Here is a 72,089-nt window from a genome sequence, read left to right as displayed (position 1 = left end):
TTTTGGCTAGATCAGGTGTCCTTCCTGGGTCACATCATCTCAAAGGATGGTATCATGGTAGACCCCAGTAAGATAGAAGCTGTGAGCAATTGGAAAAGACCCAAGAACGCCAGTGAGATCAGAAGCTTTCTGGGATTAGCAGGTTACTATAGGAAATTCGTAGAGGACTTCTCCAGGATAGCCTCCCACCGATGCCTTACCGGAAGAATGAAAATTTCAAAGGGACGGAGGATCATGAGAACAATGAAATGAAAAGGAGATTGACCAAGGCACCTATTCGACCGCCAGAGACGCAGATAGCTTTGACATATATAGTGATGCCTCGAGTTGGGACTAGGAGCAGTGCTGATGCAAGATGGCAAGGTGATCGCCTATGCCTCCAGACAACTCAAGGATTATGAGAGGAATTATCCTACCCATGACCTTGAGCTTACAGCAGAGTGTTCGCCCTCAAGATTTGGAGACATTACTTGTATGAAGCTCAAGGTGTATACATCATCGTAGTCCAAGTATTTCTTCACCGTAGGATCCGAATATGCGACAATGGCTAGAACCGGTCAAAGACTATGACATAGATATCCTCTACCATCCAGAAAAGCAAATAGGGTAGCGAACGCCTCAGGAAGTCCTACCTTATTATCTCTAGCACCATGTCACCGCCCCTACAGAGAGAGATCTCAGATTTCGAACTCATAGTCGGACAGCTCTCTACTATGACATTAGAGTCTACCTTGCTCGTGACATCCAGACAGCTCAGGATCCTGAAATTCAGAGAATCAAGCAAGGTTTAGCGGAATCAGAAGGTGGAGTTCAGAATGTCGGATAGCGGGTGTTGTATTTTGGCGACAGATTGTGCGTTCCAAATCGGGAGGAACTCGAAGGAAGATTTTAGATGAGGCTCACAAGACTCTATGCGATGCATCCTGCTCCACCAAAATGTACCGGACATGAAGAAACATTTTGGTGGCCTGGATGAAAAGGAACATCGCCGATATATCAAGACCGCCTAACTCCGCCGAGGGTTAAGGCGTAACATCGAGACCGGAGGAGTTTTGCAGCCCATTCAGATTCCAGAATGGAAGTGGGAAGACATTTATATGGATTTTATAGTGGGACTACCCAGAACCACGAATGGTTTCGACACCATCTGGGTAATAGTCGACAGGTTGAGTAAATCAGCCCACTTCCTAGCTATTAGAATATCCTATTCCATGGAGCAGTTAGCTCAGTTGTATCTCAAGGAGATTGTCAGGCTGCATGGAGTCCCACGAACCATTATTTCAGACAGAGACAGTAGGTTCACATCACACTTCTGGGAGTGTGTACAGTCAGCTTTGGGCACGAAGTTAAAGTTTAGCACAGCCTTCCATCCTTAGACAGATGGTCAGATGGAGCGAGTAAATCAGGTACTCGAAGATATGCTCCGAGCATGTGCCCTAGACTTCAAGGGAAGTTGGTGCAAATATCTGAGCTTAGCAGAGTTTGCATACAACAACAGCTATCAGGCCACTATCGGTATGGCACCTTACGAGGCTCTCTACGGGCGGAGGTGTAGATCTCCAATCTGTTGGTATGAGAGTGGTGAACAGAAGGAACTAGAGCTTCAGACAGATCTAGTAGCAGATACCACAGCAGCTATACAGCAGATCCGCCAGAGGATAGAGACAGCTTAGAGCCGCTAGAAGAGCTATGCTGATACACGACGCAGACCCCTAGAGTTTTCAGTCGGGGATTCAGTGTTCCTCAGAGTAGCTCCCATGAAGGGAGTAATGCGTTTTGGGAAGAAGGGCAAGCTAAGTCCCAGATATATGGGACCATACCTTATCAGCAGAAGAGTGGGCAAGGTAGCATATGAGCTAGAACTACCTCAGGAAATGTCAGCTGTCCACAATGTATTTCATGTCTCTATGCTGAAGAAGCATACCCCAGATGCCACCTAGGTGATTGAGCCCCAGTTGGTACAGATCCGCGAAGACCTCAGCTATGACAGTTGGCCTATTCAGATAATAGACCGAGCAGTTAAGAAATTACGGAACAAGGAAGTACCATTAGTGAAAGTTATTTGGCAAAGTCACACAGCAGAAGAGGCAACTTGGGAGACAGAAGCCAACATGAGACAGAAGTACCCAGAATTATTCTAAGTTCGAGGATGAACTTTTTATAAGGTATGGGGGATTGTAATGCCCGAAAAATTCTCAAAAATGCATTATAAATATTCTATGATTTTTCTGGGATTTTTAGATATTTTCCGGAATTTTCCGAGTAGCGGAAGCAGCAAAAATAATTAGAACCGCAAAATAGCTTAGGCGGGAATCGAACCCGGAACCCTTCGGATCCGATAACTTTTAGTTAGCCTTAGTAACCGGTGAACCCAGCAGGGCCGTGCTGAAAGAAAGAGGATCCAATTATATTTATATTAGAGTTGGGTTCAATTATTCACTTAATATAAATAGAAGAGTTAGGTTGGGTTGGGTTTATTTTAGAATTTGGTTCAGCAACCTCCTCCCCTCCAAACCCTCACGCCGAACACTCTTCTCCTCCTCCTTCTCTCGGTGCCAACCACAAGGAAGACCTAGGGTTCTCTCCCTAGGGCCCCAAGGACATCTTCCTGCGATAACTCCGGCACGAGGACGCTCTCCTTCGCAAGGGGAACGCTTAGACGCAAGAAGATCGTCGAGAAGTCGCCTCCACCGGAATTCTAGCGAATAGAATTGTAAGGAAATTAGCGTACGAGGTAAGAAACCCCTCACCTGCAGTATAAGTAGCTTCCGTTTGGTTCTCTATGCATTAGTTTAGTTATATGCAGATTTTTCGGACACATAGGGTGTATTTAACCCCCCCCTCGCAGTTTTAGGGATTTAGTGAGTACCTTTGGATGGGCCGGACATGTCTTTCCCCCTTCAGTTGGAGGTTTTAGATGTTGTCGAGTGCCTAGAGGTAGTCTCCCTAATAGAGGGGAGAGTTTAAGCACACTAGATGTTCGATTAAATGATTAGCTCAGTAAAATGCAACTTAGGTATTTTTAATAACTCAGTAAATGCAATAGAAGCATTTAAAATAGCTTAGTTAGCCTTACTACAGCTTACATGGGACTACGGTCCAATGGGTGGGCTCCCACAGTCGCCTCTGGGTTTAGACAACCTAGCTCTAGGTTCAGATCACCTAGAAACAGCAAATTAGAACAGTTTAGCTATATTCAGTATTTTACTTTTCAGTTGGCACTGTACCGGATTAGATATCCATTGGGTTGGACTCCCACAGTCATCCCTAGGTTCAGATAACCTAGTAAACCCTACTAAATTCGGGACTTGCAAACCCGAGTTTAGTTAGGGATGCGCGCACAGTAAGTACAGTTGCCGGGCCCAACAGCATATGATTATTATTTTGATCTACTATGCTATTAGTTTTCAAAACTCATAAAATCAGTTATGTTAGTTGAGTTTGATTTCAGTTGCAGGTTAGTTTCAGTTAGCTTAGTTCTCTATTATTGTTCTATGTGATTAGCCTGCTATGCCATGTTTCAGCTTACATGTCCAGTTATTTCAGTTTATGCTTGCAACCATAGTATGCCATGCCAGTACATGTTTTCAAATAGCATTCTTTAAAATCATGTTTGCATCGTTGCATGTTTTAGTGAGGTAGTTGGTTTCTTACTAAGCTTTAAGCTTACAGATTCTACTTTCCTTATACTACAGATAAAGGTAAAGGGAAAATGGACTAGCAGAGGAAGCTGGAGTTCAATGCAAAGATGGTGTGTGTGGCAGGAACATGGAATAAAAGATCCTTAGGGGATCTAGCAAGCTTAAACAATTGAACTTTTAGTATTTCTATTTTCACGCCCTTTTAATTGTTAAATGCTACGAACTAGTAAACCATGCTTTATATCCAGTTTAGAATGCTAGCTTTATGTCATTAGAATATATTCTATGGATTGTATAAGTGAAATGTGAGATTTTGGCACGAACAAGTGCTGAAATCAGAGCTTAACTGCAAAATTAGAAACCCCAATCGATCGGTGGATCGATTGGGGGGTCCCAATCGATCAGCTGATCGATCAGGCAAATTGCTCCACGAACAGTAGGTTTCTGGATCGATCAGCTGATCGATTCGGCAATTTCTGTCACGAACAGTAGGTTCGGGGATCGATCACTGGATCGATTGGTCAGTCTGGATCGATCAGCCGATCCATCCAGAATATCGTCCCGAGCACAGTAGCGTGCTGGATCGATCACTGGATCGATCCAACCTATGTCCCGCATACAGTAGCCGGCTGAATCGATCCCTAGATCGATCCGACGTTCCAATCGATCAATGGATCGATTGAGAGGTCTGATAACAGCTGGAAAACATTTATTTCAGTTCCTTGACCATAGGGGATGTAGTATATGCTAGGTATACTTTAGATTACACCCTTTAGCATGTATAGAATCAAGAAATGTTAGCAGCTTAGAAAATTTTAAATTAGTATAGTTTCCGCATCTAGATTTTATGATAATCAGGGAGTAGTTAGCACAGCTTAATGTGATGATCGGCCTTACAGCCTAGTTTGTAGAAGGCGGGTCATTACAACACTTGTCATATATTGTAAGGAGTCACAATTAGTAGTCACAAGGTGATGTTGGATCTCAACATTTTTGTAACTTGGGTAGTAATGATGTATTGCTAGATACCGCTCATTACTTATGCTTCTAAATGAGTTTAGGGGCATTGCCAACGTTACAAGAACCTAATGGGTCACACACAAAGAACAAGTGGATGGAGATTAGGTTCATATGATGAACCAAGAGGATTAGATTCATTTGATGAATCAAATTGGATTAAGAGTAATCCTAATTGGGCTAATCGAGTTGGACTCAAGTTGATTCATGTGTTCAATGAGTCTAATTTAGATTATGACTCATTGAATCAATTTAATTAAATAAATTAAATTCATTATATTAAATTGGCTTGAATTAAATGGTTGGATTAGATCAACCATGAGAGAGATTAAGTCAAGTTTGACTTGACTTGAGAGGAAGAGGAAGAGTCAAGTTTGACTTGACTTTATGCCACATCATATGTGTGACTTGGCATTAAGTGGCCAATGATGATGTGCCACATCATCATAGTTAATACATGATTGTGCCACCTAATGGAAGTTACATCTTCTCCTTTGCTTTAATGTGGCCGGCCACATTAATGAGAGGAGTTACTCTTGATGTGGCCGGCCACTCAAAATGAATGGGATTCATTATTTTTCATTGAAGGCTAATTGCATCTTCTTCTTCCTCAAGCTCTCCCTCTCCTCTTCTCTTGGCCGAAAGTTTTCAAGCAAGAAAGAAGGTGAATGAGTTTGAGTTTCATGAAGAAAAAGGTAGAGTGATTGTCACATAAAAGAAGAAGAAGAGTGTTCATAAGATCCATTCTATTTATCTTCTCTATCCTTTTTCTTTTCATTCCCATCCGAGAGCCCTAGAAAGTGCTAGCACACTTGTGGTGCTCTCTTCTCCATCCTTGTGTGTTAGAGAACACATCTTGTTCGTGTGGATACTTCTAGAGGATTGTCTACGTTGACAATCTTGAGATCCGGCGTACCTTGGACTTGCGGGATTGCGAAGGGCTTCGCTTCAAAGGTATAACCTTTTTCCCTTGTAGATCTAAGTGTAGATCTAGGTAAACTCGTACTCGTAGTTTTTGAAAATTTTTCTTTGCACGGATCCGCGGCCCGAAAAACCCAACAGTGGTATCAGAGCCACGTGCGAAGGCGTGTACGAGTTTATTTTGGTTTTTATGAAAAATAAACATTCTGTGAATTTCTGTAATTTCATGATTTTTATAGTTTTAAAGGGTATTTTTCTCGTAGAAGCGAAGCACAAGTGTTTAGACACTTGTAGGCTTCGACTACAGAGAAGATTTTTCCGTAACGGCAATGTTTCGACCCAAAACCTTTTGGGACAGCGGGCTAAGGCGCTGTAGGATCGCTTAGGAGCAACTCGCGATGGTTAGATCGCGGGTAGGGGTACTGCCCCTAACCCCGCAAGGGGATTTGCTCCGCGATTGCGCCTAAAATCGCTAATCGGGACCGCCGGGAAAAATTTACTCATAAAATTGTAAAAATTATGAAAAATTACAGAAAATTATGAAAATATATAATTTTGAATTATATATTATTTTTGTGATAGTCATGGCCCAAAAAGACTCAATATGATTAGATTTGTGTTGTAATTTATAATACGGCCTGCGTGCCGTCATGTGTTTGTGTGTGCTGTATTTGATACGCGACCTGCGTGTCGTGCCTCCCTATTTATATTCTGGTTGTAAATTAGATTTAGACTCAAATGTAACTCGAGTTTCAAAATTGTAATGTAAATTTTGAAGCGGTGGAAGGTCCACTCGAGACGGAGTTACGAGGAGGGCGCGAGCAACACGAGGTGGTCAAAGGAAGGAGCTTGAGAAGTTGTTAACCTTAGGTTGACCATCCGATCTTCTCATTGGCTTGAGAAGATCATAGTAGGGCCATGACATAATCACAAAATTTAGTTAATTACTTGTGTATGTGATGCATGTTTAATTAAGTAATTAATTAGTGCCTAACGATTAAGATTAGATCTAAATTGTGCACAAGATGCACCCTTACGATTATATTAGATCTACATCGTGTACAAGATGCACCCTATCGATTAGATTAGATCTATATCGAGTATATGATACAACATCGACGTTTAGATTAGATCTAAATCACGTCAACTCTAATGCCTACCGTGCCGTGATACCTATCATTACCTCGATCACATGTGTTGTTGAATCTGCCAAAGCAGAACAACACATATTATCTTGGTAGGGTACGGAGGGACAATCTTGGTCCCGCTTATCAACGCATGGGCGAGTACAAACTCAATTAGATTGAGTATTCCTAGTTTACTCGGTTGGATCGAGTACAACTATAGGCATTCTTCCAATGGTTGGAAAGGTAGGAAAAAATCACGTTTATATTAATTCTCGGGAGTATTAGTCAAACCTAACTTGAGTTTTAATATCAATGCGGATCTTGATCCTATAAACAAGAGTTGCATAGAGATGTAATTGGTAATCGTTACCTACCGATCATACTAAGTCTTGGGCGTATTAGCCAAAGCTAACTCAAGGGTTAGTATGATGTAGATCTTGTCCCACATGAATTATAAAATTCAGTGGGAGCATCATTTAGTTGAAGGCCTAATTAAATGATTTAAAAAGAATATGATATTTATTTCTGCATTTATTTTTGTTGTAGAATTTCCATGACGTCAAACACGAACAACTTCTCTCTGCGTTCTGTCCTTAAGAAGGACAAGCTCAACGGAGCAAATTTCCTGGACTGGTACAGGAACCTGAGAATAGTTCTCACCCAAGAACGTAAACTGTACGTTCTGGAGCAGCCCATTCCGGAGGCTCCTCCTGCCACTGCCACGCGAGCAGACCGAGATGCTTACAAGAAGCATCAAGATGACGCATTAGATGTGTCCTGTCTTATGCTCGCGACCATGAACTCTGAGCTTCAGAAGCAACATGAGTTGATGGGCGCTTACGATATGGTTGAACATCTTTGTCACCTATATCAAGGACAAGCAAGGCACTGGAAGAGGAACTCCAAAGAATACCTGGAAGATCTTAAGAAGAAGAGAAATAAGATTTCTACTTCAGGTATATATGTTATAGAAGTCAACCTCTCTATTTCTTCATCGTGGGTATTAGATACCGGATGTGCTTTGCACATTTGTACTAATGTACAAGCGCTGAGAAATAGTAGGGCATTGATGAAAGGTGAGGTAGACCTACGAGTAGGCAATGGAGCACAGGTTGCTGCTATTGCTGTAGGAACTTACTATCTATCTCTACCCTCTGGGCTTGTACTAGAATTAGATGATTGTTGTTATGTGCCTGCCTTGACTAAGAACATAATTTCAGTTTCTTGTTTGGACAAGAAAGGATTTTCGTTTACAATAAAGAACAAATGTTGTTCCGTCTATTTAAACGATATGTTCTATTGTAGTGCACCTCTGATGAACGGACTCTATATTCTAGACCTTGAGAGCCCTATCTATAACATAAATACTAAGATGTTCAAGTCAAATGACATAAACCAAACCTATCTCTGGCACTGTCGCTTAGGTCATATAAATGACAAGCGCTTATCCCAGCTCCATAAGGATGGTTTGCTGGACTCATTTGATTTTGAATCTTATGAGACGTGCGAGTCATGCCTACTAGGCAAGATGAACAAGACACCTTTTAAAGGGCACAGCGAAAGAGCGACTAATTTGTTAGGACTTATACATAGTGATGTATGTGGCTCTTTCAATGTCGCTGCTAGAGGCGGTTATAGGTACTTCATCACATTTACTGATGACTTCAGTAGATATGGTTATGTGTACTTGATGACACATAAGTCTGAATCCTTTGAAAAGTTCAAAGAATTCAAGAATGAAGTACAGAACCAGCTTGGTAAGAGTATTAAGATACTTCGATCAGATCGAGGTGGAGAATACCTTAGCCATGAGTTTCGTGACTATCTAGCTGAGTGTGGGATCCTATCCCAACTCACTCCTCTTGGAACACCACAGTGGAATGGTGTATCCGAAAGGAGGAATCGTACCTTATTAGATATGGTACGGTCTATGATGAGTCACACAGATCTTCCGACATTTCTTTGGGGCTATGCTCTAGACACGGCAGCTTTTATACTCAACCGAGTTCCATCTAAGGCCGTGATAAAGACACCATATAGGATATGGACTGGGAGAGATGCCCATGTGTCTTTTATGAGGATTTGGGGTTGTGAGGCTTACGTTAAACGTCAAGTCTCAGATAAATTAGGACCCAAATCCGACAAGTACTACTTTATAGGATATCCCAAGGAAACTAAGGGATATTACTTCTACATTCCTAGTCAGCACAAGATAGTTGTGGCAAAGACTGGAGTCTTTCTAGAAAGGGACTTTGTTTCTAGAAAGACTAGTGGGAGGTCATTCGATCTTGAAGAAGTTCAAGATGCGGATCCTAGCACTGAAGCCTCGATGGAAGTTGAACTGGAACCACAAAGTGTTGTGGATGATGTTGTTCCACAAAGAGTTGAGGAATAACAACCAGTTCAAGTAGACCTACCTCTTCGCAGGTCTGATAGGGTACGTCATCAGCCTGAGAGATACTCATTTCTCTTGTCTGACCATGATGACGTTGTGCTCATAGAGGATGAGCCTATCACCTATCAGGAAGCTGTGATGAGACTAGATTCCAAGAAATGGCTAGAGGCCATGAGATCCGAAATGGAATCCATGTACACCAACCAAGTATGGACTTTGGTTGATCCACCTGAAGGGGTAAAACCCATAGGTTGTAAGTGGGTCTTTAAGAGAAAGACTGACATGGATGGACTTATCTATAAGGGTCGCTTGGTAGCTAAAGGTTTCAAGCAGATTCATGGTATTGACTATGATGAAACCTTTTCTCCAGTAGCGATGTTTAAGTCCATTCAGATCATGCTTGCTATTGCAGCTTACCACGATTACGAGATCTGGCAAATGGATGTCAAAACCACGTTTGTGAATGGAAACCTACTCGAGGATGTGTACATGATACAACCTGAGGATTTTGTAGATCCAAAGCATACTAGCAGAGTATGCAAGCTGCATAGGTTTATTTATGGACTAAAGCAAGCTTCTCGGAGCTGGAATCTTCGATTCGATGATGCAATCAAACAGTTTGGTTTCATCAAGAGCGAAGATGAACCTTGTGTCTACAAGAAGGTTGTAGGGGACATAGTTGTCTTCCTCATATTATATGTGGATGACATACTACTCATTGGGAAAGACATCCCTTTGTTACAGTCTGTCAAGACTTGGCTAGGGACATGTTTCTCAATGAAGGACTTGTTAGAGTGTATACTAAAAGCCTAAGCTTTTGTAAACATTTATTTTGAATAAAGAATCACATTTGGTCAAATTATCTACATTTGTTTGTAGTTGTTCAATTAATTTATATTGTAGATAACATAGTATGTGGTGTCACATACAGAAGATGATGTTATCAGTACCTTATAGATTATAAACAGTAGCTCACGACCAAAATGGAAAGGAACAAGCCATTGGAAGGTCGTAGTGTAATTAGGTATTAGTTTATCTTAACTATATAATTACACTAGTACACTTAGAGTGTATTAAGTAGGACCATTTGAGGTCGTTTCTTTTATACTGACTTTATAAAGAAACAAAGACCTCAGTTATTATGGAACTGTGTACTCTTAATCCTAATATAATAACAAGCACATATATTTGATATTTATTTCTTTAATTTATCAATGGGTGAGATTTAGTTCGATAAATCAATAAGCCCGATAAGTTGGGAAATGATATCACTTATAGTGTGTGTTGTTGATTATAGAAGGAAACTGTGTCCTAGTAATCTAGGTTGATAATGTCCCCAAGATGAGATCATAAGGATTGTCATGTTAAACCCTGTAGGTGGACTTAGTTCGACATGACGATAAGGTTGAGTGGTACTATTCTTGGATTAAGATATTAATTAAATGAGTTGTCAGTAACTCACTTAATTAGTGGACATTCGACATCTTAAACACAGGGAGACTAACACACTCATAATAAGAAGGAGCCCAAAAATGTAATTTGGGATTGGTGCGGTAGTTCAATAATAGTTCTCTAGTGGAATGAATTATTATTGATAAAATTAAGTTGTGTGTTCGGGGCGAACAAGGGATGTTTAATTTTATCGGGAGACCAAACCAATTCCTTCTCTCGGTCCCTATCGTAGCCTCTTATTTATAGAGTACTATACCCACCTATACCCACCTTTGTACCCATGATATAGGGGCCGACCAAGCTAGCTTGTGGTTCAAGCTAGGGCCGACCAAGCCTTAATTCATGGGTGGCTGGCCCTAGCTTGAACCCAAGCTTAGGTGGCCGGCCCCCATTAAATTAAAAAGAATTTTAATTTTTAATTTTTATTATGTGGAAGATATAATTTATTAAAGAGAATTAAAATTAAAATATCTCTCTTAAAAGGATCTACAAAAGATTAAAGAAAGAGATTAGATCTCTTTTCTTATTTGTAGATTGGAAAGATATTTTATTTTTCTCTTTAAAAATTATTCACATATTAAAAAATTAAAATTAAAATTATAAAAATTTCTTTTTATCAACCATGAAGGGATTATAAAGGGAAATTTTATTTTTTAAAATTTCCAAAGACAAATAAGGAAGTTTTAATTGTTGATTAAAATTTATCTTATTTACTCTACATGAGGTGGCCGGCCACATACAATTAATTAGAAAATTTTATTTAATTTTTATTAATTAATTGTTGTCAAGGAAAGTTATGAAATTTTATTATAAATAAATTTCCTTATTTGCCAAAGCCAAGGAATATAAAAGAAGAGGTAGGGGTGCCTTCATGGGTTACAACTTCTATGGAGCTCTTGTGGTGGCCGAATTCTTCATCTCCCTTGGAGCTCTTGTGGTGGCCGGATACTACTTGGAGAAGAAGGAGAGAAAGCTTGCATCCCTTGGAGCTTGGTTGGTGTTATTCTTCATCCTTGGTGAAGCTTTTGTTTTGGCCGAACCTAGCAAGGAGGAGAAGAAGGTGTGTTGGTGATTTCTCATCTCGGAAGATCATTGCCCTCACAACGTCTGAGGTTAGAAGAGGAATACGGTAGAAGATCAAGAGGTCTTTCTAAAAGGTATAACTAGTAATTTTTCCTTTCCGCATCATACTAGTTATTTTTGGAAATAAATACCAAATACAAGAGGCTTACGATTCTAGTATTTCGAATATATTTTTCGATATTGTGTTCTTTTGTTTTTTCTTTTCCTTGTGATTTGATTGTTCTTTTCGGTTAACCTAAAGTTATTTTAGGAAATTAAATATTAGCTTTCTTTAAAAGGTTTTGTCTAGTCGGTGGTGGTTGCTCCCATATCCAAGAAGGTCATGTGCCTCGCCACGTCAGTACTGGGAACCAATTTTGGAAATTAATATTTAATGGAATTAATAACTTAGGTGATTTGGATCAAACGTGTAAAGTTCCGCAGGAGATCCAAGTCAAAACCTAAAAGAATAAATAGATTAAGTTTTGGATCAAACGTGTTAAATTCCGCAGGCGATCCAAAATTTAATTTAAAAGAACACATGGTAGCTAGGAAAAGGTTCAGACCTTTGTACAAAATTTTTGTACAGTGGAACCACTAGGTTTTCCGAGTAGCAACCAACAGGACTTAGGTGAGGCATCCCGCATTCTAGGGATACAGATCTATAGAGATAGATCTAAGAGATTGCTTGTCCTAAGTCAGAGTACATACATTGACAAGGTACTCCTTCGGTTTGCCATGCAGAACTCCAAGAAGGGGTTTCTGCCGATGTCACATGGCGTGAGTCTTTCGAAGACTCAAGATCCCTCTTCTAGAGAGGAGAGAGACCGCATGGATCATATCCCTTATGCTTCAGCCATAGGATCTATCATGTACGCCATGCTATGTACTCGACCTGATGTCTCATATGCTTTGAGCATGACGAGCAGATACCAGTCAGATCCAGGTGAAAGTCACTGGATAGCGGTCAAGAATATTCTTAAGTACTTAAGAAGGACTAAAGAATATTTCTTGATATATGGAGGTGATGATGAGCTAGCTGTAAAGGGTTACAGTGATGTTAGCTTCTAGACCGACCAGGATGATTATCGATCGCAGTCAGGGTTCGTGTTTAGCATAAATGGTGGTGCTGTGAGCTGGAAGAGTTCGAAGCAGGATACAGTAGCTGATTCTACGACAGAGGCCGAGTATATTGCTGCATCAGAGGCAACAAAGGAGGCAGTTTGGATTCGCAAGTTCATCACTGAACTTGGGGTGGTTCCTAGTATTGCTGACCCTATTGAGCTCTATTGTGACAACAATGGAGCTATAGCACAGGCGAAGGAACCTCGCTCACACTAGCGGACCAAACACATACTACGGTGCTTCCATCTCATTCGAGAGATCATCGAGAGAGGAGAAGTGAAGATTTGCAGAGTACCTACAGATGCTAACATCGCAGATCCCTTGACCAAGACTTTGGCACAGAGGAAGCATGATGGTCACACTAGGTCATTAGGGTTTAGAGCCTACACTGATTGGCACTAGTGCTAGTGGGAGATTGTTAGCTAGAGCCCTAGAGTCAATCATTTGATGATTATATTTTGGACTTGTTGTATCATATTCTATATAAATAAAGGCATTTGGTTTTTGGTTATTATACTTACTTGTATTGGTGTCAAATAAACTAAGTATAATAACGACCTTGAGTAGAATGTTCTTACCTATATCAATCGATTGGTTGAATCGATAGTGAGATGATATAGGGAACACTACTCTTAATCATTCCTAGTCGAGTATTAACATTCAGGGACAATGTTAATGCAATAAGACTAGCATGTAGGTCAACTCGATGACTCGATCTCACAAGTCATGGATATGGAGATATCAAGTTGATACATGGGTATGCATTGGAGAATGTATACTGAATGACCCGCCATGAGAAAGTATCATGGATCATTATATGAGTGTCATATACTTTCTCATGTGGCTATTAGTATGACTACTAGTCGTTAGACCTGAAGTCACCATGGCTTCCTACATAAGGAGTTATGTACTTTGGTTTCGTCAAACGTCACCCGTAACTGGGTGGACTATAAAGGCGATTACTGGGTATGTAACAAATTATGCGGAGGGATGTGAGTGATGTAGATGGGATCTATCCCTCCTATATGACGAGAGCGACATCGATATTCTTGATAGAGTGAGACCATGAAGTGCATGGCCATGCCCAAATGAATCAATATTAGATATTGAGCTCATTTGATCGAGTGAGTCTACTTGGAGTTCAAGATTTAGATTGATTAGAGGATGACACGGTCTATGCCTCACATTGATCAATCTAGATGTCTAGGATAGAAGGACACTTGTCATATATTGTGAGGAGTCACAATTAGTAGTCACAAGGTGATGTTGGATCTCAATATTTTTGTAACTTGGGTAGTAATGATGTATTGCTAGATACCGCTCATTACTTATGCTTCTAAATGAGTTTAGGGGCATTGCCAACGTTACAAGAACCTATTGGGTCACACACAAAGAACAAGTGGATGGAGATTAGGTTCATATGATGAACCAAGAGGATTAGATTCATTTGATGAATTAAATTGGATTAAGAGTAATCTTAATTGGGCTAATTGAGTTGGACTCAAGTTGATTCATGTGTTTAATGAGTCTAATTTAGATTATGACTCATTGAATCAATTTAATTAAATGAATTAGATTCATTATATTAAATTGGCTTGAATTAAATGGTTGGATTAGATCAACCATGAGAGAGATTAAGTCAAGTTTGACTTGACTTGAGAGGAAGAGAAAGAGTCAAGTTTGACTTGACTTTATGCCACATCATATGTGTGACTTGGCATTAAGTGGCCAATGATGATGTGCCACATCATCATAGTTAATACATGATTGTGCCACCTAATGGAAGTTACATCTTCTCCTTTGCTTTAATGTGGCCGGCCACATTAATGAGAGGAGTTACTCTTGATGTGGCCGGCCACTCAAAATGAATGGGATTCATTATTTTTCATTGAAGGCTAATTGCATCTTCTTCTTTCTCAAGCTCTCCCTCTCCTCTTCTCTTGGCCGAAAGTTTTCAAGCAAGAAAGAAGGTGAATGAGTTTGAGTTTCATGAAGAAAAAGGTAGAGTGATTGTCACATAGAAGAAGAAAAAGAGTATTTATAAGATCCATTCTATTTCTCTTCTCTATCCTTTTTCTTTTCATTCCCATCCGAGAGCCCTAGAAAGTGCTAGCACACTTATGGTGCTCTCTTCTCCATCCTTGTGTGTTAGAGAACACATCTTGTTCGTGTGGATACTTCTAGAGGATTGTCTACGTTGACAATCTTGAGATCCGGCATACCTTGGACTTGCGGGATTGCGAAGGGCTTCGCTTCAAAGGTATAACCTTTTTCCCTTGTAGATCTAAGTGTAGATCTAGGTAAACTCGTACTCGTAGTTTTCGAAAAATTTTCTTTGCACGGATCCGTTGGTTAGGGAGTTTCGGGATTTCCGCGACGCGAAAAAGCGATTTTCGCGGCCCGAAAAACCTAACAATATAGTTGTTCAATTAATTTATATTGTAGATAACATGGTGTGTGGTGTCATACACAGAAGATCATGTTATCGGTTCTTTATAAATTATAAACAGTAGCTCACGACTAAGATGGATAGGAACAAACCATTGGAATAGTCGTAGTGTAATTTGGTATTAATTTATCTTAACTATAAAATTATACTAGTACACTCTGAGTGTATTGAATAGGACCATTTAAGGTAAGTTCTTTTTATACTGACTTAATAAAAGAACAAGACCTTAGTTATCATGGAAGTGTGTGCTCTTAATCCTAATATAATAACAAACACATATATTTAGTATTTATTTCTTTGACTTATCAAAGGGGGAGATTTAGCTCGATAAATCAATAAGCCCGATAAGTTGGGAAATGAGATTACTTATAGTGTGTGTTCTTGATTTTAGAAGGAAACTGTGTCCTAGAAATCTAGGTTGATAATGTCCCCAAGAGGAGCTCATAAGGATTGTTATGTTAAACCCTACAGGTGGACTTAGTCCGACACGACAATAAGGTTGAGTGGTACTACTCTTGGACTAAGATATTAATTAAAATGAGTTGTCAGTAACTCAATTAATTAGTGGGCATCTGACATCTTAAACACAGGGAGATTAACACACTCATAATAAGAAGGAGCCCAAAATGTAATTTGGGATTGGTGCGGTAGTTCAATAATAATTTTTTAGTGGTATGAATTATTATTGATGAAATTAAGTTGGGTGTTCGGGGTGAACACGGGAAGCTTAATATCATCGGGAGACCAAAACCAATTCCTCCTCTCGGTCCCTATCGTAGCCTCTTATTTATAAAGTATTATACCCACCTATACCCACCTTTATACCCATCCTAAGGTGGCCGGCCAAGCAAGCTTGGAACTCAAGCTTGGGCCGGCCAAGACAAAAGGATGAGCCAAGTTTTGGTGGTCGGCCCTAGCTTGGAGCCCAAGCTTGGTGTGGCCGGCCACATATAAAATAAAAGGATTTTATTTTTTAAATCTTTCTTATGTGGAACCATAGTTTTAAAAGAGAGTTTAAAAGTTTAAATCTTTCCTTTTATAACATTCTACAAAAGATTAAGTGAAAGGTTTGATATCTTTCCTTATTTATAGTTAAAAGGAAGATTTTAATTTTTGATAAAACTTTCCTTTTATGAAACCATCCTCATGATTTTAAAAGAGAGTTTTAAAATTAAAATTTTCCTTTTATAGTTTCTAAAAAAGATTAAAAAAAGATTTGATATCTTTCCTTATTTGTAGATTGAAAGGAGATTTTAATTTTAGAGAAAACTTTCATTTTTGTAAATCATCCACATGTTTTAATAAATAGATTTTAATTTATAAAAGTTTCCTTTTATAACCAACCATGAAGGGAAAAATTATTAGAGAAATTTTTATTTTAAAATTTTCGGAAACAAATAAGGAAGTTTTAATTTTGTGTTTAAAACTTGCCTTATTTGGAGCATGAATAGGGGTCAGCCATAGAAGGGGTTAAAAGGAATTTTTATTAAATTTTCCTTATTAACCAATGGCAAGGAAAATAAAGGGAATTTTAATTATAATTAAATTTTCTTATTTGTCATGACCATGGATTATAAAAGAGAGGGTAGGGGTGCCTTCATGGAGAGAACTCTCTTCTATTTTTCCTTTCTCTTTTCCTCTTTGGAGGTGGTTGGCCCTAGCATCTTCTCCTCCTTTTCTTCCTCCTTTGTGGCCGAACCTCATCAATCTCTAGGAGCTTGTTTTGGTGGCCGGATCTAGCTTGGAGAAGAAGAGGAGAAAGGAGAATTTTGTTTCCTAGTTTTCCTTGGAGCTTGGTTGCTGGCCGAGACTTGTTTTTCTTGGAGAAAGTTGCTTGGCCGAAACTTGGAAGAAGGAAGAAGAAGGGCTTGGATGGTTCTCGTCTCGGTAGATCGTTGCTCACACAACGTCCGAGATAAGAAGTGGAATATGATAGAAGATCAAGAGGTTGTTTCTTACAAAGAAAGGTATAACTAGTAATTCTTTTCCGCATCATACTAGTTTTTCTTTGTATGGATTTTGAAATACCAAACACAAGAGGCTAGAGATTCTAGATTTTCGGATTTGTAATTCGAAGTTGTGTTTCTTTTATTTTATTTGTCGATCTTGTGATTCAATTGTTCTTTTTGGTTAAACCTAGGTTATATAAGGACATTAAATATTGAATTTCGTTAAAAGGCTTTGTCGAGGCAGTGGTGGATGTTCACATACCCAAGAAGGCCAAGTGTCTCGCCATGTTTGACCTAGGAGCCGATTTCTGAAATAAATATTTAATTAAATTTGTAACTTAGGTGATTTTGGATCTATAATGTTAAGTATCGTTTGCGATCCAAGTCTAAACCACTAAGAACAGATAAGTTAAATTTGGAATAAATAATGTTAAGTTCCATTTGCGATTCTGAATTTAATTTCTAAAGAACACAATAGGTTGTTAGGAAAGGTTCGACACTTGTACAAAAATTTTTGTACAGTGGAATCGGTACGTTCTTCCTAGGACCAACCAACAATTGGTATCAGAGCTAGGGTTTGCCTCTCTGTGTTTGGTTTTCAGTTTAAATTATGCACATGTTATACATAATTTTGGCAGGATAATAGTAGGATATGCTAACTCTGTGGTTGCAGGCTCCAACTATTATGGCTTATGGTTATTGTGTGTGATTTGACCCTTGGACATGTCAAGGGCATTTTATTGTGTGTGCATGATTGTATTTAACTAATACAGCAGGAGCTGTATTAGGCCTAGGATTTTACATTTATGTTCGATCTAGACTTGATGTACATTCCCTTGTGGAATATAGGATCGATGTATGTAAAATTTTATTTTTTCTGTCGCAAATCGTATCCTTACGAGGCGTGGTGCTATTGAAGGACCAAAGGCACAACGGAAAAGGAAGCTAGATGGACCCGACATCATGAACCCTAGGGCTGGCGGCACGCGAAGGATAGTGATGGAAAAGGCCATAATAGCTGGAAAATTAATTTCCATATTTATTGCTTTTATTTACTATGATGTGTTCTTGCTAGGTTAAAATTCCTCACCTTAAATAACTAAGTGGGAGAGAGATTTTTAAATAAATTTCACGGTCTCCATTACTGGTTTGTAGGTGATGCAAACAAACTTGCGCATTGGCTCTGAGTGCATTCCTTCATATCGGATGAGTTTGTTTGCGGATCACTAGATCAAACTTTCATTTTGGATTATTATAGAAAATTAATTAGGAGCCTGTGATCTTCTCCATCGGAAGAGGCACAATCTTATTTAATGGACTAAGTATCAAGTAATGGTATACACTTAGGCACATTTAATAGTATCCTCTCCATCGGAATCACTGCTATTATTTGTGTGACCGAAGGAAAACCAACTATTAATTTGTCATAAAGATAGGTTGACAAGATAATAAAATTAAAACCCCCTCTTACAAATGTTGAGATTTTGTATACATCTACACTATCGTGGCATACAAAATTCACAGTGTTTGAGGTAATTTTATTTGTCAAGTTGACCAGATAATAAAATTAATGGGTAAAACCCCTCTTATAAATGTTTGGATTTGTATACGTCCACACTGTCGTGGCATACAAAATTCATGGTGTTTGAGGTAATTTTATTTGTCATAAAGATAGGTTGACAAGGTTATTAATGGGTAAAACCCTCCTCTTACAAATGTTTGAATTTGTATACGTCCACACTATCGTGGCATACAAAATTCACGGTGTGTGAGGTGTTGGTGAATTTAAATGATATTGTTTGAGGAATCAATATTATTTTAAATTCTAAAGTCTTGACCAAATGTTTTGTGGTTCTTAGGTTATCAATCCCCTAGCTGTTATACTATAGAATAGACTTAATTATCCCAATTATAATGATTGGAAACAAAACTTAGACATTAAGGTGGACTGTCCTCTCAGAACTAAGAACAATATAGGTGTATTTTATTCATTAGTTATAGAAACATGTTTAGTGGTGTTATCTACCGGTACCTGGTGTGTAGATACAGGAGCCACTGATCATGTCTGCAATTCATTGTAGGGTTCCAGGAAACCCGACAACTATATGAAAGGGAAAACACTGTCTACATGGGCACTACTGCAAAAGTAGCAGCTGTTGTAGTGGAAGATGTTTATCCTCTGATAGGAATAAAATATGGATTTTGAGAAATTGCCTTTACGTACCAAGTCTAGAAAGAACTTGATTTTGGTTTCTAAACTATCAAAGAACTTGATATTCTGTCTCTTTTGATAACAAAGTTGTTATCAAGAATAATAGGGAAGTTATCTGTTCTGGTACGTTGGTTGACAATTTATAATCCAATGACTCCCACGATGCAACAAATGGAAATTAATAACACATCTTCTAACTCTAATAAGAGAAAGCAACCTTTGGAAATGAACCAATCATATCTTTGACATCTAAGGATAGGTCATATTGACTTGAGTAGGATTCAAAAGATAATAGCCAATGAACTTCTGGGTTCATTGGTGGTGAAAAACTTTCCAACCTGCGAGTCTTACTTGGAAGGAAAAATGACCAAGAGGCCTTTTAAGTCTTAGGGGTATAGAGCTAAAGAAGTGTTGGAATTGGTTCATTCTGATTTGTGTGGACCTATGACTATCCAGGCAAGAGGTGGTTCCGAATATTTCGTCTCTTTTATAGACGACTATTCGAGATACGGGTATATTTACTTGATGCGCCGCAAGTCTAAGTGATTTGATAAGTTCAAAGAGTACAAAGCTGATGTGGAGAAACGTCAAGATAAAAGTATCAAAACACTACGGTGAGATCGTAGTGGTGAGTACCTCGTAGGAGAGTTTAGGAGTCACTTATCAGAAGTCAGGATTCAATCCCAACTGACTGCACCTGGTACACCCCAATAGAATGGTGTAGTAGAATGAAGGAATATGACTCTTATGGAAATAGTTAGATCAATGATGAGTTATTCAGAATTACCAAATTCATTTTGAGGATATACTCTGGAAACGGAAGTGAACATAGTACCTTCTAAAGTCAGAACCCTCTACTCCCATAGAATTGTAGAATGGGTGTAAGCCTAGTCTAAAGCATATTCGAATTTGGGGTAGTCCAGCACATGTGCTGAAGGGAGATACTGATAAGTTGGATAGGAGTTCACTTGTTTGTGGGTTATCCTAGAGAAATGAAAGGAGGTTTATAGTCCTTAAAAATCAGAAGGTCATTGTAAGAACCAATGCCCGTTTTTAGAAAAGGACTATGTAATGAACCACAAGCCCCTGTCCGAGTGCTGAGTCGATGAACACTGGGTACGTGGCGCTCCCGATGATAACGTATAGACCTTCGACTATTGTAAGCCTCCGGCGAGAACCTGCAAGCACAAAACTGAGCCGGGAGGGGGTTCCTGGCGATGACCCTCCGATGCTCAAGTCAGACAACGACGAGATGAAGCAGAGGCAAAATAACGAGACTGTGGCTACAGTAGATGGGAAAAGCATACCTCCGTCAAAGTCCGAAGGTCTTTATATAGGACCCCGGAGAGGCGCGTGCACCCTTCCTGAGGCGTGCACACTTCTTAAAGCATACCTCAGAATGGTTGTGCTAGAAAAGCGTGCCTGACGCCATACCGCAATTGTCCGAGCATATCTCTGCCACGTCAGTGGAAACTTTCACTGTACGATCCTCGGTACAGCCCGACCACCGACCATGCCGATTGTTGGCAGCAGGTGTCTTGAGAATGATATCCCCAGCTGCCCCTTTTTGTCCTCTTCTAAGTTTTTTGCCTCTTACTGGGCCAGACGGGATGTCCACTCGGCCTCCAGGGCGCTCAGGTGCGCATGCGCATCGGACCGGACGAGAAGGCCGCTCGGTCAAATACTTGGACGAGAGGGCGATCTGGTGGACCTGCGGTTCGGCCGAGTGGATCGGCCGCTCGGCACGGCAGTTCCGCTATAGGGGAGCTTGTGAGCGTCGGAAGCTTGACCCGAGGTCGAGCTATCTACACGCCGGCCCGGGATATACTCTGGCCGGTCGGCCAGGTGGCTTCCCCCCGCTCAGCCGGGACCTTGACTCCCCCGTGTCGTTGACCCCTCCCTATGTGGGTCCCCGATTCTTACCACAGGATCACGTGCCTTCCCTTCAAGTCTAGTCAAAGGAGGCTGCAAGTCCGACTGATTGGACCACTGGCCTGGTGACATCACGGCCGCTCTGCCCCTAGCATAAATATTTATCCGATCGGGCACTGTGCAATGAACGATGCCGCTCGACATATCACCCGCCGGTACTTGGCGAACACTGGTCTTACAGTCGTCTATCTTGCCAACCCAGCGTCAGTCGATGTTGATGTCCTTCGGATTTCCTCGGGTTTCGCATAAATTCTGGCCATTAAGGCTGAGCACGCGCCTACGCCTGCGTAATGGATGTCATTAAATGCACCTTACGGGATAACGCCACGTGGCCAGGCAGCCGGCATTGCCTGCTCGAGCTGTCATGCTCGAGGTGACCCCTGGCGCTTTGAATTCAATGGTCGGATGTGCTCATCGGATCCCTTGCCCTTGATCGGACGGTTCTGACCGTTCGAGCCCAACCTTTATAAGGCCGCCTCCTCTCCTTCTGCCGCTTCCGCTTTATCGCGCCTGTGTTTTCGAAGGCTCCTGCTCTGTTCTCCGGTGAACCGGTTCTCCGCCTTCCGACCATTTGCTCTCTTCTCCAACCATCTTTTTTTTTTGTAAGAACTCTCTGCCCGTTCCTTTTTCATTCCCTTCGTGCTTTTCTTCGCATTCCGGTGGTGTCTGTGCTTCGTGGGCACTGTTCTGCCCACCTCCCTCGTCGCCTTTTCTATTCTTCCTTTGCTTCGCATTCCGGTGGTAATGGCCAATTCTTCTGCCCCCTCTCCCGACCTTTGGTATCAAACCATGGAGAGTCAGTTTGATTCGGGGGATGCCTTTAGACTGATTAATACATATGACATTCCTGCTGACCATAAACTCATTTTGGCCGAGTCATCCAACCGGCCACATGACCCGCCGGCCGGGACTGTTACCCTCTTCTGCGACCAATTTATAGGTGGCCTTAGGTTTCTGATCCACCCATTCATCTTAGAAGTTTGCAATTATTTTCACATTCTGCTTGGCCAGCTCGTGCCTAATTCCTTTAGGCTGTTGTGCGGCGTAGTCGTGCTTTTCCGGGTGCACAATATTCCACTCAAGCCTCAAATCTTTCACTATTTTTATTACCCCAAACAATCCGAGATCGGTACCTTCCTATTTCAATCGTGGATCGGCTTGGTCTTTTTCGACAAAATGCCCACCTCCAACAAGCATTGGAAGGATCATTTCTTCTTTTTAAGTCTTCCCGAGCCGCCACCCTTCCGAACCCAATGGCTAACTTCGTTTCTGACCCCCGACCTGCAAAGGTATCGGACCGAGCCTGCCTTTCTACACGCGGCTAATCTGCTGGCCGGGCTGAAGCAGGACATCCATAAGCTATTGCCCGAGGGGATGATGTATCTATTCGGATTGAGTCCGATCCGAACGCGACTTCCGAACGGCCCTGGTAAGACATAACCTTCTCTCCTTCTCTTTGAGTCTAACTGATTTTTTTTCTTTCTCGCAGCCGAGACCATGATGAAAGCGGTGGTGTTCGGCAAGCTGAAACGCAGGGCCGCCGAGATAGAGGCGGCCACCGCGCAGGAGGTGGAAAAACTAGGTATCACCCCGATCAGCTCTCATGAAGGTGGGAGTGAAGAGGTGCAGACGGCGGGCGAGGCGTCCGCCGCTCGGACGGTCACCATCGACGCAGCTGGGGAGACCACCCCATAGAGTGCGCAACCGACCCCTCAGCCCGAGGAAGCCGGATCTGCTGACGATGAACTTCCATTAGTCGGGTGTAAACGCTGCCGAACGGGAACCCGAACCCGCTCGGCCACCTCCGCCGTTCGCGCATCCGAACGGATGGACGACCCTCCAGCTCTTGCGTCTGTGGAAGCGCTGTCGTCTGACAGGACCCTATCTCAAGGAGACTAGCCTTCCGACCCCGTAGCGGCTCAGCCTCTTAGCTCGCTTCCTCCAGCTCGCTAGATAATCAAGCGATCTCTTATTCACTCTGAGCCGGCCGGACAATCTTCTGCCCCATCCGCGTTCGCTCAGTCTACTCCGGGCCGGCGCAGGACGATCAAGGCTCTGCTCCACCTACCAATAGAGGAATATTTGTAGAATGCTGAGCAGTCGTCGAGCCTCGAACACTTGATAACAATTCGGGGGCCCCTCACGAAAGTCTGGGAGGACGCCCAAGCGCGCGTGGGCGTGATGCCACCTGGGCTGCTCGGCAACAACTATCTGCAACAAACTACCGGGGTAACTCTTGCAAGCCTTTATTTCTTATCCCCCGTTCGGTATTGACTATTCTTTACATTTTTAACCGAATCACAGCATTGGGTGGAAAGTATAGCGGTCTGCCACCGCTTAGCTTTCCTCGAGGAGGAATTCAAAAAACTCAAGGTCTCTGGTGGCCCTCCTCTTCAAGGCCTTTCTTACGCCGAGCTGAAGGCTGATCTGGAGAAGACCAATAAACTGCTGGAGGCCGAGCGACACCGATCCTCGGGCTTGCAGACCATGGTGGACCAGCTTGAGACCCAAGTCAAAACATATGACAAGAAGATCACATTGGCCACCGACAAAAAGAATCAGGCCATCACCGACCTGGAGGCGAAGAATGCTGAGGCCCGGGCGCTGGAGGTGAAAATCAATGAATTGACCGACCTGCTGACAACTGAGAAGGACGGCCGCTCGGCGGAGGTGGCCACTCTTCAGAGTGATCTGAAGACCCTTCAAGACGCATTAGAGGCCTCCTGAGCTGCTTTCAAAGAATACCAAGACTCCGAACCGGGCCGGGTTGCTATCATGCAGCAGAACTATATCCGCTCGGAGAAATTTGTGGAGAAGACCTACAATCGGCTCGTCCACGCATTTGAGTTAGCTATTACTGCCACGGCCGACTACCTGAAGACCAAGGGCCGGCTTCCTAAGGACTTCAATATTCCTGTCTGGGATCACGCTGATCTTCTGACCACGATCCCGGATGAGGTTTTTAATTATCTAGAGTGAAATCGTGGCGTATGTACTGGCCGTTCAGCCTATCTTATGTTGCATGTCATCCTTTTTTGACTTAATGAACTTTCTTTATTGCTCCTTTGCTGTGTGTATGTGGGTTATCCGCTCTTTTGGTCTTCACCGAATTTGTGGGAACATCTTCTGATTTCTGAACTGTCGCTCGACAATCGAGTATAAGACCACTTGAGTCTTGTTAAGCTCAAGCGACGCCCTAGCCGAATCACTACAAAAGTTGATCGGCGATAAGCCGGCTTTTTAATAGCCACCAGTCCAACTCTGGGTTTCACATCGCCGCTTGGCGATCCTCGGGCCGGGGGGTTTATAGTCGCCGACCATTTTTAACGTTGTCGCTCGACGGTCTTCGGGTCGGGGGGTTTATAGTCGCCGGTCGACGGTCTTCGGGCCGGGGGGTTTATAGTCGCCGGTCCGACTCTGGGATTTAACGTCGTCGCTCGACGGTCTTCGGGCCGGGGGGTTTATAGTCGTCGGTCCGACTCTGGGATTTAACGTCGCCGCTTGACGGTCTTCGGGCCGGGGGGTTTATAGTCGTCGGTTCGACTCTGGGATTTAACGTCGTCGCTCGACGGTCTTCGGGCTGTCTTCGGGCCGGGGGGTTTATAGTCGCCGGTCCGACTCTGGGATTTAACATCGCCGCTCGACGATTTTCGGGCTGGGGGGTTTAAAGTCGCCGGTTCGACTCTGGGATTTAATGTCGCCGCTCGACGGTCTTCAGGCCGAGGGGTTTATAGTCGCCGGTTCGACTCTGGGATTTAACGTCGCCGCTCGACGGTTTGATGGAGGTGGTCATTCGGTGAAAATCGGTATACCTTTGTGTTTTGTGATTCCATTCCTGCAGCTAAAGGGTACAGGAGAACGAAAACATGCTTAAATGATTACATTGGCGCACCTTTCACCCAGCTCGGTACGGCTGGAGATGGTTCGCGCTCCATGGTCGTTCTAGCCGTCGCCCATCTTGATCTTCGAGATAGTAGGCGCCCGATCGGAGCTTTTCAATAACCTTAAAGGGGCCGACCCATGGGGCCTCCAGCTTACTCACATCGCCGACCGACTTTACCTTCTTCCATACCAGGTCGCCGACCTAAAACGCTCTGGGGATTATTCGCTTGTTATAACTCTGCTTCATCCTTTACCGGTATGCCATTAGCCGGACGACTGCTTTGGCTCGCTCCTCGTCAATCAAATCCAGCTCCAGCTGTCTCCATTCGGCATTGTCCTTGTCGTAGCCCAATATCCGCTCGGACTCCACACCGACTTCGACTGGGACGACCGCCTCTCCTCCATAAACCAAGTGAAACGGAGTAATGCACATTCCCTCTTTTGGGGTCGTGCGGATGGCCCATAGCACGCCCGACATTTCATCCACCCAGCTTCTCCCTATATGGTCGAGCCGAACGCGAAGAATCCGAAGGATCTCCCGATTGGTGACCTCGGTCTGCCCATTGCTCTGGGGATATGCTACGGAAGTGAAGTGTTACTGGATGCCATACCCTTCGCATCATGCTTGGAGCTCTTGACCGACGAACTGCCGCCCATTGTTGGACACGAGCCGTCGGGGAATGCCGAACCGGCATATTATGTGTTGCCAGATGAACTTCTTGATCATCTGCTCGGTTATTCTTGCTAGCGGCTCAGCCTCGACCCATTTTGAGAAATAATCCACCTCTACCAATAAGAACTTCCGCTGTCAGGTCGCCATGGGAAAAGGCCCTACAATATCCATACCCCACTGGTCGAACGGACAGGATACCGTAGACGCCTTCATCTCTTCTGTTGGCCGATGGGAGAAGCAGTGGTGTTTCTGGCAGAAAAGGCAGTGGGCGACGGTCCAGGTGGCATCTTCTTGAAGGGTCAGCCAGAAGTACCCCGCCAACAGGATCTTCCTTGCCAGCGAGCGACCACCCGGATGTCCTCCGCAAGATCCCTGATGCACTTCCTTTAATATATATTCCGCATCCTCTGAGCTGATGCACTTTAGCAACGGTCGTGAGAAAGCCTTCTTGTAGAGCTGGTCCCCTATGAGGGTGAACCGACCAGCTCTTCTTCTCAGTAACTGGGCTGCCTCCCGATTGGACGGTGTAGTTCCAGAGCGTAAAAATTCCATTATGCCCGCTCTCCAATCGCTCGGGAACGTGAGGCCTTCCATTCTGTCGATGTGTGCCACCAAAGATACATGTTCGATTGGTTGCTGGATGACGACCGGTGATATTGAACTTGCGAGTTTGGCTAATTCGTCTGCCGACTGGTTCTTCGTTTGGGGAATCTTCTGTATGACAACTTCCTCGAAGTTGGTTTTGAGCTTCTCGAAGGCGTCTGCATAGAGCCTGAGTCGTACATTGTTTATCTTGAAAGCTCCTGAAAGCTGCTGGGCGGTGAGCTGAGAGTCTGAGTAGAGGGCCACCCGACTGACCCCGACATGTCGAGCATCCTGCAGGCCGGCTATGAGGGCCTCATATTCAGCTTCATTATTTGTTGCTTAATAATCCAGCCGTACAGACAGATGCATCCGCTCTTCTTGAGGAGAAAGTAGTAAGATACCGATTCCACTTTCGAGCCGAGTGGACGAGCCATCCATAAATATTTTCCATAAAGCTGCTGGCTCGGGGTTCCGTACTTCAGTTATGAAATCTACTAAAGACTGCGCCTTAATTGCCGTTCGAGGCTGGTACTAGATGTTGAATTCACTAAGCTCGGTTGTCCATTTTATAAGCCGTCCAGATGCCTCTGGGTTGAGGAGGACTCTCCCTAGAGGACTGTTTGTCATAATGATTATCGTGTGTGCCAAGAAGTAACGCCGGAGCCTCCGAGCAGCAAGGACTAACGCTAAAGCAAGCTTCTCGAGACCAGTGTAGCGGCATTCAGCATCCTTCAGAATGTGACTTAGAAAATACACTGGTTGTTCTTCGCCGTCCGGCCGTACCAATTCCGAGCCAACAGCATGCTCGGTCAATGATAAATAGACGCGGAGCGGCTCGCAGATAATTAGCTTGGCTAATACAGGCAAAGAGTTCAGATAAACCTTCAAAGCTTCGAATGCCCGGTCACATTCTTCATCCCACTGGAATTTAGTAGCTTGGCGCAGAATCTTGAAGAAGGGCAAGGCCCGGTTGGCCCTCCGGGAGATGAATCGCGATAATGCTGTTACCGACCGGTGAGACGCTGAACTTCCTTGAGATTTCTGGGTGGCGGCATATCCTGCAATACCTTCACCTTGCCAGGGTTCGCCTCAATTCCATGCTCGGTGACGATGTATCCCAGGAAGCGTCCGCCTTTGGCTCCGAACAGACACTTCTGGGGGTTCAACTTGACTCCATATGTTCTCAGCATTTGGAAGGTTTCTTCTATATCTGCACACAGGTCGGCCTCTCGGAGTGATTTAATAAGTATGTCATCTACGTATACCTCCAAGTTCCGCCCGATCTGCTTTCGGAACACCTTGTTCATGAGCCGATGGTAGGTTGCTCCGGCATTCTTCAGTCCGAACGACATCACATTGTAGCAGTAGGTACCGTCCGCCGTAATAAAGCTAACTTTCTCTTGGTCTTCTCGGGCGAGCGACACTTGGTGATAACCCTGATAAGCATCCAGCATGCATATCAGTTCGCACCCGGCAGTTGAGTCCACCATTTGGTCGATCTGGGGCAGTGGGTAAAAATCCTTCGGACAGGCCTTATTCAGATCATGGAAGTCGATGCAGACTCTCCATTTATTGCCGGGCTTGGATACTAGCACCACATTTGCAAGCCAGCTTGGGAACTATACCTCGCATATGTGGCCGGCCTCCAAGAGCTTCTCGACTTCCGCCCGTATGATGGCGTTCTGCTCGGCACTATAGTCCCGCTTCCTTTGCTTGACGGGATGAGCGTCCGGCCAGACGTGCAGCTCGTGCTGCGCGACGCTCGGCGAGATTCCTGGCAGCTCGTGCGTCGACCATGCGAAGACGTCGTGGTTTTGTTGGAGACATCTGGTCAGCTCTTCCTTCTGGCTTGCCTCCAGGTCGGAGGCTATGAAAGTCGTGGCCTCCAATCAGGCAGGGTGGATCTGTACCTCCTCCTTTTCCTCATAGACAAAAGTAGGCGACTTTTCGGTTATAGCGTTTACCTCGATACGAGGGGCCTTCCGAGTGGACCTCGACTCGGCTCGCACCATCTCCACATAGCAACGTCGTGATGCCAACTGATCGCCTCTTACTTCTCCCACTTGGTTTTCCATGGGGAACTTGATCTTCTGATGGAAAGTTGAGACGACAGCCCGGAACTCGTTGAGGGCCGGTCGACCCAAAATGACGTTGTATGCCGAGGGAGCGTCCACAATGATGAAGTTAGAGGTCCGCGTCCTCCTGAGTGGTTCTTCCCCAAGTGAAATGGCCAACTTCATCTGCCCGACTGGTTGAACCTCATTACCAGTGAATCCGAACAAGGGCGTGGTCATTGGTAGCAGCTCCGCCCTGTTGATCTGAAGCTGGTCGAACGCCTTCTTGAAGATGATGTTGACCGAACTCCCTGTGTCAATAAAGATGCGATGAATAGTGTAGTTGGCTATTACCGCTCGGATGATGAGGGCGTCATCGTGCGCCACTTCGACTCCCTCGAGGTCGCCAGGACCAAAACTGATCGTCGGCTCGTTCGCCCTCTTTTGGCTGCATCCCACAGGATGAATTTCCAGTCGTCGGGCGTACGACTTGTGGGCTCGGTTGGAGTCACCGCCTATTGGTCCGCCATCGATGATATTGATTCCCTCGAGTAGTATTGCTTCTATTTTCTTCCTCCCGAGCAGATGGTCTGGCTCGCTCATGGGGGACTCGAGGGTTGACCCTTGGCTGCTGATGTTACTGCTGATGGTGGCGCTGCTCGGGCGAACGCCTAACTATCCGCCGCTCAGCGTGTTGATGATGAGCTCGCCTGTCCGGTGAAGGTGATCGACGACAATAGTTCCTTGGCTCAGGTTGGCTGTCCGGGGGAAACTCCGGCAGTCTCGAGTGTTATGAGTGGCTGATTGATGGATTTTGCAAAACATAGGCGTCCATACCTTTCCCTTTTGTGTAGGCCGCTCGGTCGCAATGTGTTGAACGGCGGGCGACCTGGAATCTTAAGGTGTCCTCATTCCCTCGGCACGTGGTCCTCTCGGTAGTTGATGGTTGGTGTGTGTTCTCCGTTCGGTTTGAGCTGAGGGCTCGCCTGGCGTTTCCTTCTTTCGGGCCGCTTGCGCTTCCTCCACGTTAATGTACTCACTTGCTTTTTTCAGCATGTGGTCTTAGTCGCGAGGTGACTTCCTGATGAGCGAGCGAAAGAAGTCCCCGTCGACTAAGCCTTGTGTAAAAGCATGCATCATTGTCTCAGACGAGACCGCGGGGATGTCCATAGCTGCTTGGTTGAAGTGCTGGATGTAGGCTCGGAGAGTTTCTCTTGGCCCTTGCTTCATGGAAAAGAGGCTGACGCTAGTCTTCTGATAGCGTCGACTGCTGGCAAAGTGATGGAGGAATGCCATTCGGAAGTCTCTGAAGCTCTTAATTGATCAGTCCGACAACCTCCAGAATCAGCGTTGAGCCGAACCGGACAATGTAGTGAGGAAGACTCTGCATTTGACTCCGTTGGTGTATTGATGAAAGGTAGTAGCATTATCAAACTTACCTAGATGGTCGTCCGGATCGGTTGCACCACTATACCCTCTGATAGATATTGGAGTGTAATGCTTTGGGAGAGGGTCTTGTAAGATCGCCTCAGAGAATTGGTGATTGACTCGCTCGGGGGATGACTCTACACGCGGTGCTTTACCCTTTCTGGCATCCCACACAGGCGCTTCATCAGACGATCCCTGGTTAGCTAGGGCCAGCTCCGACGGCGTCTGGAACAGTGCCCGATGGAATGGAATAGGGGCGGCCGACGCGTCTCCTGGTGTGCCGGTCTGCCCCTTGTTCTGAGCCCAGGTAGAATATTATTCCGGTCGGTCCTCCATTGTCGCTCGGCCTCCAGAAACCGAGGCGGCCTGCTGCGTTATCCTCTCAGCTTGGGCCTTCTGCTGTTGGTCGACCATCTTTGTGGCTCGCTCTTGGATGAGTGCGTCAAGCTCCTCGGGAGAGAGCGTTACCATGAGTTGGCGTCCAGCTTCTTCCATCTTCTCGGCTCGGATTCAAGTGCGTTCCCACAGACGGCGCCAATTTGATCTTGTCCGAGTGCTGAGTCGATGATTGTTGGGTACATGACACTCCCGGTGATGACGTATAGACCTTCGACTGTTGTAAGCCTCCGGCGAGAACCTGCAAGCACAAAACCAAGTCGGGAGGGGGTTCCCGGCGACGGCCCTCCGACGCTCAAGTCAGGCAACGGCGAGATGAAGCAGAGGCAAAATAACGAGACTGTGGCTACAATAGATGAGAAAAGAATACCTCCGTCGAAGTCCGGAGGTCTTTATATAGGACCCCGGAGAGGCGTGTGCACCCTTCCCGAGGCGTGCACGCTCCTCAAAGCATACCTCAGAATGGTTGTGTCAGAAAAGCGTGCCTGACGCCATACCACAATTGTCTGAGCATATCTCTGCCACGTCAGTGGAAACTTCCACCGTACGATTTTCGGTACAGCCCGGCCGTCGACCATGCCGATTGTCAGCGGCAGGTGTCTCGAGAATGATATCCCCAACTGCCCCTTTTTGTCCTTTTCTAAGTTTTTTGCCTCTTACTGGGCCGGATGGGATGTCCGCTCGGCCTCCAGGGCGCTCAGGTGCGCATGCGCATCGGACCGGGCGAGAAGGCCGCTCGGTCAAATACTTAGACAAGAGGGCGATCTGGTGGACCTGCGGTTCGGCCGAGCGGATCACCCGCTCGGCACGGCAGTTCCGCTATAGGGGAGCTTGTGAGCATCGGAAGCTCGACCCGAGGTCGAGCTATCTACACGCCGGCCCGGGATATACTCCGGCCGGTCGGCCAAGTGGCTTCCCCCCGCTTAGCCGGGACCTTGACTCCCCCGTGTCGTTGACCCCTCCCTATGTGGGCCCCCGATTCTTATCACAGGATCACCTAGTCTAAAGTATATTCGGATTTGGGGTAGTCCAACACATGTGCTGAAGGGAGACACTGATAAGTTGGATAGGAGTTCACTTATTTGTGGGTTATCCTAGAGAAATGAAAGGAGGTTTATAGTCCTTAAAAATCAGAAGGTCATTGTAAGCACCAATGCCCGTTTTTTAGATAAGGACTATGTAATGAACCACAAGCCCATAAGTAAATTTGTTCTTAAGGAAATAATAAAGGACACGTCTAATCTAGTACCAACTGTACAAGATGAAATATCACAAGAAACTGCAACACGTATCACAAATGATACACAATTGCACAAAGTGCCTAGTCGTAGTGGGAGGGTTGTTAGGCAACCTGAAAGATTCATATTTTGGGAGAGTCTTTGGACTTGATCCTTGGTGAACATGAACCTGATCGCCGGACATATGATGAAACACTCCAAGATAAAGATGCAGCATCTTGGCAAAGAACAATTAATACTGAAATAGAATCTACGTATTATAATAGAGTCAGGGAGCTTATAGAACCACCAAATGGTGTAAAAGTCATTGGGTGAAAATAAGTCTACAATAGAGAAAGAGGGACAGATGGGAAGGTGGAAACTTTCAAAGCAAGGCTTGTTGAAAAAGGGAAACCTTTTACCAGTAGTCATGCTTAAGTCTATCCGGTTTCTTGTATCTATTGTTGCTCATATTGATTATGAGATTTGGCAAGTGGATGTCAAGACAGCTTTCCTTAATGGAGGTCTTGAAGAAAACATCCATATAAAGCAACCAAAGGGGTTTATTGCAAAGGGAAAAGAGCATCTAGTATATAAGCTCAATCGGTCTATTTATGGACTGAAGCAAAGCTTCAAGGTCTTGGAACATCCGGTTTAATGAAATAATCCAGACCTATGGATTTATTCAGTGTCCGAATGAGTCTTGTATATACAAGAAGTGTGATGAAAACGTGGTGGTATTTCTTGTACTATACGTAGATGACATTTTTGGTAGTTGGAAACAATATCAAAGTGTTGTTGGAAGTAAGGGTATGGTTGTCCAAGCAATTCGATATAAAGGACTTGGGAGAATGCACATATATTCTCGGGATCACAGGGATAACAAGAAAAGAATGTTGTGCTTATTCCGAGCTTCATATATCGACACTATCCTAGCTCATTTTAGCATACAAGACTCCAAGAAAGACTTTCTACCTTTTAGGCATGGAGTAGCTTTATCAAAAGAGATGTCTCCCAAGACATCAAAGGAGATAGAGGACATGAAGGCAGTTCCTTATGCTTCGACTGACGGAAGTCTAATGTATGCTATGCTGTGTACGAGACCGGATATCTATTTTACCGTAGGCATGGATAGCAGATATCAAGGTAACTCTGGACAGGGATATTGGACTGCTGTAAAACATATATTGAAGTATCTTAGAGGGACTAGAGATTATATGCTAGTTTACCAAGCAGATGATTTGATTCCTGTGGGTTACACGGATTCTGACTTCCAATCAGATAGGGACAATATTAAGTCGACCTTGGGGTTTTGTGTTTACTTTAGGAAGTGAAGTCATAACTATGGAGGAGTGTTAAGCATTGGTATTTTTCAGACTCCACTATGGAAGCTAAGAATATGGCAGCCTCTTAGGCAGCTATAGAAGCTAAATGGCTCAGAAACTTCATGATGGACTTAGACATGATTTCTGGTTTGTCCAAAAATTATTACAATTTATTGTAATAATAGTGGTGCAGTAGCAAACTCGAAGAAACCATAAGTCCATAAGGCAAGTAAACACAATAGAGCACAAGTACAACCCAATACGAGACATCGTATAACGAGGAAAAGTTGTTGTCGCCTAGATTGCATCAGATGATAACCTGAGAGAACCTTTCACTAAGGCCCTTAAGGCAAGAGCTTTTGATGGGCATGTTAAAGGATTGGGAATCAGATGTATGACAGAGTATATGGAAGCTTAGTCTTTTAGTATAAGTGGGAGATTGTTAGAGTGTATACTAAAAGCCTAGCTTTTGTAAACATTTATTTTGAAATAAAGAATCACATTGGTAAAAAATGTCTACATTTATATGCTAAGTGTAGTTGTTCAATTAATTTATATTATAGATAACATGGTGTGTGGCGTCACACACAGAAGATCATGTTATCGGTTCATTATAAATTATAAACAGTAGCTCACGACTAAGATGGATAGGAACAAACCATTGGAATAGTCGTAGTGTAATTTGGTATTAGTTTATTTTAACTATAAAATTACACTAGTACACTCTGAGTGTATTGAGCAAGACCATTTAAGGTAAGTTCTTTTTATACTGACTTAATAAAAGAACAAGACCTTAGTTATTATGGAAGTGTGTGCTCTTAATCCTAATATAATAACAAGCACCTATATTTAGTATTTATTTCTTTGACTTATCAAAGGGTGAGATTTAGCTCGATAAATCAATAGGCCCAATAAGTTGGGAAATGATATTACTTATAGTGTGTGTTATTGATTATAGAAGGAAACTGTGTCCTAGAAATCTAGGTTGATAATGTCCCCAAGAGAAGCTCATAAGGATTGTCATGTTAAACCCTACAGGTGAACTTAGTCCGACACGACAATAAGGTTGAGTGGTACTACTCTTGGACTAAGATATTAATTAAAATGAGTTGTCAGTAACTCAATTAATTAGTGGACATCCGACATCTTAAACACAGGGAGATTAATACACTCATAATAAGAAGGAGCCCAAAATGTAATTTGGGATTGGTGCGGTAGTTCAATAATAATTCTTTAGTGGTATGAATTATTATTGATGAAATTAAGTTGGGTGTTCGGGGCGAACACGGGAAGCTTAATTTCATCGGGAGACCAAAACCAATTCCTCCTCTCGGTCCCTATCGTATCCTCTTGTTTATAAAGTATTATACCCACCTATACCCACCTTTATACCCATCCTAAGGTGGTCGGCCAAGCAAGCTTGAGCTCAAGCTTGGGTAGGCCAAGACAAAAGGATGAGCCAAGTTTTGGTGGCCGACCCTAGCTTGGAGCCCAAGCTTGGTGTGGCCGGCCACATATAAAATAAAAGGATTTTATTTTTTAAATCTTTCTTATATGGAACCATGGTTTTAAACGAGAGTTTAAAAGTTTAAATCTTTCCTTTTATAGCATTCTGCAAAAGATTAAGTGAAAGGTTTGATATCTTTCCTTATTTGTAGTTAAAAGGAAGATTTTAATTTTTGATAAAACTTTCCTTTTATGAAACCATCCTCATCATTTTAAAAGAGAGTTTTAAAATTAAATTTTTCCTTTTATAGTTTCTACAAAAGATTAAGAAAAGATTTGATATCTTTCCTTATTTGTAGATTGAAAGGAGATTTTAATTTTAGAGAAAAATTTTCTTTTTGTAAATCATCCACATGTTTTAATAGAGAGATTTTAATTTATAAAAGTTTCATTTTATAACCAACCATGAAGGGAAAAATTATTAGAGAAATTTTTATTTTAAAATTTCCGGAAACGAATAAGGAAGTTTTAATTTTGTGTTTAAAACTTGCCTTATTTGGAGCATGAATAGGGGCCGACCATAGAAGGGGTTAAAAGGAATTTTTATTAAATTTTACTTATTAACCAATGACATGGAAAATAAAGGGAATTTTAATTATAATTAAATGTTCTCATTTGCCATGACTAAGGATTATAAAAGAGAGGGTAGGGGTGCCTTCATGGAGAGAACTCTCTTCTATTTTTCCTCTCTCTTTTTCTCCTTGGAGGTGGTCGACCCTAGCATCTTCTCCTCATTTTCTTCCTCCTTTATGGCCGAACCTCATCAATCTCTAGGAGCTTATTTTGGTGGCCGGATCTAGCTTGGAGAAGAAGAAGAGAAAGGAGGATTTTGTTTCCTAGTTTTCCTTGGAGCTTGGTTGCTGGCCGAGACTTGTTTTTCTTGGAGAAAGTTGCTTGGCCAAAACTTGGAAGAAGGAAGAAGAAGGGCTTGGATGGTTCTCGTCTCGGTAGATCATTGCCCACACAACATTCGAGATAAGAAGAGGAATACGATAGAAGATCAAGAGGTTGTTTCTTACAAAGAAAGGTATAACTAGTAATTCTTTTCCGCATCATACTAGTTTTTCTTTGTATGAATTTTGAAATACCAAACACAAGAGGCTAGAGATTCTAGATTTTTGGATTTGTAATTCGAAGTTGTGTTTCTTTTATTTTATTTGTCGATCTTGTGATTCAATTATTCTTTTTGGTTAAACATAAGGTTATATAAAGAAATTAAATATTGAATTTCATTAAGAGGCTTTGTCGAGGCAGTGGTGGATGTTCCCATACCCAAGAAGGCCAAGTGCCTCGCCATGTTTGACCCGGGAGCCGATTTCTGAAATAAATATTTAATTAAATTTGTAACCTAGGTGATTTTGGATCTTTAATGTTAAGTATCGTTTGCGATCTAAGTCTAAACCACTAAGAACAGATAAGTTAAATTTGGAATAAATAATGTTAAGTTCCGTTTGCGATTCTGAATTTAATTTCTAAAGAACACAATAAGTTGTTAGGAAATGTTCGACACTTGTACAAAAATTTTTGTACAGTGGAACCGGTACGATCTTCCTAGGACCAACCAATAGAGACATGCTTAACAGAAGATATTCTCAATATATATATGCAATCGGCTTTATCAACCGGCCAAGATATGCTTAACAAAAGGTATTCTCAATATATATATACGACCAGCTTGAATGACCGACGGAAACATGTTTAACAGAAGATAGCACACAAGTATGACAACCTGGCAAATTTGGCGGGAAATAATCTCTAGAAGCCTCTTCAATTATAGTGACATGTTCCTATGCATACTTCATCAGGAATATGAGTTATAAACGATAAAAGAGGTACATCTGGGGTACAAGAAAAATTCCTTAAAGGATTATTGCATGAAGCCTAAAGTGTGACTTCATCTTCTAACTATAACAAACTGGGGACTCATGACTACGAGGGTTCTATGAGGTAGAATAAAAAGGGGGATCCTCTCCATTGGCAAGGTAAGTAAGTTCTAGCATCTAAAACTCTGTTTCTAAGTAATTTAGTTACTATACTTCTTCTTCTTCTTCTTCTTCTTCCACCTTCGAAAGAGGAACTAACTTGAGCATTAGAGGGCCTAGCCAGGGATCCCCACCCCGGTCTTAGGTCACTAACACTTTGTTGGCTCATCTCACTGTGTACAAGATCATTGAGGAGTTCTTCCGGATTTTCAGGAGTTCTTCCAGATTTTCAGGAGTTCTTCCAGATTTTCAGGAGTTCATCATCCTTGAAACCCTAGTTCATCAGAGCCAGCACACCTTCTCGCAAATTTCAGACAGGATCAAATTTGACGCCATCTGTGAGAATCTTTACCTGAATCTAAAGCTACAAGATGGAAGAAGTTGGAAAACCTAACACCATAACTATGACGCAAGAAGATCTGGAGTTACTCATCAACACTAGAGTACAGAAACTATTATAGTAACAATAGTAAGTTAATACTAGTGGTACATTGCCTGTAACTCCAAATCTGGTAATATCAACAACCGCTTATCCAAGGGAGAGAAGGGGAGAGGAGGAGGATCCTGCTTGTTTGCTTCCTACTCCTCTCTCCCCAGTTCAACATCCTCGAGTATTTCTTCGCACACCTTTTGAGCAAGGAGGATGAAGGGAAGTTACACAAGAATCTTCTGGAGAAGTGCCTATATGGGGCAAACACAAAGGGAAGATCGTAGCCAATGATAGTTCTCTTGAGAGAATTATCACTCCATTTTCTCAATGAGTGTTGGATGATCCTCTGCCAAAGCATTATCAAAACTTAAATATCGGAGAATATTCTAGGGCAACCGATCCAGAAGATCATCTTCTTAAATTTGAGAACACAGCTCTCCTTCAATAATTTATTGACGGTGTTAAATGTCGGATGTTCCTTACTACCTTTGGAGGAGCAACTTAAAGATGGTTCAAGCGATTGCTAGATAATTCTATTAGTTGTTTCAAGGATTTTCGCAAGATATTTCTTCATCATTTTTCCAGTAATCGGCGATATCACAAGACCCCATGGAGTCTTTTTTCAATTAAACAGGGGCTGAAGGAATCTATTCGAGCCTATATTAAAAGATTTAATCAGGTAGCCATAGATGTACCCACGACTACCATTGAGATCTTGGTAAGCATCTTTTCTCAAGGGCTTAATGATAATGATTTCTTTAAGAATTTGGTCAGGAACCCTCCAGCCAATTTTGATTTATTGATCGAGCGAGTGACTGAGTTTATTAATGTAGAGGAAGCTCAAACTGCTCGAAGAAAGAAAGTTATTACTCCCACTCTCACTCTAAATGTGGAGCGTTCGATGGTACCTGTTCATCCACCTAGGGGGTCTCGCGCAGTTCCTCCCCAATGGCATCCTGAACCGCAACCTCAAGTTGTGCAGCATGTGGGGGTTCCTCAAGAGATCCTATGAAGGTGGTGCACATACCATTTAACGAGCACTCACAGTATAGAAAATTGTTATACCCTGAGGAATCAGCAAGCTCGTAATCCTCGATATCGACAGCATTCTCCAGCCCCAAATCACCGACAATATCTGAGGCAGGATAGTCCTCTTAAGTTGGAGTACTAGACGACTGAGTACAGACAGGAGTTCTACCACTCCTGGTTGGGCAAGCTCAAGCACTCAGTCAGACGCAACAAGAAGCAACATCAGCACGACAAGAAGAAAATCGTAGCAATGCTCCCTTGGGTAATATTAACATGATATCTAGAGGATTGACAAATGGTGATTCTAACTATGCGAGAAAATCACATGCTCGGCGGTTGAAAATTCATGCTGTGGGATGCAGCGCAGAAAAGGCAGTCGGGCGAGAAATTAGTTTTGGGCTCAGAGATATGGAGGGGGTAGAAGTGCTCCATAATAATGCATTAATAATCAAGTCTATTATAGAAAATTATAACATTTCTCGTACCTTTATTGATATTGGTAGTTCAGTTAATATTATGTTCAAACTGTTGGATCGAGAAGCGCTAGAGGGGGAGGGGGGGGTGAATAGCGCTCGTGACTATTTCGTTCGATTTAAAACGTATCAAGTAGATAAACGTAGCGGAAAGGAAAAGAACAAACGCTAACACAAGTTGGTTACTTGGTTCGGAGCCTAGGATGACTCTTACTCCAAGGCCTATGCTCATTGAGCGTTTACTTTGGGCAATCACTATAAGTTCACAAAAGTTACAATTTAGAATACAGCAATTACGTACAGTAAGAATATATACCAACAACTTAAGAATAGAAAATTTGAAGCTTCAGGTCGTCGATGTCTTGCTACAGCTTTATCGGATGGTTCTTTGAGCAGTGTACGGAAGATGGATCGCGTTTTCATTGTTCTCCCAGGCTGCTGCTCGAGACTGCCTTATAAGGCCCGTGGAGGGCGCCTCCAACACCCTGGAGGGCACCCTCAACCCCGTCGTTTCCACAGCGTGGATAAGCCCTGACTTCTTCGCCGCTTATCTGCCTGAGGGCGCCTCCAACCACATGGAGGGTGCCCTCCACCTGCATCGAAGGCACCCTCAGCTCCATAGAGGGTGCCCTCTGCCCAGCATCCAGGGCACCCTCAGCTCCATGGAGGGCACACTCTGCCCTACTGCGCGGAGGTCATCAACTAGTGACCCAAGGCACCTCCAAGCTCCATGGAGGGCACCTTAGGACTGTTCATCCGAGCTTTTTACTTCTTTTTTTTCACCCTTTGCAAGATGAGTTAGTTCAAAATATAAATCATATCCTACAAGACAGAGTTTATCACAACAATATAAGTCAAACATAAGTATTTAATAGTCTCCGGGTTGTCCGGTTCTGACTTCGAATTTCCATCCGGAAACCTTAGGTCGAACCGACGCCTACTGCTCCCTCACCAGGGAGCGCATCCTCACCTACTTCACTCAAGAGAGTATACCTGTTGCCAGACTGGTCCTCCAGACCGACTGGACTTTTGCTCAATGCCCGAGGCTCCAGGACTTTCCGCTGGACGTCCGCTCCATGACCCGCCCAGTCTTTCCACCTGGTTCGCGACACCAGGACTTTCCACCTAGGGTTACCACCCCCTAGGACTTTTGCCCGAAGTCCTCGACCCGCCAAGACTTTTCGCTTAGGGTTACCGCCCCCTAGGACCTAGGGTTACCACCCTCTAGGGTTTTCCACTTGCCTAACCGCAGCTAGGACTTTTACCTAAGTACACTTAGGACTTTCCTATAAACTCATTGAACCTTATTAGATAACAAGATAACTTAACTTTGGTCCCTTTGACATAATCAAAATACAGGTTCGATCGTCGAATGCTTCCCGCACCAACAATCTCCCCCTTTTTTATTATGACAACACTGTTCAAAGTTAAGTAAAATATAACAAAATAATAAATGAATTTAAGCATGAGCATAAATACAATGATTTGAAAAAACTTCCTTATGCTCCCCCTTTTATAAAAAATATGTTTAAATTCTTAACTTTGATTTTTCTCTCCCTCTTTGACATAAATAAAAAATAATACTAAGTAGAGAGAAGTTTATTTTACATAGAAAAAATATTTATTCTTTTAACTTTACGCTCCCCCTAAAGGATAGCTCTTAAAAAACTTAGCTAATTTTTAAGCACTTGAAAGTGAGTCAGCCTTTAAAAAAAAACTTAGTAAGCTTATGAAAATAAGTTGAATAGATTTAGCTAATTTAGAAATACTTTGAAAATACTTAGCTTTTTCAAAAGACTAACTTAGCTAATTTTTGGATTTGAAAATAATTGTTTTGTCAAATACTTAGCTTTCAAAAGAACTTAGATTTAATACTTAACTTTATAAAGGTTTTGAAAAAGACTTAGTTCAAAGTACTCAGCTTAAAAAGGACTTTGATTAAAGCTTAGTTTAAAAAATTTGATAAAAACTAAGTACTTAGCTTTTTCAAAAAAAATTTGATACCAAAAATACTTTTAGCTTTAAAAATATTGTGATAAAAACTTCAGCTTTAAAAATATTTTGATAAAAACTTAACCTAAAAAAAACTTTAGCTTTAAAAGGATTTGGATAAAACATTTAACTTTAAACAGAATTTATTGAAAAAGATTTGATAAAAGCTTAGTTTTTTTTTTAAAAAAAAATGATCAAAACTTAGTTAAGTACCTAGCTTTGATAAAGCTTAGTTAAGTACTTAGATTTTGATAAACACTTACCATTTTAAAATGTTAAAAAAACTTAGCTAAGTAAAAGTTTTTTATGAAAAATACTTTACCAAATACTTAGTTTTTGTATTTTCAAAAATAGTTTTAAAATTAAATTTCCTCTTCCACTCCCCCTTAATTAATGCCAAAAAAAATTAATTAAATAATTTTGGTTTGGGAATCCTAGAGTCCAAGCATGTAAATAAAAAACATAAAGATTATTATTTATTTTCATGATTTTCCATCTCACTCATTCTATGTTATCAAGATGTTCAACTTATGAGTTTGTGTGAGACGGTTAAATTAATCTTTGATTTAGGTTATCATCTAAGGATTAATTTACATTTGAGTTAGACTCAGGTTTTACAATTGGTCAATTACATATCTATTTCAAGGATTGACTTCCAGGCTGTGGCGAGGTACTAGGCTTTCTTGGGTATGAGATCATCCACCACTTCTAGACAAAGCCGTTCAAAGAAATTGGGTATTTAATTTTCCTTTTAAAATCCCTAGGTCTAACTGATCAAGTGTAAATTACGCCTAGATCCTTATCTAGCCTAGTCTAAGCATGTATAATAAAGCAGTAAAAACAAGCATCAAGCAAATCTATTTATTGATAAAAATGATCTTTCTGTTGGCTCCCCCTACATCATAGCCTCGATAGGGTCTATCAAGGTAATGGATTTGATCCTTGGGGATCCAATATTGACCAAGTCCAACTTGATTAACCAAGTTCGACTTCAGGACCCATGCTTGAACTAATTTTCTATCAATTCTATTTACAAGGGTTAAATAAGACTTGTATTTTCTTTTAGCTTTAAATCCAAGTCCGGACCTGTTCTACACGGCTCGCTGTTTTCCAAGAATCAAGTCAAGATTCTTGGAAACCAAAGTAAATCGTTCCAACATGTCCTTTAGTTCCTTGACTTGATTTTTCAGGTTAGAATTCTCTTCCTTAAACTTTTGGACTTGAGTTGAGGTTCCAGTCTGAATGGGATCGGTCAAGGAGCTAGGGTTAGTCACTTCTTTAAGGGTTGTTACCTCCTTTTGAAGTGATTTGACCCAGACATTTGATATAGCTAACTTGCACATTAAATAATTAACTAAGTTATATAGTTTATCTACTTGACAAGTACTTATAGCGGGTTTAGGCCCTTCGGAAACGGATACGGATCCGTGGCTTCACTTGGAATCAGCTTCCGACTCACTCTCGGTTTCTGATTTGTTGACTTGTTCCCAGGCCGTAAGTGTAAGGAAGCTCGTTTGTTCGAGCTCTTCGTCAAAATCTTCTGACAAGGACTCATCCCAAGTTGCTTGCAATGCTTTCTTTTTCCTCTGCTTCTTTGCTTCCTTTTGGTTTGGACAGTTGGCTTTTACGTGTCCCTTTTGGTTGCGGTCATAGCAGGTTACTTCGAACTTGACTCTTGGACTGGCCTGCACCATCTTGGACTGAATTACCTTCTTAATGTCCTTCTATGTGAATCCCTTCTTCTTTCTGTAGAGCTTGCGTACTAGGTTAACGAGTTTGGCTTCTATCTCGTCGTCGTCATTTTTTGAGTCAGGTTCTTCTTTGGACTCTGGTTCGATTTTACACTTTGTTTTTGCTTCCCGGGTTCTGCTTGTACCTGTAATCAAGGCAATGCCCTTCTTGGCTGAGCGTGCATTAGTCTGTTCACGCAATTCAAATTCATAAAAAAGTTGTAAGCATCTACCATGGATGCCCACAAGGTATTCCTTGGAAAAGCGTTTAACGCATACCTGATTATGTCGTGGTTTTCCACCTTCTGTCCAATGGTGTGGAGGTCGTTGAGGTCTTGTATACGAGCATGAAGTTGGTTCACTGACTCACTTTCCTGCATTTTCATGTTATACAATTTATTCAAAAGCAAATCATGTTTGCTTACCTTTGTATCAGAAGTGCCCTTATGCAGCTCGATCAATTTTTTCCACCGCTCTTTTACGCTTGAGAACGGGCCGACTCGATTTAACTCTTCCTTTGTCAGTCCACATTGAAGAGTGCACGTTTCTTTGGCGTTGGCTTCGACCTTCTTTATTATTATTGAATCTCGGTTCTCACATGAAACTGGGTTTCCCGTGCCGTCGAGTGGGAGTGTAATTCCAATTTTGATTATCATCCACATCTCAAACTAGATTTGAAGGTACGACTCCATTCGACCCTTCTAGTAGCCGAAATCTTTGCCGGTGAAGAGCGGAGGTCGGGCTGTGCTATAGCCTTCTTGATGGGCCATTAAAGAAAAATAACTTGTATACAAGGAAACAAGGAAACATGTTCCAAGACTTGGTCTTGGATTAGTAGTGCGGGATAAAGAGAAATAAAGATGCGAACTCGAGTGGTGTTGCACCAACTTTGAGAGAAAAACTCAATTGTGATAAAACCAGATCGGAAGACAATAATTTTACTAATTCCAATCGACTTCGAAAAATTGAAAACTACCACGAAAAATTGCTTGAATGGTGGTTTCACCAATTCAAAGCGACCCTGCTCTGATACCAATTGTTGGATCGAAAGCGCTAGAGGGGGGGTGAATAGCGCTCGTGGCTTTCACTTTCGTTTCGAAAGATTAAGAGTAAAACACAGTGGAAATATATAAGATAATTGCAAACACGCAAACACCAAGTTTTTTACTTGGTTTGGAGCCTTGGGCGACTCTTACTCCAAGGCCTACGCTCATTGAGCGTTTACTTTGGGCAATCACTATAAGTTCGCAAAAGTTACAGTTAGAATACAGCAATTAAGTACAATAAGAAAATATACCAACAACTTAAGAATAGGAAATTCGAAGCTTCAGGTTGTCGATGTTTTGCTACAGCTTTATCGGATGATTCTTTGAGCAGTGCACGGAAGATAGATCGCGTTTTCATTGTTCTCCCAGGCTGCTTCTTGAGACTGCCTTATAAGGCCCGTGGAGGGCGCCTCCAACACCTGGAGGGCGCCCTCAAACCTGTCGTTTCCGCAACGTGGATAAGCCCTGACTTCTTCGCCGTTTATCCGCCCGAGGGCGCCTCCAACCACATAGAGGGCGCCCTCCACCTGCGTCCAAGGGACCCTCGGCTCCATAGAGGGTGACCTCTGCCCAGCGCCCAGGGCACCCTCAGCTCTATGGAGGGCGCACTCTACCCTACTGCGCGGAGGTCATTAACTAGTGACCCGAGGCACCTCCAAGCTCCATGGAGGGCGCCTCAGGACTGTTTATCTAAGATTTTTGCTTCTTTTTCACCCCTTGCAAAATGGGTTAGTCCAAAATACAAACCATATCCTACAAGACAGAGTTTAGCACAACAAAATAAGTCAAACATAAGTATTTGACAGTCTCCAGACTGCCTGGTTCTGACTTCGGATTTTTCGTCCGGAAACCTTAGGTCGAACCGACACCTACTGCTCCCTTATCGGGGAACGTGTCCTCACCTACTTCACTCAGGAGAGTATACATGTTGCCAGACCGGTCCTTCAGATCGACTGAACTTTTGCTCAGTGCCCAAGGCTCCAAGACTTTCTGCTAGACGTCTGCTCCATGATCTGCCCAGTCTGTCCACCTAGTTTGCGACAGCAGGACTTTCCACCTAGGGTTACTACCCCCTAGGACTTTTACCCGAAGCCCTCGACCCACCAAGACTTTCCTCCTATGGTTACTACCCCCTAGGACCTAGGGTTACCACCCCTAGGATTTCCCACCTACCTAACCACAGCTAGGACTTTTGCCTAAGTACACTTAGGACTTTCCTACAAACTCATTGAATCTTGTTAGATAATAAGACAACTTAACTTTGGTCCCTTTGACATAATCAAAATACAGGTTCAATCATCAGATGCTTCCCACACAAACAAATATGTTTCGGCCGGTCATTCAAGCTGGTCATATATACTGTTGAGAGTACCTCTTGCTGAATATGTTTCGACCGGCCATTCAAGCTGGTCGTATACACTGTTGAGAATACCTCCTGCTGAATATGTCTCGGCAGGTCGTTAAAGCTGGTTGTATATACTGTTGAGAATATCTCCTGCTGCATATATCTCGGTCGACCATTCAAGCCGGTCGTATATATTGTTAAGAATACCTTCTGTGGAATATATTAAGGCCGGTCGTTTAAGTCGGTTGTATATACTGTTGAGAGTACCTCCTGTTGAATATGTTTCGGTCGGTCGTTCAAGTCGATCATATGCAGAAAGTTTTATATAAGGTTGAATGCCTTCATTCTCAGGCGGGCTTTGTCTAGACGAGCATATACGAGCACGTGGGTGCTCGCTCGATCTACAATCAGCAGGTGAGATATTGAGAATATTATATAAGGCTAAATGTCTTTATGCTCGGGCGGGCTTTACCCGAATGAGCATATACAAGCACGTGGGTGCTCACTCGGCCTACAGTCAGCCGGTGAGATACTGAGAATATTATATAAGGCTAAATGCTTTTATGCTTGGGCGGGCTTTACCCGAATGAGTATATACGAGCATGTGGGTGCTCGCTCGGCCTAGGGTTGGCAGGTGAGATATGTTAGGACCAAAAGTAGCTAGAGGGGGAGGGGTGAATAGCTCGTCGCGTGCCTGTTGTTCGTCGTTGCTTGTTTCTTCGAAGATGTGCAGCGGAAAATACAGAAGCAAATCACACAACGCTAACACGGTTGGTTTACTTGGTATCCATCTTACAAGAGATGACTAGTCCAAGGATCCACACCTACACACACACCCTCCACTAAATAAAACTCTCCTTTATGGTAACTACCAAGGGCGGAGAAGCCCTACAAGACTCAATACAAGAAGAAGAAAGGGTAGTAAAGAAATACAAGCTTACAAGCTTACAATGAGTGCACAAACCCTAACCCTAGTTTCTTCTTCTTGCTTTGATCCGCCTCTTGACTTGGAAGAGCCTCCAAGAACCTTCAAGAACTGGCGATCTCGAGCTTGAGAAGAGCTGTGGAGGAGCTGGTGAAGATCTGAAATGAATCGGTGAAGAAGTGCCGAAGATAATGCTCGCCTGCGGCTCAAATACGACTCAACTGTCGGATCCCGATCGATTCGATTTTTCCCAATCGATCGGAGAGGCTTTGGATCGATCCACGGATCGATCCGGAGCGCCTCTGATCGATGCACGGATCGATCCATGGATCGATCCAGCGCTTGTCGCGCGAAGTAGTAGCGTCCCAATCGATCCACTGATCGATTGGGACCTCTGGATCGATCCACTGATCGATCCAGAGGCTTTCTGTTCGCTGGGAAAGGTCTGGATCGATCCACTGATCGATCCAGCACTTGGTTTTTGCCCAAAACCAAGTCCCAAACCTCCCAAACCAACATCCGGTCAACCCTAACCTGTTGGTACGTCATGCCTAGCATCTAGTCACTCCCTTGACCTGCTAGGACTCCCTTACCAAGTGTCCGGTCAATCCCTTTGACCCACTTGGACTTTTCTTTCATGCCAAGTATCTGGTCACTCTCTTGACCTACTTGGACTTTCACCTAGCTTCACTCACTAGGGTTTTCAATCTGCCTAGCTTCACTCACTAGGTCTTTCACCTGGCTTCACTCACCAGGATTTTCCTTCTGTCTGGCTTCACTCACCAGGACTTCCACTCTGCCTAGCTTCACTCACTAGGTCTTTCACCTGGCTTCACTCACCAGGATTTTCCTTCTGCCTAGCTTCACTCACTAGGACTTTCACCTGGCTTCACTCACCAGGATTTCCTTCCAGTCAAGTATACCTACTTAACTCTTCTTCATTCACACTGATCAGTCCCTGATCAGAATCTCCCCATATGAACAACTGCACCTGCATTGTCCATGTGTCTACATGTATTGTCAAACATTGAAACTATGACCAAGACTCAAGCTTGGTCAAACCAGTCAACCTTGACCTAAAGGATATTGCACCAACAATCTCCCCCTTTTTGATGTTTGATAATACCTTTAAGTTTGGGCCATTCTGAGTTAAGCTAATCTCATAGCCTTAACTCCATTCATGCCAAAGTATGAATGTTGGTTCCCTTCATTTTCCCCCTATGACCTCCCCCATAGGTAATGAAAGTCTAACTTAAACCACACATTCTCCCCCTATTGGCACACATCAACCCATCTTTGAGCACACATCAACCCGTGCCTCAATTTTGGGCACTCATCAACAAATCCACTTGTTGAAAACTCTCCCCCTGAAGAGTTGCTTATCGTTGTTCACAACTTTACTCGTTGTGATCAACACGATAATGAAGGTTCCATACCCTTCATTATCACTTAACCCTACATTTCTTCCTCAATGTATGCAAATGTCCATCCTTGAGCATTATCCACTGGAAACTAGTTGAACAATGAGGTTATCCACTCCCCATTTAAGTTCAAACGCTCAACCTTGAGCATTATCCAAACAGAAGGTTAACCACCTTCCAAGGTTCATGAAATATAATTTTCATGTCTTTAAAGAGTACCTCCCCCTAAAAGACGTGGTGGTAACTTCTGTCATTGTACCAACAATAACCTGGAATCCCTAAAACTTTAGGAAACCCAATTGTAGAAGTTTTGAGGTTCAAAATATTCAAAATCTGAAACAAACCTCAACCTAAACTTCAACTTAGCCTTCGTTAACCAATCCATCCTTGTTTTCACATGAAAACACCCTTTTTATGTATACAAATGTAATTTCAGGGGTTTGGAAAGGTTACCTAGACTAAAATAGGTTTAAAGATGCTGAAATCAGGCTTTCCCAGCCAAAATCAGCAACTTGGATCGATTGGAGTTGGGTTCCAATCGATTGAACCTTTTTGAATCGATCCACTGATCGATTCAGACTTCCTGGATCGATCGGCTGATCGATCCAGCGAGCTTCTGCTCGCGGGAGACTTGCCTTCTGAATCGATCCACGGATCGATTCAGGCACTCCAATCGATCCATGGATCGATCGGAGCTCTGATAGTTGCTGAATTTCAAAATCAGCCAACTTCAGAAACCCCTAGAAAATTCTACAAAAATCCAAAAATCATGAAATTTCGTGTAGGTATTATTTAGGGCATATACTATCAAGGAAAAAATAGTTTTCTATGAAAATACTTCATATTTTCAAAGATTGACACAAACTTGAAAACTTGCAAAAACTTTAGTGTTTTCTTCAAGTTTGTGTCTAACTATTCAATGGTGATTACTATCAAAAGATAGCCTTCACCAAGGTTTTCCAAAATCATTTTGAAAACATTTTCAAACCAATATCCCACCATGTTCCTTGGGCTTAATGCACATGACTTGTACATTAGCTTTCCCAATGATGGGAAAACACATAACTATGTGTTTTGATAACTCTAAAACTCAAAAGAATGCACTAAATCAGCATCTTGAGTTTTATTCATCTTCCTAACATCTCACTTGTATCTAATGTGCACTAAAACACATGCAAGTCACCTTATAGTCCTTGTGAGATGTGAGATTTTGGTTTTGCCCTATTCTAGGGATCATGCATATCTATCTAGGCATTTTAGAGATATTAGACATCCACCTAGGATGTCACTTGTTAATAAGTGTTGTTAAATGTCATTTGTCCTTAATTACTAGGAATTAAACTTAATGCATGATTATGTTATGGCATACATCAAAAGGAACTAATTTTTCAAAAGAAAATATCCTATAACTACATGATGTATGAATGTCATGACATGGTATTTTTGGATTTTTCATAATAAAACATGAATGCACAAATAAAACATGATGTCATGGTATATAATGGGCAACCAAACATGGCAAGATTTAGCATAATTAAAATGTACCTAGATTATCTATCTAAGTATCCTTAACCCTTAGCTAATCCTTAAGCATAAACCCTAGATTGCCCAATTTCCTTAAGAAAATGCCAAAACCCAACTTGACATTTCTTTGCTCTCTTGAATTAATTATGCCAATTGAAAATTTAAAACATTCCTCAAATGTTGGCATATTTCATTTTCCCATAAGAGTAATCACTTTAAATTAAGGCTTAGATTTGCCTTAAATTCCTAAGACAATACCAAAGTCCCAATTTGGTATTTCTTAACACTTGATTTCTTGTGCCATTTAAAGTCATCTCAAATTTCTTCCTTTATAGCACATTTTACTCTTTCCAAGAGTAACAATAAATCCATTTCATTTTCAAAGGTTAACAAAAACCTTGAAAATGCTCCTTGAGTGTCAATTTCTTCAAAGTTGGGTTAACTACCCTTCTTCTCAGAGTTGACACTCTCTAACCCATCTATGGGATAGAGAAAATGCTCCTAGGAACCCAAAACCTATTGGTGCTCCTTGGATGCTCTAGGTATTCACTAGGGATAACTTCCCTAGATACCTTCCTAGTGACCTTGTTTGGCTTCTTAGAAGTCTTGGTCACTTTTTCTAGGTCAACTCTAGGGATTGCTTCCCTTGTAACCTTCTTTGTGACTTTCTTAGACTTCTTAGCAGTCTTAGTCACATTTATCGCAAAAATACTCTTAGGGATGACTTCCCTAGTATTCTTGGCTTGACCACTGGACCTAGGGTTTGTTCCATAACTATATGGAACTCTATGGTACGAGGGCACATCCTTCTTAGCCTTTGGTTTGTATCCCAACCCTCTATGGCCATTGGATGGCTTTGATTTTCCTAGCCCTAAGTATTTCTCATTTTGCCTTTGTAGGATATTTTCCATCCTTTTTAGGGTCTTTTCCATTTTATCAAGTCTTGACCTCAAGACTTGATTTTCTATCATTAAATCCTTAGATTTTGGTCCATGAGCATTTTTGTTCTTGGGCATGTATCTATTATCCTTAGTGTTCCCGCCCAAGTGTCTATCTACCTTCCTAACCTTAGGTTTGGTAGTTTTGGCATGTAGAGCCACATGCTTTTCCTTAAAGCTCTCATGCTTTCTATTCTTATGGTAAATTGCATTAAAATGATAAAAATTAGAACTATCATGCTTTTTACCATAATGTAAAGGGTAAGCTCAATAAATGTTACCTTCTTGTTTACCTTGGAGGCTCCCCCTTGACTAGTGCCTCCTTGAGCCTTGACCATCTTCTTCCCCTTGGGGCATTGACTTCGGTAATGCCCTTTTTGTAGACACAAGAAGCACACAATGTGCTCCTTGCTCTTCTTTGTCCCGGGGGTGGTCTCCTTGGGCTTCTCCTTGCTCTTTTGTGCCACTTGGCCCTTCTTCTTGGCCAAGTTGGGACACTTGCTCTTGTAGTGCCCACTTTCCCTACACTCAAAACATATTATATGATTTTTATTTTTAATTGAAACATTTATACCTTCTCGTGTAGGGATGACACTTGCTCCTCCATTTGATATTTCTTGAATTTTGGAGGTGGCACCATCTTCTTCTTCTTCACTTGACCCGGATGTGGAGGCCTCTTCTTGCTCCGGGTTCATTGATCTACACTCCCCCTCAATCCTAGAGGTGGAGGCTTCATCATCTTGTACATGGAACAAGGAGTATGCTCCCTCCTTGTTCTCTTCATTGCACTCCCTTGAAGATGAAGCTTCTTCTTGGACTTCTTCTTCGGAGGTTGAGCATCTCTCAACCTCGGAGTCCTCCTCTTGGTCTTGCTCCAAAGAGTCACCCTCTCTGGATTCTTCTTGCTCTTGTACAGTGGAGGGGATCTCTTCATGAAGCTTGGCCAATTTACTCCACAATTCCTTTGCATCTTCAAATTCTCCAATTTTGCAAAGGATGGTGCTTGGCAATAAATTGACCAAAAGCTTGGTCACTTTGTCATTGGCCTCGCACCTTTGGACTTGCTCTTGGCTCCATTTGCTTTTCTTGAGAAGCTTACCATTGGAGTTTGTTGGAGCTTCAAATCCTTCCATTAGAGCAAACCATTGCTCTATCTCCATCATAAGAAAGTTTTCGATTCTTGATTTCCAAGAATCGAAGCTTGTGGAAGCGTATGGTGGAGCCACCCTTGTGTCAAATCCGAGCCCATCTCGGAATTCCATTGTAGAAGTTGAGCTTTTGAATTTCTTTGACTTTGACAATTTGCTTCAACTTCTTCACCCTCTAGCTTCTCTTATTATGCTTGACCCTTCCGGCGATGATTCCGGTGAAGAGCAACCTTGCTCTGATACCACTTGTTAGGACCAAAAGTAGCTAGAGGGGGGTGAATATCTCGTCACGTGCCTGTTGTTCGTCGTTGCTTGTTTCTTCGAAGATGTGCAGCGGAAAATACAGAAGCAAATCACACAACGCTAACACGGTTGGTTTACTTGGTATCCATCTTACAAGAGATGACTAGTCCAAGGATCCACACCTACACACACACCCTCCACTAAATAAAACTCTCCTTTATGGTAACTACCAAGGGCGGAGAAGCCCTACAAGACTCAATACAAGAAGAAGAAAGGGTAGTAAAGAAATACAAGCTTACAAGCTTACAATGAGTGCACAAACCCTAACCCTAGTTTCTTCTTCTTGCTTTGATCCGCCTCTTGACTTGGAAGAGCCTCCAAGAACCTTCAAGAACTGGCGATCTCGAGCTTGAGAAGAGCTGTGGAGGAGCTGGTGAAGATCTGAAATGAATCGGTGAAGAAGTGCCGAAGACAATGCTCGCCTGCGGCTCAAATACGACGCAACGGTCGGATCCCGATCGATTCGATTATTCCCAATCGATCGGGGAGGCTTTGGATCGATCCACGGATCGATCCAGAGTGCCTATGTGCTCTGAAAAAATGCCTGGATCGATCCATGGATCGATCCAGCGCTTATCGCGCGAAGCAGCAGCGTCCCAATCGATCCACTGATCGATTGAGACCTCTGGATCGATCCACTGATCGATCCAGAGGCTTTCTGTTCGCTGGGAAAGGTCTGGATCGATCCACTGATCGATCCAGCACTTGGTTTTTGCCCAAAACCAAGTCCCAAACCTCCCAAACCAACATCCGGTCAACCCTAACCTGTTGGTACGTCATGCCTAGCATCTAGTCACTCCCTTGACCTGCTAGGACTCCCTTACCAAGTGTCCGGTCAATCCCTTTGACCCACTTGGACTTTTCTTTCATGCCAAGTATCTGGTCACTCTCTTGACCTACTTGGACTTTCACCTAGCTTCACTCACTAGGGTTTTCAATCTGCCTAGCTTCACTCACTAGGTCTTTCACCTGGCTTCACTCACCAGGATTTTCCTTCTGCCTGGCTTCACTCACCAGGACTTCCACTCTGCCTAGCTTCACTCACTAGGTCTTTCACCTGGCTTCACTCACCAAGATTTTCCTTCTGCCTAGCTTCACTCACTAGGACTTTCACCTGGCTTCACTCACCAGGATTTCCTTCCAGTCAAGTATACCTACTTAACTCTTCTTCATTCACACTGATCAGTCCCTGATCAGAATCTCCCCATATGAACAACTGCACCTGCATTGTCCATGTGTCTACATGTATTGTCAAACATTGAAACTATGGCCAAGACTCAAGCTTGGTAAAACCAGTCAACCTTGACCTAAAGGATATTGCACCAACAAGATATTGAGAATATTATATAGGGCTAAATGCCTTTATGCTTGAGTGAGTTTTGGTTGGCCGAGCATATACGAGCATGTGGGTGCTCGCTCGGCCTTCAGTCGGCCGGTAAGATGCTGAGAATATTATATAAGGCTAAATGCCTTCATGCTCAGGCAGGTTTTACCCGGACAAGCATATACGAGCACGTGGGTGCTCGCTCCACTCTCGGTCGACCGGTGAGATACTGAGAATATTATATAAGGTTAAATGTCTTTATGCTCGGGCGCGCTTTACCCGAATGAGCATATACGAGCATGTGGGTGCTCGGCTAGCATACGGTCGGCCGGTGAGACGTTGAGAATATTATATAAGACTAAATGTCTTTATGCTCGGCAGGCTTTACTCGGACGAGCATATATGAGCACGTGGGTTGTCGCTCGACCTACGGTCGACCACTGAGATGTTGAGAAATTATATAGGGCTAAATACCTTTATGCTCAAGTGGACTTTACCCGATCGAGCATATACAAGCACGTGGGTGCTCGCTCGGCCTGCAGTCGTTCGATAAAATGTTGAGAATATTATATAAGGTTAAATGCCTTTATGCTCGTGCGAGCTTTATCCAGAAGAGCATATATGAGCACGTGGGTACTTGCTCGGCCTACGGTCGGCCGGGAAGATGCTGAGAATATTATATAAGGCTAAATGCCTTCATGCTCGGGCGGGCTTTGCCTGACCGAGTTTGTATGGATGCATGGAGCTCGGGCGGGCTTTGCCCATCTGAGCATATATGAGTGGTTGGATATTCGCTTGATCTATGGTTGGCAGACAATATATCCTTCCTATCTCTCTTAACCTAATACCCTCCTCCATTCGCTTGGTCGATCTATCATAACTCGTATCACTAGCCTCCCCTTCAAGTCTAGTCAAAAGAGGTATAGCCGACTGACTAGACCTAAGTCTATTTTTGTCCTTCTGCTATTCTCTGTAGTGATCTCATGACACCCTTTACAGTGATCCTGTGACTCCTTCTACAATGATCCCGTGACACCTCCAGTAAGTTAAATAAGGGTGTGATCCTAGCCTCTACAACATCAAGCTTTACTCTTTCTTGCTTTACTCCTTCTCTAAAGATTTTATTGGGAGTTATGGCTTCAGATCTTCTCCCCTGGGATCAGCTATTATCTGAGAAGGAGAAGTCCTTAACTGAGGCTATGCAAGCTTTGGATCTACAACATTCGCATCAAATAGAACTAGAGGTACGTTTGTTGGGTGCTCAATCTCAAATTCGGTCGGAAATGGCTTTGCGGGACAAAGCTTACCTAGATTTGAAGCAAAAGACTGAGGAGTTGGATAATCTAAAAGTCCAGCACACTTCAGAGATAACCGTTCTAACCAGAAAAGCTCATGTAGATGGTTTACCAATATTACAACAACAATAAGACTTAGACCAGCAGAAGGTTAAGGTGGATCTTCTGTAAGATGAGTTAGATCAGATCAGATCAGAGATGGCCTCTCAGTCACATGTTTTGGAGGGTGAATCATACAAGTGCAAGAGGACAAGATGAGCTTCTCCCTTTTATCCAGTCTGTCATTCTCTTACCTTCCCATACCTAGGATGGGAAGAACAATCTGGTGTTCAAATAAAAGTTAAATTCCGTTGGATGACAGATTTTCCTATCGTTAATGATACCGGGTAAAATTTATTTTTGTCCCATAGAACGTGATAATGAGTCAGCTTAGTCCAGTTATTAACTCCTTCAGCTTGGCATGTAGTTGTGCTACTGACTCTCCTTCTTTCATCCGGAGGTTGGCTAGTTGGTTTTGGAGCAGATCCCATTTTGAGAGCTTGGCTTTGGACATACCTTCATGTAGCTCTAAGAACTTCTCCCAAAGTTCCTTTGCTGATTTGCAGGCACTGATTCTGCTGACTTCTTACAGAGGTAGCACGCTCAACAAATGGAATTCGGCTCGTCCATTTTCTATGAAGTTTGTTTACTCCTTCTTGGTCCATTAGTATTCCTATTTGTCATCTCCTTGTGGGTCCTTGGGTGTTACAAAGTTATATTTAATTATTAAAAATAATTTAAAGTCTATTTTAAAGAATATCTCCAAGCGTTTCTTCCATGTTACGAATTCTCCCTTGAACTTCGGTGGGTAGATGCTTGGTCTAGCTATCATCTCAGTACTTTAGTCGGCGATTAGTCTTTCTGAGGTGTTCTATATTTGATGTCACTTGTTGGCGCAGCGAGGCCAGCAAGAGGGGAGTGAATTACTAACAAAATCAAGTAACCCCTTCACGATCTTTCAACTTGATTAGTAGCACATAGCACAATTAAATCTAACAATAATAAAAATGAACTAAACAACTTAAAAGAAAGATTAAGAAGCTAGAATTTTACTTGGTTACAACCTACATGATTGTTAATCCAAGGTAGTAAAAGGTCCTAAAAGATTTCCTTCGTTGTAGGCGGAAAAGCCTCTTACAATCAATGAATAACTTAAAGAAATGTTAGGAAAGTGTTACAATTGTTATAGTTCAAGTTGTTGATTATTTTCTACCTCCAAAGGTCTTTTTATAGCCCTTGGAAAACTCTATCTAAGACTGGAATGCGCCTCCAAGATGGTCCAAGTGACCTTCCATGAGATAAGTTTTATTCGTCGAAGATAAAATTTTATCTCTACTAACGGTCACTAGAAGGTGTCTTCGTACTGTTCATTGAAGGCGCCTTCGACACTATTCATCTAAGAATGGTTAACTTCCCTTGTTAACCATTTTTCACTCCGCTCACTTGGATGATGCTCCGGTCGTCCGGAATTGAGCTCACTCAAACCCAACTCCGACCTTCTCCTCGAGCAGCCTTCTTCCCCGACTTATCGTCCCTCGGACCACCGGCGCATCCTTCTCGTCCTCCGATGTACTCTTTCACAGCATCTAGTCCTTCGGATGCACCTAGCCTTTTGACTCTCTTCTCGTGTCATCCTTCTTGCTAGCTACGTCTTCCACTTGACGTCTTGTATTCCTAAGCTCCTGTATACTTAGACACAAGGATCAAACATAACAAGACCTAACTGAACTTGGTTGACCACATCAAAACTACCCTGGGGCAATTACACCTTCGACACTATTCATGGAAGGTGCCTTCTAAACCATTGAAGGCACCTTCCCTGAGGCAAATCATATCCTTAACTGATCTTCTTTGCGTGGGTGATGTTCCGATTAACCTGAGTTGAGTTCACCCGAACCCAACTCTGACTTTCTTCTCGAGTAGGTTTCCTCCCCGGTTTCTCGTCCCTCAAACATCGTGCATGTCCTTCTCGCCTACCGATGTACTCTTCCACAACACCTCGTCCCTCGGATGCACCGAGCCCGTCGACTCCCTTTCCCGTGTCATCCTTCTCGCTAGCCACGTCTTCCGCTCGACTTCTTGTGCTGCTAAGTTCCTACACACTTAGCACAAGACATCAAACGCAAGCAGGACCTAACTTAACTTAGTTGACCACATCAAAACTACTATGGGGTACTTACAATATTTTTGTAGTGGGTTCTAGGATGAAAATATATTTTCATCGTAGAATCTACGACAAAATTCTATTTTCATCGCAAAATCATAGACGAAAACATATTTCATTACAGAATTCGATATACAGTGTGAAATTATGATAAGTTTGCGACAAACAATTTTTCACATAACCTCCCCATTTGTATGTTTTATCATGTATATAAATCATATTCAAATCTATTTTTATATAAACACATTCTACACAACAATTAAACAATCCAACACATTATATACACACAATTTATCAAAATAACTCATTCATAAAAGTCCTAATATCCAAAATAAAATCATACAAAAACAAACATATTCATACAAGAGATCTATCAATATACAAATATCATAGTTCAACAAGTTTCATACTAAATGGTATTAAAAGAATGAAAAGATACAAATATAAATCATTATCCTCTTCTGTCTCGACAGTACTTCCTTCTCTTTCTTTCATTTTTCTTTTTTTCCTGTGTCAGAGAGAACAAACAAATTAAAAATAATATTTATGTCTAACTTATCAATTGTATCTATATGTCAACAAAAAATACTTAATTTATTATCATAACATATCTTTTGTATCTATATGTTTTGATTTAAAAACATGTTAACCTTATGATTCTGATAAGATGTAATCAAAGTTCTGACCTTGGATGTCAAAAAATATCATTCATCCTAATTGCATGAAATATATACCTACATGAAATTTGTAAGTCAGCATAACAACAAACAAAAAATGTACAAATCATGTAATAAGAAATAAATATATCAAATGCACCATGACATATTATAAAAGCATTGAAACATATAGCTAGCTAACATTGCATGGATTAATATTAGGTAAGTCATAAATATGCAAAACATGGCATGTCATACAAAGTATCAAGGTAAGATTAAAACAATATGGTCGGGAATAAATCACAATAAATGTTTGTTGCATGTTATCACAATAGCAATACTAGATTTTTTCCCCCCAATATTTATTTACTCGGTCTTAATTTACTAATAGATGCCACATTCATAATTGCTTTACATTAATCTAATTGATTGCATAATGGTTTCTTCATATTATCAATCATCAAGAACTGGAAACAAACAACACAAAATAATAAGAGCAAGAAAGATGAGAGAACCTTGAGCTAGAAAGAGTAGAGGTTGCAAGGATAGAGAGGAATAGGAGATCCAAGCAATCCGTGAAGAGAATAGATGAAATCTTCTAGCTTCCTTGTCTTGCTCTGTGATCCTGTCCGAAAGTCAAAGAAACGGAAAGTTGGGGATGTGGCGCTCTGGTTGACCTCTTGTTGACTCCGTGCGGACCTGCAACACATGCTACGTCAGTACCGAGATAGGAAAGGAGTCCCCGGCGTTGGTCCTCCGACGCTCAAGTCAGTCACCGGCGAGGAAGAATGAAGCAAAGCAACAAAAAGATTACTATAGCCAAACAGTGAATATCACATACCTCTGCAGATGCTTGGACCCCCTCCCTTTATATAGAGCTTCGGTAGCACGTGTGCACGCTTCCCAAGGTGAGCACGCATCTCAAAACTTCCCTGAAAAGGCTTGTCAGTAAATTGTCCCTGACATGGTATCTTAACGGGCCGAGCATATCTCTGAAGTGACAGTGGAACCTTCCGTCGTATGATCTTCTAGCAGCCCATGCCCGGTGTCGGCGACACCAATGCCCAAAAGGATGTTGAGGGATATCAACGTACTATACCACTAGGCCAAGCGGGTTGGCCGCTCGGCCGTCTATTCGCCGCTCTGGTGCCCCAGTCGGCCAGAACCTCGATACTCGTCTGCTTGAACTAAGTTCCACCCTGCCACTGTTGAGTCATGCTGTCAGGCCGAGCGAAGTACCCACTCGGCCGAAGTTGAACTTTGTCTGGCCGAGCGGGGTAGCCGCTCGGCTCGACTTCTGCGCGTCGTTCTCCCTTAAGCGTCGGTTGTTTGGATGCTCCCTGTGTCAAAGTCGACGGTGGGTCAGAGCCCTCTCCCCGGTCAGGGCATGCTTCGCCCGACTGACTTATGTCATCTACGCGTTGACCGCCTTGACTTTGACCTCCACCGTGGCAGCGGGGCGGGACCCTTCATCATCACCGCATCACAAGCCTCCCCCTCAAGTCTAGTCGAAGGAGGTTATAAGTTCGACTGACTGGACAATTATCTGGGCAGATTTCCTCCCGATCGGCCTTCGACACTATGTGGTTTCTGATCGGGATGTGACCGTCCCCTGTCGATCGGTCTGTTGAAGCTTATCGTTCAGCCGTAGGTATGCCTCCTCGATTTTATCGGCACGACGAAGGTTTGCACTTATGAAATCTCTTCTTGAGTTGTCTCGAACAAGCTCGAGCCAGGCTGACGTTACCTGGATTTCTGGGAAATCATGCAAATCTCCGCGCATTAAGGCTGAGCACGCTCCCACACCTTCATTAAATGTCGACCCGTGACAATGCACCACGTGTCCTGCCCTTGCCGCCGCACGCCTGACGTGACAGGGTACCGATGTGACGTTTGGCAGTTTAAATTCAATGGTCTGATCGTTTCTTAGGTTTCTACAACCTAGATTGGATGACTCCAGTCAACCGGCCCCCAGGCTTATAAGCCCGTGTGTGCCGCCGCCCTTGCACATTTCGCCTTCGTGCTCTTTGGTGCTGCTTGCTTCGTGCTCCGGCGATCTTTCTACTCCACTGTTCTCCGGTGCCTTTTCTTCCTTCGTCATTTCACCGGCGACCCATTTTCAAGTAAGCTCCCTCCATCAACCTTTTACTTTCGCGTCTTCCGAATTTTATGTTTCTTCGTCTGTCTTTTTCGACGTCTATGTGCTCCGGCGACCATTCCACCGGCAAGTTCCTTCTCTTGCTTTCTTGTTTTGCAATGGCAAGTTCATCGCAGCCTCCCACCGATATCCCGGGGCCCTGGTACACTTCTATCGAGTCTCGGTTTGACGCCAGCGACACTGAGAGTCTAAAAGCTTCTATCGAGTCTCGGTTTGACGCCTGCGACGCTGAGAGTCTAAAAGCCGCTTTCGAACTTTCTCCTAACTATGAAATCATTCTGCCCTCTCCTTCCGATTGGCTGAATTCTCCGACACCCAGCTGTATCCCCTTCTTTCGGGACCATTTTACCACCAGTCTGTGATTTCCCATCCACCCCTTCTTTTCTTCCGTGTGTAAATATTTCCGAGTCTCCCTCCATCAGCTAGTGTCGAACTCCTTTCAGTTGCTGTGCGGAGTGGTTGTCCTTTTTCGCCTGCAAGACATCCCACTCACTCCCCGGCTCTTCCATTACTTTTATTATCCCAAGTTGTCCGAGTCGGGGACCTTTCTTTTCCAAGCCCGAGTGGCCTTGGTTTTCTTTGATAAAATGTCGACTTCCAATAAACATTGGAAGGAATATTTCTTTTTCGTGCGTTTTCCCGAGCGGCCGGATTTTCCCACACACTGGCAGCTTGACGTGGCGGCCCAGCCTCCATTGAAGAAGTATAGGAGCCGATCGGACTACCTGAATGCAGCTTCCATGTTAGCCAGTCAGAAGTATAACATCCACAAGTTGCTGCTAGAGGGTGCCCTTTACATCTTCGGCTTGAGTCCGATCTGAACCGAGCTTCCGTCCAGCCTAGGTATAAAACTGCTTCACCTTTTCCATTGAGTCTAATTGATTTCTCTTCCTCTTTTGCAGTCGAAGTCATGTTGCACACACATCTGGCCAGCAAGGCGAAGCTCGTAGACGCCATGATCAATGCGGCTGCTGTCAAAGAACTGGGAGCCAAGGCCTACAGTCGGTCGGTTCACAAGAGGAGCCATAGGATGGGAGCGAGGTAGCTCCCGCTCCGGCAAGTGGCTGGGGGGGCGGTGGCTCCCAACCCCTTTTCGAATGACTTCTACTCATTTTAGTTGAGGACTCGGGCTCTTCTTCCTCAGACGAGCCACTAGCCAGGCGCAAGAGGCGTCGGATGGAGCCTTCCTACGCTCTGCTACTTCAGGGGTGCGCTCCGCTGAACGGGTGGAGACGACGACCTCTGCTGTCCAAGAGCCCACTGCCCCTGAGTCGTCAGATCGAAAGCCCTCACTGTCCAATCTGCCTCATGGGATAGTCTGCACATTGTCGGTGGCTTTCCTACCCCCAAAGTCGAAGACTAAGAAGTTGGGCATTCGACCGGCTTCTTCATCACGGTCGTCCAGGCGGGCAACTTCTGCACAGTCATCCCTGAGTGGCCAATGCCATATTACGATAATTTTGCATCTCTCGACCAAGGAGTGGCATGAATCCATGGCCGAGTTCTGAGCCCCGGAGCATCAGATCATCACCCAAGGGATGCTCGCTAAGATATGGGAGGATGCCTGGGCCCGTGCGGTTCTGATACCTCCGGGGGCATTCGTGGATAGCCACACCCAGATGTTCACTTGGGTAAGTTTTACCTATACATTTGCATAGTTCATTCCCGATCGGCGCTTATATTTGCTTATTGTTCACAATACTAGGTGGAGAGTCTGGCCACGTGCCAAAAGCTTGCGTTTTTGAAGGAGGAAGTAAAGCAACTGAAGGCGTCGGGTGGCCAATCCTCCGCTGCTCAGGAAAAAACAGACGTCGAGGTGGCCAAGTTCTAGGCCACTCTAGAGAAGAGTGACAAACTACTTAAGGTCAAACGGGCCAAGAGCGTCGGGCAGGCCATGATACTGGAGCGGCTGAATAAACAGGTCACCACTTTTGACAATAAGATCGAGTCGGCAAACGCACGGAAGAACCGGGCCATTGCAGATCTCGAGGAGAAGAATAAGGAGGCTCGGGCCCTCGCCCAAAAACTTAAGGAAGCTGAGGACTTCCTGGTCGTCGAGCGGCATAGCCGGTCGGCCGAAGAAATGGCCCTTCGCGACTAGCTCACCTCCAAGGATACTACGTTGGCCACTGCCAAGGATGAGCTGGAGGCCTCCCGAGCGGCCTTGAAGACCTATCAAGAAGCTGAGTCTAGCCACTTTGAGGCTAGGAAGAAGAGTTACCTTCGCTCGGATGCTTTTAATTACAAGGTCGTCGATCAGGCTCTACGCCTATTAGATCTGGTCATTGATGGGACGATCGACCAGCTCCGCGCGGGAGGCCATCTGCTGGCTACTCTAACCAGTAATGTCATAAGCTGGGGCAAGCTCAGTGCTGCATTGCCTGACTATGTCTTGGACTATCTTAAGTAAGGTCGAGAGCTCATGTAATTCTAAAGCTTTGCAAATTTTTGAAGTCTTAATGAATTCTTATCCGTTTGGGCAAGCTTTATCTTCTTGTATGTTTTTCAACTTTTTTGATCATTGCAACTCGTGGCCTTGTCACTCCGGTTGTCCATGATTAATCTATCCAGCCGACCAATCCCTTTTATATTCAAAGCTCCGTTATGATTTTGCAAATCTCTGATCGGCTCCGGGGATGCTTTGAAGAACCGTGCCACGCGGTCACTATATTTTGAAGACTTGGAGCTTTTGAGTAACCCAGTTTCACGGTCGGTTGTTCATGACGCTTGCTTACTGAGCTTTTACAGACTCTCGACCTCGAACGGGGGAGATAAAGAATCCTATAGGTCGATTCGAGATCAATGATGACCACTCGACCTCGAACGGGGGAGATTTAAAATCCGATATGCTGGTCCGAGACCAGGGAAGCTCACTTGACCCCAAACGGGGGAGATTGAAATCCGATGTGCTGGTCCCATACCAGTGAAGCCCCCTCGACTTCTAGAGTCCGTGGCTCTTAATATAACTCAAACCCCGGCTGATTATCACGAGAGTCTCTAACTCAAGAGTTTATAGTCGCGATCGACTGTTGATGAAGAACCGAGTTTTAGGTCGTCGCTCGACCATTGTTGAAGAATGTGTGAGACTCGAGTTTAAGGTCGCCACTCGACCGTCGATGGAGACAAGGGTTTAAGGTCGTCGCTCGACCGTTAGTGGATACAAGAGTTTAAGGTCATTGCTCGATCGTTGATGACGACTCGCATTTAAGATCGTCGCTCGACCGTTGGTGGAGACACGCTTTTAAGGTCGTCGCTCGACCGTCGATGGAGACGAAGGTTTAAGGTCGCCGCTTGACCGTCGATGGAAACACACATTTAAGGTTGTTGTTCGACCGTCGATGGAGATTAGGGTTTAAGGTCGCCGCTCGACCGTCGATGGAGATGCGCGTTTAAGGTCACCGCTCGACCGTTGATGGAGACAAGGGTCTAAGGTCGTCACTCGACCGTTGATATAAACATAGATTTAAGGTCGCCGCTCGACCATTAATGAAGATCCGCATTTAAGGTCGTCGCTCGACCGTTGATGCAAACTCAATGTAGACCCGGGTTTATGGTCACCACTCGATTGTTGGTATACACTCGGGTTTAAGGTCGCCGCTCGACCGTTGGTATAAACTCGGGTTTAAGGTCACCGCTCGACCGTCGAGGGAGATGCACTTCAAGAGGCCTTCGCTTTTTATTCAAAATTTTCCCTACGTTCGGGAGACATACAAAAAATACAAGTATGGTATTCACTCGCGCACCTCTCATCCAGCCTTGTAGGGTTGAAGGTGATTCGTGCTCCATGGCCTCTAGAGCTGCCTTCCCTCTTCATCCTCCAGATAGTAAGCATCCGAATGGAGCTTCCGTACGACCTTGAAAGGCCCTGCCCATGGGGCCTCGAGCTTGGTGACGTCACTAACCAGGTTCACTTTCTTCCAGACGAGATCGCCGACCTGGAATGACCTCAGGATCACCCTCCGGTTGTAATTCTGTTTCATTCACTGCTGATACGCCGTTAGCCAAACCGCTGCTTTCACCCGCAGTTCGTCCACCAAGTTGAGCTCCATAAGCCTCCATTAGGCGTTTCCCTCATCATAGTGTTGCACTCGATCAGATTCTACTCCGACCTCCACGGGGACTACTACCTCTCTGTCGTATACCAAATGGAAGGGGGGCACGCCGGTCGCCTCCTTTAGAGTCGTGCGGAGAGCCCACAATACACTGGGGAGTTCGTCGACCCAATTGCCTCCAACATGGTCAAGCCGAGCATCTAAGACTCTAAGGATCTCCTAATTAGCGATTTCGGCTTGCCCGTTGCCCTGAGGGTAGGCCACCGAAGTGAAGGCTTATTGGATGTCATAGCCTTCACACTATTCTCTGAGCTTCTGGCCAGCGAACTATCTTCCATTGTCGAATACGAGTCAGCGTGGGATGCTGAACCGACAAATGATATACTGCCACACGAACTTAATGATCATCTGCTCGGTGATTCTCGCCATCAGCTCGACTTCCACCCACTTAGAGAAGTAGTCGACCACAACTAGAAGAAACTTTCGCTGACCGATCGCCATTGGGAATAGCCCAACGATATCCATGCCCCATTGGTCGAACGAGCATGATACCGTGGACACTTTCATTTCCTCGATCGGTCGATGTGGCATGCTGTGATAATTCTAGCAGGACAGGCAGATGTCCACCATCCGAGTAGCATCCTCCTGGAGGGTCGGCCAAAAATATCCAGCTAGGAGTATATTTTGGGCTAATGCACAGCCGCCCGGATGGCCTCCGCAAGAGCCTTGATGAACCTCTCACAGAATATACTCGACGTCTTCCAACCCGACGCACTTGAGGAGGGGTCTGGAGAAGGCTCTCTTGTAAAGCTGATCCCCGACCAAGGTGAACCGCCTGACCCTCTTCTTCAGTAAGCGGGTTTCTTCCAAATCGACAGGTGTAGCTCCCGAACATAGGAATTCTGTCAGCGTTGTCCTCCAGTCGTACGAGAATGTCATTCCTTCCATTAGGTCGATATGTGCCACAAGCGAGACTTGTTCGATTGGTTGGCCTACGACGATCAACGTCAACAAACTGGCTAGTTTCGCTAACTCGTCCGCCGCCTAGTTCTCCGATCGGGGGATCTTCTGTATAATAACCTCTTGGAAGTTGGCCTTCAACTTCTCGAAAGCCTCTGCATAGAGCCTTAGCCGAGTGTTTCTTATCTCAAATATCCCGAATAACTGCTGGGCGGCACGCTGGGAGCCCGAGTGGATGAGGACTTTAACTGCTCTCACATGTCGAGCTGCCTGTAGGTCGGCTATCAGAACCTCATACTCTGCTTTGTTATTAGTGACTCGGTAATCCAACCGAACGAAGAGCTACATCTGGTCTTCCCATGGTGAGATAAGCAATATGTCAATTCCGCTGCCTTGCCGAGTGGACGAGCCATCCACATATATCTTTCATGTTGTCGTTAGCCCGTCACTCTGGACTTCTATGATGAAATCCGCCAAGGCCTGAGTCTTGATTGTCGCTCAGGGTTGATATTGAATGTCGAACTCGCTTAACTCGGTAGTCCATTTGATTAGCCTTCCTGATGCTTCCGGGTTGAGAAGGACTCATCCCAGAGCACTGTTAGTTAGCACGATGATTGTGTGTGCTAGGAAGTACGGACGAAGCCTCCGAGCAGCGAGAATCAAAGTGTACACTACTTTTTTGAGATCAGTGTAGCGAGATTCAACATCCTTCAATATATGGCTCAAAAAATATACAGGCTACTGCTCTTGGTCATTTTGCCTAACCAGAGCTGATCCAACAGCATGTTCGTTGGATGACAGATAAATCCAAAGTGGCTCACCCATGATCGGCTTGGCTAATACTGTTGGATGATCGGACGACCGGCTTGAAGGGGGGTTGGATAGACGGCACCCCTAAATCCTTGCTTCCTACACTTGTTAGCATGCGCAGCGGAAATACAAAACAAACAAGCTAAACTAAAGACAAGAATAAGAAAGAATGCAAACCACTAACAAGCTCGTTTACGTGGTTCAGAGGTAACTTGCTCCTACTCCACGGCTGTCCGTAAGGTGGACGATCCCTTAATCCGTCGGTGGATTAATCCCCGGAAACTCCGGCTAGCACAATCCTCCTTGTTGGTGGAGAAACCTCGCCACAACTCGATCAAAAGCACTTGGATTGCTAGGGCACTAGTTGACTACTAATTAGAGGTTACCCATCACTAATTTCGTCAACCTCAACCAAGCTTCCAAGGCTTGGTTATATAGGCCACGGGTTGGAAAACCCTGCCTACCAGTCGACTGCTAAAACATGCAGTCGACTGCTACAGTACTACTACAGTATCGCTACAGTGCTACTACAGTAAAACCCTAAAACTAGGATTTTACTCCGAGGACAATCTCTCATGCACTCGTACCCTCACCCTTATGACTCATTTGACGCTTCATTTGCAGCTTTGACCTCTTGCCTTCAGGCCTACTTCCTTTGGCTCTCGTCCCTCAGATGCATTCAAGCCCGCGGCTGGTCCCCAATGCCATCCTTCGCGTATGCCTCGAAGTCGCTTCCCTCGACCCTTGTCCTCGCTGCCTTGTCCACGGTCCCTCGGATGCTCCATCCTTCACCGGACCTGAAGCCATCAACCTGAGTCACATGTGTATCCTGCAAACTTGCACAACTCAAATACACATATCAAATACAAGGGTGAACCTAACTTAAACCCTTTGCCCAAACACCAAAACACATGGTCCCGCGGACCATTGGGATTGCTCCAACAATCTCCCCCTTTTTGGTGTTTGGCAATACGTTTAAATTAGGGAAAACATATAGCAAATAAACATGCTAAAACAAATGGACTTACGTTGCCAAGGCTACACACTTGGACTTACACTGCCGAATGGACTTACGTTGCCAAGGCTACACACTTGGACTTACAACGCCGAATGGACTTACGATGCCAAGGTTACACACTTGGACTTACAACGACGAAACAATGCATCATGCATTGGAACCTTTCCCAAGGCTCCCCCTACACCTACGCTCCCCAATGAACTAGGATTTTTACAACGGGCTTTTTAAGAACCTATCCCAAGGCTCCTCCTACGCAAAGACACTTTTAGGTTTTCCCAACTAAACCTTACTTCTCCCCCTTTGCCTAACATCCAAAAAGTTCTCCAACAATATCCCAATTGTTGAAAACTTGTCATCCAAATTGACCCTAAACTCATGTATTAATCCCCCATGGATTTCATACACATATAAGAGCTGACCCGGTCAAAATCCAGTGCTGAAAACACTTTCAGACTGGTATCAATCGACTGCCAGAAGTATCAGTCGACTACCCCCATGAAAACGAGCTTACAGAGACATTCTGTGCTCATGAACAGTGTTACCAGTCGACTGGTAACTGTACCAGTCGACTGGTACACTATTCATGAAAAAAATCAACATTTTCTGGCCAACTTCAGAAATGCGCCAGAAATTTCATAGACCTCCAAAAAATCCCAAATTTTGTGGAGAGGTCTATTATTTCAATGTCTACTTGGGAAAAATATATATATAAATATATCTATCACCAATCCCAATATTGACACAAAACACAAAACTAGCTAAAAAGTTCAATTGAACCTTGACCTAAAGTCCTAGTTTTGGCTTCCTCTTGATGTATTTGCCCATACTAACCCATAATGCATTCCTAGCATTGGTTTATATGGCATCTATACATCCAAAACCAATTATCATGCTATATAACCACAATGTCATATTTATAAGCTTGAAACATAAACCAATTGTGTCGAAACCCTAGGTTTGAGATTCAAGTCCGTCTCCAAACCACTTGGCACATTCCATGGCTTATCTAGACTTCCAAGTAAAACCCCCTTGAGATCCATTGGCCATGGGTCCCAAATTGACTCTTTGAGCTCCCCCTGGAGCTCTTAACCTTAGTCACCTCCCTAGGTGACTCATCCACAATGGCTAGGCCACATTGGTGCACCTCCGGTGACACTTGGCCTACAAATCTAACCTTTTTAACCTTGGTTAGTTTCTCCTTACCTTTAAATGGCTTTCCCTTGCCATTTATTGGCTTCTCCTTGCTATAGTCATATGCAACCCTAGCATAAGACTTTCCCTTAGCCTTGGAAACACTAGATCGGTATCCCAAACCCGATCTATCATTGTTGGGTCTTTGGCTACCAAAACCATACCTAAACCCTTAGATCCAACATTGAATCTTTCTAGGATTTTCTCCAACTTATCAAGCTTTGCCTTCAAAGCTTGATTTTCCCTTTCTAGGTTCCTAACCCTAGAATCAACATGTCCACCATGGACATTCCTTGACCTATCCACTTTTCTAGGCATATGTCTCCCCTTCTTGGGATTAATCCCTTGGGTCTCCCTAGGTCTATTGTTTCTAGATTTTTCATGCATAGATTTCCTAGGGTTTTGATCGACAATTACCCGACTTCTATCATGATATCTAAATCTAAAATTTTTCATTACTACATGATGATAATCATTATTTTTCCTAGCATGCATGGAGGAATTTAAATTTGACTTTAAATTTAAATTACGGTTTAGCACCATCATGGTGTCCCAATCCGTGTTGAAGAAGATCTCCATCTTCATCATCCAATAGGTGATGTCCCCAAGGCTTCCTCCTTTAAACTTTGGAGGTTCAATCAAGCCGGTCATCTTCTTGTATTTGCTCTTCTCGGCGATTAGTCCGATGAAGTGCGACCTTCGCTCTGATACCACTTGTTGGGTGATCGGACGGCCGGCTTGAAGGGGGGTTGGATAGACGGCACCCCTAAATCCTTGCTTCCTACACTTGTTAGCATGCCCAGCGGAAATACAAAACAAACAAGCTAAACTAAAGACAAGAATAAGAAAGAATGAAAACCACTAACAAGCTCGTTTACGTGGTTCGGAGATAACTTGCTCCTACTCCACGGCTGTCCGTAAGGTCGACAATCCCTCAATCCATCGGTGGATTAATCCCCGGAAACTCCGACTAGCACAATCCTCCTTGTCGGTGGAGAAACCTCGCCACAACTCGATCAAGAGCACTTGGATTGCTAGGGCACTAGTTGACTACTAATTAGAGGTTACCCACCACTAATTTCGTCAACCTCAACCAAGCTTCCAAGGCTTGGTTATATAGGCCACGGGTTGGAAAACCCCGCCTACCAGTCGACTGCTAAAACATGCAGTCGACTGCCCTCTGTGGAAATTCGACCGTTACATCCCAACTGCTCGATTCCACACTAACCGAGCAAACAGAGACATTCTGTTTGCTGCCAGTCGACTGCTAAAACATACAGTCGACTGCTACAGTACTGCTACAGTATCGCTACAGTGCTGCTACAGTAAAACCCTAAAACTAGGATTTTACTCCGAGGACAATCTCTCATGCACTCGTACCCTCACCCTTATGACTCATTTGACGCTTCATTTGCAGCTTTGACCTCTTGCCTTCAGGCCTACTTCCTTTGGCTCTCGTCCCTCGGATGCATTTAAGCACGCAGCTCATCCCCAATGCCATCCTTCGCGTATGCTTCGAAGTCGCTTCCCTCGACCCTTGTCCTCGCTACCTTGTCCACGATCCCTCGGATGCTCCATCCTTCACCGGACCCGAAGCCATCAACCTGAGTCACATGTGTATCCTGCAAACCTGCACAACTCAAATACACATATCAAATACAAGGGTGAACCTAACTTAAACCCTTTGCCCAAAAACCAAAACACATGGTCCCGCGGACCATCAGGATTGCTCCAACAAATACAAGCAATGAGTTAAGATATTCCTTCAGCTCTTCCAGCGCCCGGTCGCACTCGGCGTCCCATTGAAATTTCGTGGCTCGGCGCAGCACCTTAAAGAACGGCAGGTCCGGTCGGACGATTTGGATATGAACCTGGACAGCACTATGATCTGACCGGTCAGCCTTTGAGCTTCCTTCAAGTTTCGGGGCGGTGGCATATCTTGCAAAGCTTTGACCTTACTCGAATTGGCTTCAATGCCCTGCTCGGTGACTATATAGCCCAGGAAGCGGCCACTCTTCATGCCGAACAGACACTTGCTCGGGTTCAACTTTATTCCATATGTCCTCAGCGCTCGGCAAGTCTCGTTGACATATTCGCAAAGGTCAGCAGCTCGAAGGGATTTAATTAATATAACATCAATGTATACCTCCATATTACGGTCGATCTGCCGTCGAAACACCTTGTTCATCAGCCTCTGATAGGTAGCTCTGGCGTTCTTGAGTTCGAACAGCATGACATTGTAGCAGTACGTCTCATCGGCCGTAATGAATCTGACCTTCTCCTGGTCCTCACGGGTGAGCGACACTTGGTGGTAACCTTGGTATGTGTCGATCATGCAAATCAGCACGCAGCCCGCCATTGAGTTCACCATTTGGTCTATCCTGGGCAGTGGATAGAAGTCCTTCGGGCACGCCTTGTTCAGATCACGGAAGTCGATGCAGACCCATCATTTGTTGCCCTTCTTGGAGAATAACACAACATTGTCTAGCCAGCTCGGGCATTGGACTTCCCTAATATAGTCGGCCTCCAGTAGCTTCTCTATCTCCACCCAGATGATCACATTCTGCTCCGTGCTGAAGTCCCTTTTTCTCTACTTCACCTGTCGAGCATCCGGTCGGACATAAAGCTCGTGCTGAGCCACGCTTGGGGAGATGCCAGGAAGTTCGTGTGTCGACTAGGCGAACACATCATGATTTTGTTTAAAGCAGGCGACCAACTCTGCCTTCTTCTCCTCCTCCAGGTTGGCAGCAATAAAGGTTGTCGCCTTCGCTCGGTTGGGATGGATCTGGACCTCCTCCTTTTCTTCGTATACCAAGGTAGGAGGTTTCTCTGCGATCACGTTTTCTTCTAATCGCGGAGTCTTCCGAGTGCTTCTTGCCTCGGACTTGACTATCTCGAGGTAGCACTACCGAGCAGCTATCTGCTCGCCCTTGACCTCGTCGACCCAGTCATCTACCGGAAACTTGATTTTTTGGCAGTAAGTAGATACTACCACCCGATATTCGTTGAGGGTCGATCGGCCCAAGATGACGTTGTAGGTTGACGGTGCATCCACCACGATAAAGTTGGTGGTCCTGGTTCTCCTCAATGGCTCTTCTCCGAGCGAGATGGCCAGTCGGGCTTGTCTGAATGGCAGTACTTCATTGCCCGTGAAGCTGTACAGTGAGGTCGTCATGGGTAACAACTCATTTTGATCAATTTGTAACTGATCGAACGCCTTATTGAAAATAATATTCACCGAACTTCCTATATCAACAAAAGTATGGTGAATAGTATAATTAGTGATTGCTGCTCGGATGATCAGTGCGTCATCGTGAAGGATCTCTACTCCCTCCAAGTCACTGGGACCTGTTGGTTGCTACTCGGAAAACCTAATGGTTCCACTGTACAAAATTTTTGTACAAAGATCTGAACCTTTTTCCTAGCTACCATGTGTTCTTTTAAATTAAACTTGGATCGCCTACGGAACTTAATACGTTTGATCCAAATTTAATCTATTTGTTCTTTTAGATTTTGACTTGGATCTCCTGTAGAACTTAACACGTTCGATCCAAATCACCTAAGTCATTAATTCCATTAAATATTAATTTCCATAATTAGTTCCCAGTACTGACGTGGCGAGGCACATGACCTTCTTGGATATGGGAGCAACCACCACCGACTAGACAAAACCTTTTAAGGAAAGCTAATATTTAATTTCCTAAAATAACTTTAGGTTAACCGAAAGGAACAATCAAATCACAAGGAAAAGAAAAAATAACAAAGAACACAACATCGAAAATAAATTCGAAATACTAGAATCGCATGCCTCTTGTATTTGGTATTATTTCCAAAAATAACTAGTATGATGCGGAAAGGAAAAATACTAGTTATACCTTTTAGAAAAACCTCTTGATCTTCTACCGTATTCCTCTTCTAACCTCGGACGTTGTGTGGGAAACAATCTTCCAAGATGAGAAACTACTAAAGCACCTTCTTCTCCTCCTTGCTAGGTTCATCCAAATCAAAAGCTTCACCAAGGATAAAGAAAAAACACCACCCAAGCTCCAAGGGATGCAAGCTTTCTCTCCTTCTTCTTCTTCTTCTCCAAGTAATATCCGGCCACCACAAGAGCTCCAAACAAAGAAGGGTTTCGGCCACCACAAAGAGGAAGAGAGGGAGAGAGGATGGCCAGCCACAACACCAAGGAAAAGAGGGAGAGAATAATAGAAGTTGTGTCTCATGAAGGCACCCCAACCCCCTCTTTTATATTCCTTAGCATTGGTAAATAAGGAAATTTAATTTCAATAAAATTTACTTAACTTTCCTTGACACAAATTAATTAAGAAAAATTAAATAAAATTTCCTAATTAATTGTATGTGGTCGGCCACCTCATGGAGAGCAAACAAGTCAATTTTAATCAACAATTAAAAATTCCTTATTTGCCTTCAGAAATTTTAAAAAATAAAATTTCCTTTTAAAATCCCTTCATGGTTGATAAAAAGAAATTTCTATAATTTTAATTATTCTACATGTGAATAATTTATAAATAAGAAAAATAAAATATCTTTCCAATCTACAAATAAGAAAAGAGATCTAATCTCTTTCTTTAATCTTTTGTAGATCCTTTTAAAAGAGATATTTTAATTTTTAATCTCTCCAATAAATTATATCTTTCACATAAGAAATATTTAAAATTAAAATTCCTTTTAATTTAATGGGGGTCGGCCACCTAAGCTTGGGTTCAAGCTAGGGCCGGCCACCCATGAATCAAGGCTTGGCCGGCCCTAGCTTGAACCACAGGCTAGCTTGGTCGGCCCCTATATCATGGGTACGAAGGTGGGTATAGGTGTGTATAGTACTCTATAAATAAGAGCCTACGATAGGGACCGAGAGGAGGAATTGGTTTTGACCTCCCGATAAAATTAAGCATCACGTGTTTGCCCCGAACACATAACTTAATTTTATCAATAATAATTCATTCCACTAGAGAACATTGAACTACCGCACCAATCCCAAATTACATTTTTGGGCTCCTTCTTATTATGAGTGTGTTAGTCTCCCTGTGTTTAAGATGTTAAATGTCCACTAATTAAGTGAGTTATTGACAACTCATTTAATTAATATCTTAATCCAAGAATAGTACCACTCAACCTTATCGTCATGTCGGACTAAGTCCACCTGTAGGGTTTAACATGACAATCTTTATGAGCTCATCTTGGGGACATTATCAACCTAGATTACTAGGACACAATTTCCTTCTATAATCAACAACACACACTATAAGTGATATCATTTCCCAACTTATCGGGCTTATTGATTTATCGAACTAAATCTCACCCATTGATAAATTTAAAAAATTAATATCAAATATATGTGCTTGTTATTATATTAGGATTAAGAGCACACACTTCCATAATAACTGAGGTATTTATTTCTTTATAAAGTCAGTATAAAAGAAACAACCTCAAATGGTCCTACTCAATACACTCTAAGTGTATTAGTGTAATTATATAGTTAAGATAAACTAATTCCTAATTACACTACGACCTTCCAATGGTTTGTTCCTTTCTATTTTGGTCGTGAGCTGCTATTTATAATTTATAAGGTACTGATAACATCATCTTCTGTATGTGACACCACATACTATGTTATCTACAATATAAATTAATTGAACAACTACAAACAAATGTAGATAATTTGACCAAATGTGATTCTTTATTCAAAATAAATGTTTACAAAAGCTTAGGCTTTCAGTATACATTCCAACAATCTTCCACTTATACTAATGACTAAGCTGCCATATCT

At 43.3% G+C, this 72,089-nt stretch overlaps 1 protein-coding gene across 1 annotated transcript; it reads right to left on the bottom strand.

Moving 5' to 3' along the window:
• Positions 1 to 42,136: 42,136 nt before the first annotated feature.
• Positions 42,137 to 42,646, bottom strand: LOC122048607. The gene is made up of 3 exons (XM_042610155.1): positions 42,410 to 42,646; positions 42,264 to 42,358; positions 42,137 to 42,173 (listed from the first exon to the last, which is right to left on the bottom strand). Exons 1-3 carry the CDS (start codon positions 42,644 to 42,646, stop codon positions 42,137 to 42,139), a joined length of 369 nt encoding a protein of 122 aa, XP_042466089.1.
• Positions 42,647 to 72,089: the final 29,443 nt, after the last annotated feature.

Source organism: Zingiber officinale, chromosome 2B (genome assembly GCF_018446385.1).
Source record: "Zingiber officinale cultivar Zhangliang chromosome 2B, Zo_v1.1, whole genome shotgun sequence".
NCBI lineage: Eukaryota > Viridiplantae > Streptophyta > Magnoliopsida > Zingiberales > Zingiberaceae > Zingiber > Zingiber officinale.
This window is presented reverse-complemented; position numbering and strand designations above follow the sequence as displayed.

What these genes read in the sequence shown, in the direction of transcription:
- LOC122048607 (XM_042610155.1), bottom strand. Translation starts at nt 42,646, where the DNA reads ATGTGGATGATAATCAAAATTGGAATTACACTCCCACTCGACGGCACG. An exon ending in AGGGCACTTCTGATACAAAG is followed by an intron (nt 42,359 to 42,409) that starts GTAAGCAAACAT and finishes ATGAAAATGCAG; the next exon opens with GAAAGTGAGTCAGTGAACCA. An exon ending in GAAAACCACGACATAATCAG is followed by an intron (nt 42,174 to 42,263) that starts GTATGCGTTAAA and finishes TTGCGTGAACAG; the next exon opens with ACTAATGCACGCTCAGCCAA.